The 72,089-nt window shown below is 34.8% G+C and overlaps 2 protein-coding genes and 1 long non-coding RNA gene across 4 annotated transcripts; all 3 read left to right on the top strand.

Moving 5' to 3' along the window:
• The first annotated feature begins 36,589 nt into the window (after positions 1–36,589).
• On the top strand, positions 36,590–37,820 carry LOC133829156 (C2 and GRAM domain-containing protein At1g03370-like). The gene is made up of 4 exons (XM_062259048.1): positions 36,590–36,709; positions 36,828–36,944; positions 37,065–37,327; positions 37,416–37,820. Exons 1-4 carry the CDS (start codon positions 36,686–36,688, stop codon positions 37,636–37,638), a joined length of 627 nt encoding a protein of 208 aa, XP_062115032.1. The 5' UTR covers positions 36,590–36,685; the 3' UTR covers positions 37,639–37,820.
• A 4,451-nt stretch (positions 37,821–42,271) lies between these two features.
• Positions 42,272–44,207, top strand: LOC133804155 (cystathionine beta-lyase, chloroplastic-like). Of its 2 annotated transcripts, none has more exons than XM_062242323.1 (3): positions 42,272–42,416; positions 42,502–42,604; positions 43,683–44,207. In XM_062242323.1, exons 1-3 carry the CDS (start codon positions 42,288–42,290, stop codon positions 43,769–43,771), a joined length of 321 nt encoding a protein of 106 aa, XP_062098307.1. In that variant the 5' UTR covers positions 42,272–42,287; the 3' UTR covers positions 43,772–44,207. The 2 variants fall into 2 exon arrangements, with proteins under 2 accessions (XP_062098307.1, XP_062098313.1); XM_062242329.1 differs by having other exon boundaries at positions 43,666–44,207.
• Positions 44,208–45,880: 1,673 nt separating this feature from the next.
• Positions 45,881–47,902, top strand: LOC133804167 (uncharacterized). Its single transcript, XR_009878336.1, has 2 exons — positions 45,881–47,295; positions 47,676–47,902. It is a non-coding gene; the product is annotated as an uncharacterized LOC133804167 (long non-coding RNA).
• Positions 47,903–72,089: the final 24,187 nt, after the last annotated feature.

Below are 72,089 nucleotides of genomic sequence, written 5' to 3'. Positions count from 1 at the left end.
CTCACCCCTATGGTGACTAATAGGACTAAATCTATGATTATTGAAACCGTGGGTCTAGATCATAAAATAAGAGATTTTTTTTTTCTTATTTTGATCGAATAGTAGGTTGTTAATAATGGTGTCCATTATTAAATGAGTTTACAACTCTATTTAACTAGTGGTATTTTTGACTCTCGCCAACCGGGACAAGGATATCATAGATTAGTTAAAAACCTAAAGAAATAGAGATATGATTGTTTTTGGTATTTTTTTTCTCATATCTTACATATTTTTGGTATAAGTTGTGCTATTTCTTGAAATTTGTGTGAATAGAAGTTTTATTGAGCAAATGTGATTGATTTCTATTTTGTTGGTAATTTGTAGTTTTAAGTTAAGTAGTGTCTGTGTCTACTCCTATCCTTTCTCAACTTTTGATGGAGAAACTCACTAGAGAAAACTTCCTTAATTGGAAGCAGAATATCAACATAGATTTGATTGGTGACAACTCCGAGTTCGTCATGATTGAGGAATCCCCAGAACGAGCACTGTGTCCGCACATTCATGATGGCACTGTCAGTGCTTGTGATGGCACCGTAAATGCTTGGATAGAACCATCTTCGCACATACGTGAAGACACCGTAAATGTTCGAATGGCATTGTGTCTGCACGTTCGAGATCAACTCAACTATGGTCTAATGTAGCTCATGAATGAGCTTCAGACTTTTGAACCTATTAAGGGTGGACCTAGTACATGAGGTGAAAATAAGACTACTGATGTTGCTGCTGATCTAGCTAAGGCTGAAGCTAACCCAGCTTCGTCTTCAAAAGCTGGAAACAAGAGGAAAGGTGGACAAATAAACAACCCCAAGGCTGCAAAGACAAGTGCACAGACGCCTAAGAGGAAGAACAAGAAAAATAAGAAAGGTAAAGATAAGTGCTTTCACTGCAAAGAGAAGGGGCATTGGAAACGAGATTGCCCCAAGTTTCTAGTAAATAAAAACAAAGGTAATGATTATAGTTCATTTATCTTGGAAACATGTGTTTTAGAGAATGATAACTCTGTTTGGATTATTGATTCTGGATCTACTAACCATGTTTGTATCTCTTTACATCTTCTTGAATCGTGGGAGGAAGTGAACGAATGCGGCTTAAAGCTTAGAGTTGGGAACAGAGCGTTCGTTTCGGTCCAAGCTAGAGGAAGAGCTCGTCTGAAGTTCATAAATAAATTTTTAATTTTAAATGATGTATTTTTTATTCCAGATTTTAGTAGAAATTTAATTTCAGTTTCCATGTTCCAATTAGAACGATTTATTATGACTTTCACAAGTTCTAATATATCCATTTCTTTCAATGGATCACAATTGTGTATTGCATGTTTGGAAAACGGGCTTTATATTCTGCGACCTAACGAACCCCTCACTCTTAATAATGATTTATTCAAAGTAGCTAAACCTAGGACCAATAAACGTCAAAAGACCGATAACGATAATATGACGTATTTATGGCATTTGAGACTAGGTCACATTGGTTATGATAGGATTCAAAGACTTACAAAGGATGGACCTTTAAGGGAACTCACCTTAGGTGAATTACCTGTCTGTGAATCTTGTCTAGAAGGCAAACTGACCAAGCGTCCATTCTCTGCAAAGGGTGATAGGGCCAAGGAACAACTTGGTCTTGTGCATTCAGATGTTTGTGGACCATTGAATGTACAAGACATGGGTGGTTTTGAGTATTTCGTCGCTTTCATTGACGATTAATCTAGATACTCATGTCTTTACCTAATGCATAGGAAATTAGAAACATTTTCAAAGTTTCAGGAATTCCTAGCAATAGCTCAGAACCGATTAGGTAAAATGTTAAAGATCTTGCGATCTGATAGGGGTGGAGAATATTTGGATATGCATTTCCAAGATCATTTAACTGAACTTGGGATTTTATCACAACTTACTGCCCCAGGTACTCCGCAACAAAATGGTGTAGCGGAATGTCGGAATAGAACTTTATTGGAAATGGTTAGATGCATGCTTAATTACTCAACTCTACCAACTTCAGTCTGGGGAAATGAAATTGAAACCGTAAACGACATTCTCAATGTCGTGCCGTCTAAATCAATCCCCAAAACACCTTTAGAACGCTAGAATGGTCGTGAACCTAGTTTACGCCATTATAGAATCTGGGGGTGTCCGGCCCATGTCCTGAGGAAAAAGGAGGGAAAGCTAGAACCGCGAACTAAAGTTTGCATGTTTGTTGGCTATCCTAAAGGTACTCGGGGTGGAATTTTCTATAGTCATTCAGAAAGAAAGTGTTTACTTCTACAAATGCTACTTTTCCAGAAAATGACTATGCCCAGAACTTTAAACCTCGCAGCAAAGTAGTTTTAGAGGAGATGGTTAAAGAATTGACTCCAGCCAATGTTCCATGGTCATCAATGCAAGTTCATGATGAAATTCCCACTCTTCATGTCCAATTGACGCAAGTCAATTTAAATGAAGAAAGTACCACTGTTCCTGAGCAAACAATCACGGAGCCTCGTCGTAGTGGGAGGGTTTTTAGGAACCCAGTTCGCTATGGTTTGGATGGTGAAACCAATATGGTTGTTGGTGACACTAGTGATGATGATCCATTGTCTTTCAAACAGGCAATGGCTAGCCCTGAAAAGGAACTATGGCTTGAAGCCATGAAACAGGAAATGGAGTCCATGTACTCAAATTCTGCCTGGGATCTTATGGAAGCACCTAGTAATTTTAGGGCCATTGGGTGCAAGTAGTTCTACAAGAAGAAATGAGGTGTTGATGGAAATATCGAGACTTATAAAGCTCGATTAGTGGCAAAGGGTTATACCCAAAGAGAAGGCGTGGACTATGAGGAAACTTTTAGTCTGGTAGCCATGCTCAAATCCATTCGCATCCTCCTATCCATAGCAGCCGCTCTTGACTATGAGATCTAGCAAATGGACATCAAGACCGTTGAAAGCTTGATGAAGTCATTTATATGGATCAACCAGAAGGATTTAAAGTAGATGGACAAGAAGGAAAAGTTTGCAAGTAGAATAGGTCCATCTATGGACTTAAGCAAGCTTCTCGTTCTTGGAATCTTAGGTTTGATGAAATAATCAAAACCTATGGCTGTGAACAAAATATTGATGAGCCCTGTGTTTACCAACTGAAGGCAAATCAAATAGTGGTATTCCTAGTTCTTTATGTAGATGATATCTTACTCATTGGAAACAATGTTAAGAAATTATCAGATGTGAAGAATTGGCTTAGTACTCAATTCCAGATGAAGGATTTGGGTGAAGCGAGTTATGTTCTAGGTATCCAGATCACCAGGGATAGAAAGAACAGACTCTTAGCTCTATCTCAAGCAACTTACATAGATAAATTTCATGAACATTTCTCAATGACAAATTCCAAGAAAGGTCGTCTACTGTCCCGTCATGGAATTCATCTTTCAAAGAAGTAGTTTCCCCAGACTCCTGAAGAGGAAGATGCAATGAGAAAAGTTCCTTACGCATATGCAGTTGGAAGTCTGATGTATGCCACGTGTGTGCTAGACTAGATATCTGCTATGCAGTGGGAGTAGTGAGCAGGTATCAGTCAAACCCAAGACTGGAACATTGGATAGTAGTTAAGCATATCCTGAAGTATTTGAGACGGACTAGGGATTATATGTTAGTCTACAAGGGTGGTGTTCTGAACCTTGTAGGCTACACCGATTCAAATTTTCAGACTGATGTTGATGATAGGAAGTCTACTTCTGGAATGGTGTTTACTCTTGGGGGTGGAGCTGTGATTTGGAGAAGCGTAAAGCAGTCTGCAATCTCAGATTCAACCATGGAGGTTGAGTACATAGCCGCGTCAGAAGCAGCTAAGGAAATAGTCTGGCAAAAGAAGTTCTATTCAGATCTTGGTGTTATTCAAGAAATGGATAAACCACTTGTGTTGTTTTGTGACAATACAGGAGCGATAGCCAACTCAAAAGAACCTCGAAGTCACAAGAAAAGTAAGCATATAGAAAGGAAGTATCACATTATTCGAGAATATGTGGCCAGGGGAGATGTGAAGGTTATGAAGATTTCAACTGGAGACAATCTTGTGGATCCGTTTACAAAGACACTACCAGAAGCTACATTTTATAAGCATATCAACGAAATGGGATAAGTAGAATTAAGGCATTAGTTTCAATTAGTGCAAGTGGGAGTTTGTTGGGGTTTTATGCCCAAATTAAAACCAAAATTCTTTGTAATCTCATTTTATTATCAATAAAAGAATAGAAATCATTTTTTTTTGGCTTGGTCAATCACTTTCCTCACATGTTTTATTTTCATGATTATTTGTTTAATATAAACTTCTATTAAATCTCGAGCATATAACTAATCTTATTTATAGTGACGTAATCACAGTGGAATATAAATATGATTATATGTTCCAAATAAGTTAGTCCTAAGATTAGTCAGTGCACAGGATTTACACTGACTTTCCAATCTACGATATGATCTACTTACACATCACAGTGTTATGTTCTTTCCAGAACATTAGCAAAGTAGATAAGATCAGATGTATTTGTTACATTGGACAGGACCGATATTGACATTTGATAAGATAAGTAAACATATCGTTATTACCTATTCTAGTCATATCATATAATTGACCATAGGTCAATTCAATCTCAATTGTGAGTGGTTAGTATTCTAACTGATTGTATTATTTGAGTTCTTTGACTTGTTCGTTACCAACTTACCCTACGGACTAGCCCATACTTACATTTTGGGAACTCGGGAGTATAATTGAGTGGGAGTGTTAATCATAGATATGAACATCTATAGCTTCTGATGAAAAAGTGAAACGATGGTTTCCTTTTAGTTTGGTTCAAGGTGTTAAATGATAGAGATTTCATTTCAGTAATAAAATTAGTTTACTGAAATATCATTTACAAGGAACTAAGTGTTTTAAGGATAAAATACAATGAGGGGTAAAACAGTATTTTGGTCCTATCTCATTGTAGACCGTCTATAGAGGATTGAGTGACAATTATGGTTGTAACAATGGATAATTAATAGCTTATCTATATTTTTTATAGAGCGTTCTATGAATTCAAGAGTGCAATTTCGAGTTTATAGTGGAGTCACGAGGAATTAATAAGTTAGTAAATTTATTTGTTAGATTTATGATAATTTATTAGAGCTTGGTTTCATAGGCCCATGGTCCCCATTGTACCTTGGATAAAGTCATCTAGATAGTCTCAATTAATTGATTTAATTATCAATTAGAATTATCAAAGTTGACCAGGTCAATTTTGGATAGTTTCATAGAGTTATGTAATTTTGGGAAGAAAAGAGAAATTATGACATATTTATTAATTAAGATAAATTGATATCTAAATTAATAAATAAGTTTAAATCAAGGTTCAAATTATAAATAATTAATTTAATAAAGGATTTAAATAATTATTTAATTAATTAAATCAATAGAAAATAATACAAGCCTTGATTTTAAGTCCAATGGGCTTATAATCCAATGGGAAATTTCACGGGCCTAAAGCCCATGATAATTTCGACCTAGGGCTTTAAAATGGCTATTATTATATTGATTTTTTAATTAAATTAAATGGCCTAATTGAGTCTGTAAAAGGAGTGCTTAGAGAGAAGTCAAAACACAAGTTTGATAAGTCATAAGTCAGATTTTCTGATAGTTTTAGATTCTCTCTAAACACAAGTCATTTTCTAAGCCTCTTTGTTATTTTCTCTTCTTCTCTCTATATCTATCTCATGTGTTGAGAATTTCCCACACTAGTCTAGGTGATTCTAAGGATACATTGGAAGGCTGTGAAGAAAATAGAAGATCGGTTCAGTTTCTTGATAATACTCTGCGACAGAGAGGATACACGAGTTAGAGAAACTGAAGGAAGGACTCTTTAATTCCGATGCGTATACTGTAAGTATTCTATTCATTGTTTCTCTTTGAATTCAATTTTAGAAACATGTTTTAGGCTATCTCGTATCAATTTTTTTAATATTAGATATACATGAAAATAAATAAAGATCCTGTATAAGTTACCCAACATAAAGAACTAAGAAAACCAGCACTTTACCCTTGACATATTTATACTCACATGCTTCGTCAACATTCCGTTCTAAGTCATATGTTTTAGTTGTCTCATCAAAGGTGATATTCCAAGATCTAGATGCTTGCTTTAATCCATAAATGGATTTCAGAAACGTAAACACCTTTTGATCATCCCTAGTTTTGATGAACCCTTCTAGTTGTATCATATAGATACTTTCATCAAGATAGCTGTTCAAAAAAGTTGTCTTGACGTTCATTTGCCATATCTCATAGTCATAGGTTGCAGCTATGGATAAGAGATGCGAATAGATTTTAGCATGGCCATAGGAGAAAATGTTTCTTCTTAATCATCATCCTTTTTCTGAGTGTAACCTTTGGCTACTAGCCTTGCCTTGAAAGTCTCTACTTTCTCATCTACACCTCTTTTCCTCTTGAAGATCTATTTGCACCCAATGGGCCTGACATCATCAGGTGGGTCTACAAGTTCCTAGATAGAATTGGAATACATCAATTCCATTTCTTGGTTCATTTCTTCTTTTCAGGATCACCCATTACCTCTTTGAAGGTTAATGGATTGTCCTTGTCTGTATCAGATGTTGGGGGAGAGTAAGATAACACTACCACAAAAAATAGAATCTATACAAAATTTTGATTGATAGAGACTTAAAATAAGATTGAGAAAGAACTTGCAAACCCAAGTAGATCAACGGAGTTCTTCAATGTTTGATGAAGCTTCAAAACCCTAGGCAAGACCACCACTTTCTATGTCATTCAAGCAAATGAAAACTACAAAACCAAGGCTTATACACATTGAGAAACACTGTCCTAATACTCTATTTCTTAGCCACCATTGATGCTTGAGGCCTTCTCTTTGAGGAAATGAGGATTGATATTGAACAAGCCTTTAGCTCTCTAAGTCAAGCACTTTCTTGGAGAGTTCTTGGAGAAAACTAGTGATTCTTGGAGCTAGAGAGAGAGAGGATAGAGAAAGATTGGAGAGAGTGATGAAGTCTCTCAAATCTCTGTTTTTGACTCATATATAGAGTAGGCACCGTCATTAGGTCCAACCAATAGGATTAGACTTGTAAAACACGTAATTTAGAGCATTTATGTAAATCCACGTAATACAGCAGGCGACACGTCGCCTGTAAGCAGGCGATGCATCGCCTGCTAGGGTTTCTGGAAACCCTAGCCTTCAAGTGATATGTCGCCTCTTGGAAAGCGACGTATCGCCACCCCCTCTGACTTTGGACACTTCCAAAGGTAAAAAAATGCTCCAAATGCCACCAAACTGTTTGGGAACCCTTAGATACTTTAAAGTATCACTTTGGACCCAAATTTTCATTTTATAAGTGACTATAATTTGAAACTAAAATTCACATATTCACTATGTGAATTCTATTAAGTGTTTATACCTTGCTTGTATTTTAACACTTTATCATTTGTATTTAACCAATCATAACAATCCCCCACTTGGTTAAACACAGGCAACATTATCTAGCTTAAACAATTTTGGTGCATAAAATAAAGTTCCTTTCGGTTTGAACTTTATCTTAGTGAAAATACCACAAAGTATTATCAAAATCATTAGCAGCTTAAATCTTGAATTAAGTATTACATATGATAACACCGGTGATACCTCACACACCTCCACCACATCTTTTGTTTTCTCACTTTCTCTCTTAGCACTATCATGGCCATGTGCTTATCTCTTCATGGACTTTCCGGGGAGAAACTCCAACTCCCATGAGAGGCGGCACCACCTATAAGTCCACATAGGTGAAGTTCTTACAACATCTTTGCTACCTTTATAGATGCTTGTTGCACTCAAATGAACTTCATTAAAAGTCCTAGGCTTAACCCTAACTCGATAGCAACCAATACTAACCATCTCTGATGGAACTCATCATAAATTTTAGTGTTGAAACTATTCAGTTATCAATGACTTGTTCTTACCCGTTGAACTCTTTCCATTGATTTGTACAAGTTGTGAGTTGGGTTTCCATCATTGGTGAATCTACTCCTCTAGGAGTTTCAATCCCATCCCTTTTGAAGTATAACTTATGAACCTTCTCACAAGAGATTTTGTAAATGGATCCGCTAAGTTCTCACTTGTTTTAACATATGAGATCGATATGATTCCACCTTGAATCAGTTGTCTCACATATTCATGTCTTAGACTTATGTGTCTAGACTTCCATTGTACACACTATTCTATGCTCTAGCAAGTGCGGATTGGCTATCACAATGTATTGAAATTGTTGATACCATATCCATGGTTAAAGGAATATCCATCATGAGATTCCTAAGCCATTCAGCCTCCCTGCCCATTGCTACTAAAGCTATGAACTCTGCTTCCACGGCTAAGTGTGATATATATGTTTGCTTCTTGGAGCCCCATGAGATTGCACCTCCTGCAAGAGTAAATACCCAACCAGTGGTGGAGAGATTATCTCCAATTCTTGATATCCAATTAGCATCGGAATATCCTTCAAGTATCTTTGGAAAGTTTGTATAGTGAAGACTATATGTAGTGCACCAAAACTTTTTTTTAGTTATTAAATTTTTGTGTTTTATTTTATTTAATTGTTAAGTGTTGTGAAATAATTTATTTATTTGTTTGATTTTAAATTAAATTGTTAGAATTTTTTGGTAGAATTTTGTGAATATATTTGCTAGTGTTATTTATTTGTTTTAATTTTTAAATATGTGATTAATTGAGTTTTGGTTGAATGCACTAAGGTGCATGGTAGGTAATGATGCACCCTAGTTATTAAGTGTGTGCTAATGCACATGTGTATAAATTTCTACGCACTTGTAGTATCCTTTATATAGATTTAATTAATTAAAAAAAGAAATAAATAGAAGAGGAAAGGAGGGTGGACGTGCATGGTGTAGTGGGAATGCTAAGGAGAGTTTCCTATTTTATGTGGATAGGGATAATGCAAAATTGATGATAGACAAATAAAGTATTATTTTTTTCTTCCTTTTAGATCAAATGAAAATCCTTTTATTTAAGTAATTTAGAATAAACAAAATTAATGGGAAATCAGGAGTAGGAAACTTACCTATTTATTTTTATGAGGCCATTATGTTCATAAGCTAGAATAAAAGGGAAGAGAAAAAGAAAGGAGGCCATTTTTGGCTTGGGTGTCGTCGGCCATAGAGAGAAGAGAGAGAGAGAGAGAGAGGCGAGCTCTAGAGAGAAAGGGTGAGAAGGGGCTGCCATTTTCTAGAGAGAAGGAAGAAAGAAAGAAGGAGTAGAAGGAGAAAGGAAAATGGTTTCAAAGCTCTAGGTAATGTGTTCATCTATGGTGTTTTTTTTTTTTAAATCTTTGGTTAAGAATATTCTTCTTCTTCAATCTTTGAATAATGTTGTTTTCTTTCTTTGGCTCTATGGTGTTCGAAACCCCTAGGACTTTGAGCAAGGAGGTGGTTCTAGTTGGGCTGTTGATTTTATATCAAGAGAGGTATTGGATTTTTTCCCCCTTCAATTCTTTGGTGGTTGTTATTTTATGTTTTTATTTGGAAAGATCATGGCTGAAATTGGGTTTGAGTTTTGGGTATGATACTATGTTGTGTTGATTGATATTATTGATGTTGGGATGAAGTGTTGTTTTGTTTTATGCATAGAAGTTTTGGGCATGGGCATGTGTGTATAGGCAATCATGATTAGAGATATTGGTCATACATGAAATCTAAAATTCTTATGGTTATGTTTCATGGTTATTTTGATAAGAATATAAGGATGATGATGGATTCATGCCAATGTATTATTGTTGTTGTTGAATCATTATTTTATCTCACTCTTGGAAAACATGATGGAATTATGTGATCTTGTATTTTTATTAGGGTTCATAAGTTTATTGAAATTGTTGGTAAACATGCCTATGATTTTGGGGTAAATTGTTAATATGTGGGAATGGTGGTGCATGGGTTTCGGCCTATAGGGTGTGATGCATGTTGTGATGTTTTTATTTTTGTGTCACTTATACATGTTAGGAACATGCTAGGTTAATTTGAATACAAGAAAGAATTGTTTTGAATTTTTATAAATTGATATATTGGTGATTTCATGAAGATTATGGATTGGGTTTTGAGAAACATCAATTAAAGATGAATTTCATGATGATTTATGCTTGTGAATAATTGGTGAATAAGTTTGGTGAAATAGTGATATGCATGCATAAGAAATGTCTCTAATAATATGTTGTATTTATGAGAATAAATTGGTATTTTAATTCACACTTAAAATGATATTTTTGCACAAATAATTACATACAGATTTTTTGTTATATTTTGATGAAAATATGAGTTTTAAAAAAATGAAAATGGTGATTTTAATGATATAATTGGTTGCTGGAATTTTTGTAAAAAAAATGTGAAGTTGTATTTTAATAAAAGACATTTGGTGAGTATCTTAAAATAAATTAATACCCTAAACTATGGAAATATTAAAAGTGATATTTTTAATATAACATGAGTGTTCATTTTAATAGTTATGATTTTTCTTTATTTTGATTAAGAAAAATGTTGAATTTAGTTCACTTGTGAATTTTAAGTAAATTAAATTATGGCTGAAAGTTTAGTTAAATATTTAAAAAATAATCATTGGATTTTTTACATATGAATTTATTCTATTTAAAATTTAATCTTTAAAAATAACACAAGTAAAAATGTATTTTTCCACATCTAAAAATTATATTTTTCTCACATTAAATTTGTAAATTTGTTAATTGGATTATAATGTTATTTTCTAAATAAACATGTTAAATTATGAGTATTTTACATAATTATTAGTCTTTGTTATTTTACAGAAATTAAAAGTGATTAATGGAATAGTTATATTTTTAAAATGGTTGATTAAATTATTTTTATGAAATAAAAATAATGCTTTTGGGAGATTAATCAACTTGAAATTTTTTTAAAGAGATAAATAATGGTAATCAAAGCATACTACAATTTTATTATTTTGAAAACGATAGAAGTAAGACGTGTAGAATTATCGTTTTAAATGCCACGTTTATGCAACGTTCCCACGTATGCATGTAGCATGCAAATTCACTTTTACGTTAAAAAATATGTCTATTATGCAACCATGTAGTTTTTATAGGAAGATCATGCATGCAATATAGGTAGAATGTGCATTATTCTTTTATGACATTATGTGTAATTATGCATTGTTTAGATGTTGTGAGTAACTCTCACCATGTGTGCATGGCCCGTGCACACATGAGCTATATGAGTGGGCAAAAAAGAGTTTATGTGATGCTAAGGAATGTTATTTTGATTATGGTATAGGCTAGTTGAGAAGTTGTCATTTTACTTAGCTTGGACCTGAAGTAAGGAAGTTAGATAGAATTCTATTTGTTTATGCTATGAATGGTAAGATTGGCTTGTTTAAGGATAAATGATATTTATGAAAATGTACCATGTGATATGATGTGTGAAATGATGTTACGATCTGATGATGAATGTAAGGAATCATGTATGTTTCCTTGGCTTTTATATGACTTGATTGTATGTATTTCTATATGTTGTATGATACGTAATGGTTGCTAACATGTTAAACGCGACACAACAAAGGGGTTACTAAGGATCTAAGATGTAACCTGAGTTATATGTAATGGTTGTTAGCGTGTTGAACGCGACACAACAAAGGGGTTACTAAGGATATAAAGACGTAACCCGAGTTACTAAGGATATAAAGACGTAACTCATAGAGTAGACGCGCCGAGGTTATTCAAGGACGAGAGATCCTGTTACCTCAAGATGTGACATGGACAAGATAGCGGGCCATGTTCACAAAGATATGATGATGATATTTATGATGCTAATGTTTATGTTGATGATGTTATGATGATAATGTTTATGACGATAAAGTTTATAATAATGATGTTTATGATGATGACGTATGATGATGAAGTTAAGTATGATATGCAACGATGTATGAATGTGAATATGTTTTGTTGCGTTTACTTGTGTGTTGTTTGTACTTCCTTATTGGACTTTTAGCTCACTTCCTTACTTTCCCTTCCAGGTAGCAAATAGGATTTCTCTGTGGCACGCGTGTTGATGTGGGAAGTTCCGACGTCAGAGTGTGTATGGTGTGGGGGCATCCTATGGACGAGAAACGATCAGTTTAAAATGCCAGTTTCTAATGAACAATGTTATGTTATTTTTAACTTTCAGAACTTATCAGTGAGACTTGAACTTTAATTATTTTTGTTTTAAAAACGTTGCATGAAAACTATTATTTTCTTTTTAAACTATTGGGCCCAACTTGCATGTTTTAGCAAGGCCCCATTGAAATTTTTATAATAAGTGGTTTTTCTCCTATAAATTCATGAGTATACAAATATTTTACAAAGTATTAGATTAGGGCGTTTTACACTATACTCTTTGGTACCCTTAAGATAACCAAGTATTGTCTCAATAGCTTTCCAATGCTTGATACTTGGATTGCTAGTAAACCTACTAAGTTTACTAACTGCATATGCAATATCCGCTCTTGTACAATGATCGACGTTCATTAGGCTACCTATTGCACTTGCATATTCCAATTGAGCCACCACTCTTCCTTCATTCTTTCCAAACTTCATGTTCGAATCAAATGGTGTATGTGCCTTTTTGATTTTGTAGAGTCTAAGAACTTTACTTAGCTAGTTAGATAGTAGTAATAATAGTAATAGTAGTAGTATTTTTATGACTCTGGATTTTGGTTCAGACCGGGATTTAATTGGACACTCGTAGTAACACTTGTAGATTTTCTAAGTTTAACCTATAGTTTAAGAATATTAATTTTAACCTAAGGTTTGATTAATATGACTGATATTGATGGTGATATTTATTATATTATAAGGTTTAGATAGACCCAATAAGATAGTAACACTTGTCATGTGTATGTTTAATGATAATTAAGTATTTTTGAGGAATAAGTTTATTAAGATTAATATTTGAATATCCTAAGGTATGTCAGCAGCTTTGAAATCGTTAGAGGACTTAGTCAAGGCTGTTTACTCAATTCAAATTAGGCTGAAAATGTGCAATTTCATGTTTAAATATTCAGCGTATGCCGATATATCGCAGCTATAGGGGGCGATATATCGCAGTACGGGGATACGAAAAATACGTAACTTCGCACGATCACCTCGACAAGCCTCGGGCATACTGGCCCAGGCGATATATCTCCTACTAGGGGCGATATATCGACTCCTTTGATGGATTTTTGAATGTTTTTAAAAACGTTCTCATTTTAATCTTTAACCTCTTGATAAGTCCAGCATCTTTCTGACCGAGTATTCAGCCTCTGCTGAACGATAATTCAAATATTTTTCTCTTAAAAATCCATTATTTTATTCAAGTTAAATGAAGATCGTTTCATTCATGAACTCTATAAATAGGACCTAGTACCCAGCCATTTATTCATTCATCAAGCTAAGTTCAGAGGCTGCAAGCTGCTAGGTTATTTTTTAGAGTGTAAACACTTGGGTTGGGGATTATAAGCTTAATCAATATAAGCTTACCAAACACTAAGGAAGTAAGGTTTATAGCACATTTTGGTTCAAGGTTTAGATCGATCATAGAAGCATTCAAGGTATTCCAAACTCTAGTTCATTTTGGTATTGTTTTCCTTAAGTTCTTATAGTTTTCTACTCAACATCCTAACTTCATTCTTTATTCTTGGTTAGGAAATCTAAGATCTTGAACATAAGGTTCTTGGTAAGTATCTTTTGATGGTATAGTTCTTTCATTATTTTCATCCCTTTTTCTTTAGTATACTCACCCTTTCATTGATGGTTTTTAGGAGTTTTCCAAAGTCCCAAACCTGTTCTCATATCCCGGTACTTTTGGTAAGGAAAATAGGATAGGATTTTATATGTTATGTTATGTGTTATCTTATGATTTAAGTGTTATGTATATGTTATATGTTATATTAAGTATGTTTGTAGACTTGGGCATATGACCTGTATAACTAACAAGCCCCAATAAATTTATGGGCATATGACTTGTTTAGCTAGCAAGCCCCACAAATCTAATGGGCATATATGACTTGTTTAGTTTACGGGACCCCAAGTAATAATGGTCAATATAGTATATGTGAGATATGTTATGATATGTTTTAATATATGTTGATATGAATATTATGTATATGATTTATGTGTTAGATTTTCCTTGCTGGGCATTAGGCTCATTCCTTTATGTGCATATGTGCAGGAAAATAGCTTTGGTGGCGGGAAAGGTTCTTGGAAGCTTGGGGATGTGTATTGAGGCGGGATGGAATCGATGGACCGAGAGTTCGATTCAAGGATGAAGTCTCTTTAAATTATGGTTTTCTATGTATTTTTCCGCAATTGGTTGTAATAATTTTTAATTAAGTTTTCATTATGTCAAAGTTATGTTTTGTTTCAAACAATGGGATCCCAATGTCCTACTTATGAATTTTATATAGTTTTAAACCTTTACCTTACAATTCTGAAATAAAGATATGTTATTTCAAATGTATATTTTCGTAAGATTAGTACAGAAGTTAGTAATGGTCCAAAGTCTAGAGTAGTTGGGTCATTACAAATTTTGAGATGAATGAATTTGTAGAGCACTTTCTCAACATAGGGGGTTTGACTTAACACAAACCCCCCACTATTCCTTCTAACTTTGATACCTAGAATCCTATCTACCTCTCCAAGGTCTTTCATTTTAATGTTAGAAGATAGAAACCTCTTCGTTTCCATTATTCCTTTCATGTCATTACTAAAAATCAACGTATCATCTACATATAGGCATACAAGTATGACATATTCACCACAAGTCTTAGAGTATAAACATGTGTCTGCATTATTGTGTCTAAATCCATTAGAAACAACGACTTTATCAAACTTCCCATGCCATTGTTTTGGATCTTGTTTTAAACCATATAATGATTTGACAAGTCTACACACTTTATGTGCATTTCCTTGGAGAACAAAACCTTCCGGTTGTTCCATTTAGACCTCCTCTTTGAGATCTCCATTTAGGAATGCCATTTTGACATCCATTTGGTAAACATAAAGGTTGTATATATATGATAAGGCAAACAACAATCTTATGGAAGTATTTCTTGCTACAAGTGCATATGTGTCAAAGTAATCTATTCACTCTCTTTGTTTAAAACCTTTGGCTACTAGCCTAGCCTTGAAGGTTTGTATGGTGCCATCGGTATGGTATTTCTTTCTAAATACCCATTTGAACCCAATTGGTTTGGACCCCTTTGTAAGGTCAACCAATTCCCAAGTGTGGTTTGACATAATTGAATCCATTTCATCATTAATTGCCTCCTTCCAAAAATCGGAGTCCCTTGAGGAAAAATCTTCCTTGAAGGTTTTGGGATCATCATCTATTTGAAGTAAGGCTTTTTCCCATAAACTAAAGTTCAATTTAGAGTGTCATAGCATAGCATTAATCATCTCAATAAATGTTCTATTCTTTCTTTCCACTATACCATTTTGTTGTCGAGTATAATGGGCTATACATTCATGAATTATTCCATGTTCTTCACAAAAAAAGTTAAATTCATTTGAAAAATATCCACCACCCCTATCACTTCTAAGTATTTTAATTTTCCTTTCAAGTTGATTTTCAACTTCCACTTTATACACTTTAAACACATCAAATGCTTCATCTTTATGTTTTAAGCAAACATACATATGTGAACCTAGATCAATCATCAATCAAAGTAATAAAATATCTATTTCCTCCTCTGGTCAACATTCCATTAATTTCACATAAATCACTATGTATCAAATCTAACAACTTATAGTTTCTTTCAACACTAGGAAAATGTTTCTTTACCATTTTAGATTTAACACATAATTCATATTTTTCATGCTCAACATTGTCACAATCAATTAATCCACATTTGATAGCCCTTTTAATTATGCTAAATGCTATATTTGCAAGTCTAACATGCCACAAAGTAATAGAATTTGAGTCAAGCATATAACAAGAAGAAGAAATCCATGGAGGTAAAATGTTTGAACATGCCATCACAAGCATATCCCTTTCCCACAAAAACATTTTCTTTGGATAAAATAAGCTTGCCGAAATCTATCACAACCTTGATTTCCGATTTGCCAAGTAAATTGCCACTCACAAGGTTTCCACTCATTTCTGGTACATACAAAACATTGGTGAGTAGAACCTTCTTGCCGGATGTGAAGAACAAGTCAATAGTTCCCTTTCCTTCAACCTTGGACCTTTTCTCATTGCCCATTTGGATTTCATGCCCTTCCTTTGAAGAGTCAAACATCTTGAATATAGATCTATCATAGGTTACATGAATGGTGGCACAAGTATCATACCACCACCCACTCACATTTCCATGAATGGCATTGACCTCACTTAGTGTTGCAACTAGCTCCTCTTGGGCTGAGTTGACTTTTGCCTCATTGTTATGGCTCCTCTTGAACCTACAATCTCTAGCAAAGTGGCCATTCTTGCCACACACAAAACAAGGTCCTTTGGAACTTTTGAATTTCTCCTCACTCTTCTTTGGTCCCAAGGGTTTTTGGCCTTTGCCCTTGTTCTTGCCATTTTCTTTGCCCTTGTTCGGAGGATATTCCACAACATTGGCCATAGAAGTCTCTCCACTGGGCTTCTCATCATTCAAATCTCTAGAACGAGATTCCTCCTCAATTCTCAAGTGTTTGAGAATTTCCTCCAAAGAAATCTCTTCATTTCTATGGAGGATCTTTTTCCTATAGCCTCTCAGTGAAGGAGGTAACTTGGCTATAATGGCACCAACAAGAAATTGTTCCGGCAATACAATTTTAAGAGTGGACAATTTATTCACAATAATTTTCTAGTCATGAATTTGAGGGAGAACGAGTTTATCATCATAAAAATTACCTCCCAAATCTCCTTGGCGATCTTGGTGTTGGTGTAGAGATCGTATAGCCTATCCGAGAGGGAAATGAGGGTGTAAACCTTACATATTAATTCATCTTCTTCGCGCTTCTTCCTTTCTTTGACGATTTCTTGAGTATCATCTTCCTTGGGCACTTCCAAGGCGTTTAGGTCTTTATCCAAAACATAAAACACTTTCAAAGTAGTGAGCAAGAACCTAATCTTGTCTTTCCAATGAACAAAGTTAGTCCCATAAAATCTATCTAATCTAACAAAGTCTTGAGTCATGAGTCTCAAAGGTGAAAGAGAGTTAGACTCTTTCATGATATGCTATCTCAGATTATAGAGTATTAGAATGTTGGGGGAGAGTGAGATAACACCACCACAAAAAATAGAATCTACACAAAATTTGGATTGACAGAGACTTAAAAAAGATTGAGAAAGAACTTGCAAACCCAAGTACATCAATGGAGTTCTTCAATATTTGATGAAGCTTCAAAACCCTAGGCAAGATCACCACTTTCTTTGACCAAACCAAGGCTTATACATGTTGAGAAATGTTGTCCTAATACTCTATTTCCCAGCCACCATTGATGCTTAAGGCCTTCTCTTTGAGGAAATGAGGATTGAGATTGAACAAGCCTTCAACTCTCTAAGCCAAACACTTTCTTGGAGAGTTCTTGGAGAAAACTAGATATTCTTGGAGCTAGAGAGAGAGAAAGGGTTGAGAGAGATTGGAGAGAGTGATCAAGTCTCCCAAATCACTATTTTTGACCCATATATGGAGTAGGCACCGTCATTAGGTCCAACCAATAGGATTAGCCTTGTAAAACACATAATTTAGAGCATTTACGTAAATCCACGTAATACAGGAGGCACACGTCACCTGTAAGCATGCGATGCATCGCCTGCTAGGGTTTCTGGAAACCCTAGCCTTCAGGCGATGTGTCGCGTCTTGGGTGGTGACATATCGCCACCTCCTCTGACTTTGGACACTTCCAAAGGTCCAAAAAAATGCTCCAAATGCCACCAAACTTTTTGGGAACCCTTAGATACTTTTATGTATCACTTTGGACCCAAATTTGCATTTTATAAGTACCTACAATTTGAAACTCAAATTCACATCTTCACTATGTGAATTCTACTAAGTGTTTATACCTTTCTTGTATTTTAACACTTTATCATTTGTATTTAACCAATCAAAACATTAGAAACAAGAACATGTTCCTCATGCTCGTTGCGAATAGGTTGTCTCACAATCCTCCCACTACGAGATTGCACTGGGGTTATCTTTTCATGAATAGTGGTTTCCTTGGTTTTTTGTTTATCATTTAATGATGATGATGAAGTTGATGGAATCTTCTCAGCTGTGAGTTCCTCCAAAACTACCTTGCTTTGAGGTTTATAGTTATTCATATAGTCGTGTTCAAGGAAGGTCACATTTGTTGAAACAAATACCTTTTGGTCCTTGGGACTATAGAAGTTACCGCCTCTTCTTTCTGAAGCATAGCCCACAAAAATGCACACTTCAGACCTCGAATCAAGTTTCCTTGATTTAGGTCAAAGAACATGAGCAGGACAACCCCAAATACAAAAATGATGCAAACTAGGTTTGTTACCATTCACTACTACAAATATAGGCTTTCTCTGCGGTTTTTTTTTCAACAATAAACAAAAAGCACAGAGAAAAGGTTTGAAAGAGTCAAAAAAATTATATTTAATGTCCGCACCCTATTTTATTGCGGTTTTAAAAAAACGCAGTGAAAAGTTTGAAGTGAGACACTTTTCTCTGCGATTTTTGGTATAGAATCGCAGAGAAAAGTGTAAAGCTTTTCTTCGCGGTTCTATACCCAAAACCGCAGAGAAAAGTGGGTTTTGAGTATAGAAATGCAGAGAAAAGCCTTCCCTCCCCCTTCATCAACCCGAGACCCTACTCTTCCTTCTCATATTGCATTTTTCATTTTCACAGAGAGGCACACGACGCTCCACCACCGTCCCCAGCCACGGGTAAGCCCCATTTTGTCCATTTTTTTCTTCATTTTCTTACATATTAAAGCTTGAAATCATATAAATATACTTAATCTTGATTTATTTTGAGGTTTTAGTGTAAAAATGAAGAAATATTGAGTGGGTTTAATGGGGGTTTCAATGTATGTTTATATGGTTATTTTCAAAGTTTTTTCTAACATTTTTGAAAGTTTATATAGGATTAGAAGACATTTTCATTGTTTAAACACATGTATTGATCACTAAAACTTGATTTTTTAATTTATATTTCGGTTTTATGGTATTTTTTGTATTATTTTATTTATAATAATGTTGTTTACATAATTTTTTATATTAAAATATTATTGCTTACATAATTTTGTATATTATTTAGGTAATGGTTTTTTTTAAAGTATATATTTTTTAATTATATTATTTTAGGATCAATTCAATTACCATATATTTACTAATGTTAAAAATTTTATTGTAGGAAATATTTGTTTGAGTGTCAGGTGTGTTGAAATTGTTGAAGATTAATTTTGAAGGTGAGTAATAATTACTACTTAATTTTTTAATTTTTTTTATATTTACAAACTATTGTTAGAGGAATTTGAATATATTAGATATTCATCCGTAGTGAAGTAGGTTATGAGATAAAATTGTGTGCTACGGAGATAACAGAAGGTTGATAACATGTGTGTCTTAGTGAAGTAGGTTCTGCGAATTATGTGTGTGCTGTGGTGACTTATGGTTAAGAACATGCATGTTGTTTGTTATATGTTTTGTTTGATGTGAATTTATAGGTAGATAACTTGGGGTATGCTATAAATACAGAGGAAACTCTGCCCAATTTTTTTTTGATGATATTAATTGAACATGTTTTATAAGTTAATATATGTAATAATTATGTTTTTGTTTATGCATATGAATTTTGGATATGTTATAGACATAAATGAAACTCTGGCCATTTCATTTTATAATTTATTAATTGAACATAATTTTTTCAATTACAATATTAATTTTCTTTTCATTATCGACTTAGGAATTAGGTCGATATTATCATTATGGATAAGTCATGGATTCTTGAGAATAGAGAAACACAACAATTTCAAGACAGATTCAACTAATTTTTAGAATTTTTCCAAACAAATTGTAGTGATTTGGAAAGAATTCATTGTCCATGTATAGATTGTGGTAATTGATCAAAAGGAAATATTACCATGATAAAAAATCATGTATTTTGTCGGGGATTTGATACAAATTATCGTACATGGTATTGGCATGGGGAATCATTGAAAAGTAATAATCCATTAACATTCGGGAGGCAAGGGATTGATGATTTGGGTTATAGTGATTTTGACGATCATCCTATGGAATTGCTCGATGAAGCACAAGAAGAGTTTGTTGATGATCCTTCAAAATTCGATAATTGGTTAGAGATGCAGATAAACCATTATTCAATGGTTATCTGAAACAAGGATTACCAATGATGGTAAAATTTTACAACATAAAAGCAGAAAATGGAGTTAGCGATAAATGTTTTAATCAATTTTTAGCTGTTTTTAAAGAGATTTTGCCGTCAGTTAATTGCTTCCCTGAGTCTACGTATGAAGTGAAGAAAACTTTAAATTGCATAGGCTTGAAGTATGAGAAGATCCATGCATGTCCGAACGATTGTGTGTTATATCGTAAAGAGTATGCAGACATGGACACTTGCCCAGAATGTGATTCATCCCGCTACAAACCTAACAAGAGTAAGGAGATTAGGAAACTTATTCCTCAGAATGTGATGTGGTACTTGCCTTTGATTTCATGGCTTAAGCGATTATATCGAAGTGCAGAATACTTTGAAAACTGAATATGGCATGAGACTAGGCGAGTGAAAGATGGTAAACTTCGACATCCTGCAAATTCGCAAGTTTGGAAAAAAGTTAATAACTTAAATCCATAATTTAAAACTGAAGCAAGACATCTTTGTCTATGTCTAGCTGCCGATGGTGTAAATCCACATAAATCTCTAAGTAGTAGGCATAGTTCATGGCCTGTCTTCCTTGTTATGTACAATCTTCCTCCGTGGTTAGTGATGAGAAGAAAGTTTTTGATGCTCACATTAATGATTTCAGGCCCAAAACAATCGGGACACAATATAGATGTTTATTTGGCACCGTTAATTGATGATTTGAAAGATTTGTATGAAAATGGTGTTGAGGCATATGACGGTTTTAAGAAAGAAGTCTTTAACTTAAAAACTATTTTGTTGTGGACTGTTAATGATTTCCCAACTTATGGTAATCTATCAGGGTTAAGCACAAAAGGTTACCAGGGATGTCCAATATGTTGCACTAACACAAGGGCTATATGTCTGTTGAATGGGTACAAAATTTGTTATATGGGTCATAGACGATATTTTCCCCTAAATCATCATTATAGGGGAAAAAAAAGCATTTGATGGTGATAAAGAACAAGGTGTTGCTCCTTTGCCACTTTTGGGGCAACAAATTCTTAAAGAAGTAGAGAAAATTGATTTCAAGTATGGAAAAATGTAGAAAAATAAGAAAGTAAATGGATGTTTCCAAAGGAAATCAATTTTTTTTCGTCTCCCTTACTGGAAAGATTTACTTGTTTGACATTGTTTGGATGTCATGCATATAGAAAAAAATGTGTGCGAAAGTATTATAGCTACATTACTTGATATTCCTAGTAAAACTAAGGATGGTTTAACTATTCATTTAGATCTTGTTGAAATGGGTATATGAACTGATTTAGCACCTGAACAGAAAGATAAACACACATATTTACCTCCTGCTTGTTTCACGTTGTCCAGAGAAGAGAAAAAAGTTGTATGTAAATCATTTGCAGAGATGAAAGTGTCTGATGGCTATTCATCCAACATTCAAAACTTGGTATCCATGGGAGATTTGAAGCTGATGGGTATGAAATCACATGACTGTCATATGTTGATGCAACAATTACTTCCGATTGCTATTCGGTCAGTATTACCAAAAAAAGTTCGAGATTGTTTGACGAATGTTTGCATATTATTCAATCATTTATGTGGAAAATAATTAGAAATGAAAAAATTGGATGCATTGCATTATAAGATAGTGGAAACTCTATGCAGCCTTGAAATGTTTTTTTTTGCCATCCTTCTTTGACATTATGATACATTTAATGGTTCATCTAGTAAGGGAAGCCAAGTTGTGTGGACAAGTTTGGGCAAGATGGATGTATCCATTTGAAAGAAGTATGAAGGTGTTGAAAAGTTATGTGCGCAATTATTATCATCTTGAAGCTAGTATGGTTGAATGTTATATATCGGAAGAGGCAGTAGAATTTTGCTCAGAATACATTAGTGGGGTTGAGGCAATCGGAATCAGCAAACCATGAAATAACTTAGATGGAGTTGATAAAGGACTACGAGGGAACATAACAGTGATCACCGTGTCTAGGGCAGAATTAGATCAAGCTCAATTAGTTGTGTTGCAAAATAATCCTGAGATTCAATCATATATAATGTAAGTAGATAATATATTTCAATCATATATATTAGAGTAGTGATTTTCTTTTTGTTGTTTAAACTTTTTGTTATTTCTTTTATGTTTCAGTGACCACATAGAGTTATTACAGTCGATGATTCCAAACAAGGTTAAAAATAAACAAAAATGGGTTATAGATGAGCATAAGAAAACGTTTTTCCAGTGGCTGAAGAATACAATTTTGACGAAGTTGGGAGAAAAAAATCATGGGCTGTCGACTGAGTTGAAGCGCGTTTCTCTTGGAGCAAGCATTGATTTAATAAAGCATCAAGCTTACATTGTAGAAGGGAAATGATTTCATTCTAAGTCAAGAGATGATGCTCGGCTGGTTCAAAATAGTGGAGTAAGTGTAGTTACAGAAGCTATACATTTTGCCAGTGCAAAAGATAATAACCCAATTTCAGGCACAATGACATACTACGGGATTGTTGAAGAAATATGGGAGCTAGATTATTCATTATTTTATATTCCTCTTCTTAAATGTTCTTGGGTAGACAACAATACTGGCGTTAAAACTGACAAACTTGGATTCACTCTGGTTGATTTAAGCAAGAAGGGAAGCAAGAACGATCCTTTTATCATGGCTACCTAAGAAAAACAAGTGTTTTATATACTTGATCCAATTAATGATAAATGGTCCATCGTTTTATCAGTTCCCGAGCGGAAGTTCTCAGAAAAAGAAGATTACGATGAAAATTATGATTTATATCATGACTGTTTTATTGTTGGACAGTCGATACATGAATAAGTTGAGAATATTCAGGATAATGATAATGATAGCGATACCGATGATCATGATTATCTTAGAAACGACATCGAAGAAGGAATATGGGTCGATTGTGAATCGACCAAAAATAAAATAAGAAAAAGAAGAAAACATGTTTAGTAAGTTATATAATTCATTAATACTTGTGATTATTTATTTGTATAATGCATTAACACTTGTGATTATTTATTTGTATAATGCATTAACACTTGTGATTATTAATTTGTGTGTTGCAGATGGCTGATAAAAGAGATGAAAAAGAGAAACATCAGGGTCGTGGTAAAACAAGAATGAGTTACATGACCCAACAAAAAGCCAAAAGAAATAAGAAAAATCTTGAATGGAACGATTTGGGACAACCAATAGGTGATGTGTATACAACCATGATATCATATCTTGGATCTGGAGTACGAGCCACGATTTCTATCAACTCAGGTGATTGGATGAAGGTCCCACAAGATTTGAAAAACGGAGGATATCATTGTAAGAAATTATCATTATGATATTTATTTATTTCAGTGTGATATTCAAATTTAATAATTAATTTTCTTAATTATATTCTCAGGGTGGTCACAACATTCTTCAAACCTTTAAACGTGAGATTTTGAAAAAAGCTGGTCAAATAATGAGAGATTTTAAAAGTGAACTCACTCCCGAGTACATCAACCCTTTGGCTGAAATGGGTATGATGGAAGAACTCAAATTTCCCCCGAAGAAGTATAGTGATATAATTGACGAGAGAGAATGGTTAAAATTTATATCTAGTCATCTAAGTCCAGAGTTTCAAAAAGTGCATCAAGAACAAAAAGCACGTTCATTACTAATGAAGTCAAGGCATCGAACCTCTCGTAGAGGAATGGCTAATATAAGAGAATATTTGGTAAGTATAATTGATATTAAAGTTTAAATAATGGTTGATATTATCGCAATATATAACTATAATTATCTTGTACATTGCAGAAAAAAGAACTAAATATTCAAAATCCAGAGAGGTATCAAGCTTGGCGTGAAAAAAAATAAAGTTCTCATGACAGAGCTGGACCGATAGATTGCCAAAAAGATAGTAAGTTTTCTAAGGTTTTATAATCAATATATTGTTTTTATTTATATAAACTAATTTAACCAAACAATATCTTGGGTAGGAGGACGTCAAAGAAAAATTGAGTCGTGGCGAAATTACAGCTCAAGGCCGAGATGACATCTTGACTTAAGCATTAGGGACACCAGAACACCCAGGTCGTGTTCGAGCTGGCGGGTATGATACTTTATAATAGTTGTTTTCTTTTAAGAATTATTTAGATTGGTTTATTGATGGAATTTATTGATTATTTTGTAGGTTCACTGTGACCGTTTCCAAAATGTTTGGAAAAAAACATAAAACAATGACTGGAAAAGAGGAGATTGCTTGGCTAAAAGCTGAGATTGAAGAGCTAAAAAGACATAAATTTAGGACAGAAGAGGAATTAGCTCAAAATGAAGAATATAATGAGGAAAATGATGAGTGTGGATACTATGATAAATGACAATTTGACGAGGGACAATATTATGAGAATACAAGTGATGAAGTCTATCGACCTGCCCCCAACGCAGATGATCATTTTCTTCAAACTGAAGACTCTCCTTTCGATGAAGATGATGGATCATCAATTTATGAGTCTCCACCACCGCCGAGCTATGAAGTTCATTTGTGTTATGATAATATTGACAATGTAGTGGCTAAGGGTGTAATCATTGTACCAAACATGGGTAGCCAAATTACCATCCATGTAAATGTACTTGATGATTCAGTTGCGAGGGTTTGGCTTATAGATGTCTTACAAGAAGAAGCTAAGATCCCTACTCCCTTTGGTAACATACGATATGTTGGGGACGCACGAGACACATTCATGCCTTGACAAAAAAATTTAACTGTGACTTGTCAGGTATAAAATTATTTGCTTAGATATTTAAATTTTATTTTTAAATGGGTACACTATATTGATATGTTAAATGCTATTATGTAGGGTCCATCTTCATCTAAACACAAATCCCTATCACCAAGCCCACACATATCATCAGTTGGATCTCACGTAGTCATCCCCGCTGAAATAACTCAACTAGAACCTTCAAATTGATTAACAGATAACCAATGGGACAAAATTGATCTGAGTCTAAAATTTATAGTGAATGAGTATTATTCCATTAAAGGAATAGATGGGGTTGTACAAGTTCCTATTGACCCAGAGTTTATAGGAGAACGCGAGGCTATCTTCATCACTTCAGAAGACGTTTATCAAGCATCCTCCATGGATAATATTGGATCCTCAGCTATGCTGTTTGGTATGAGGTATGTATCAATTCAAATTGAACTCAATCTGTTATGTCATTACAAACTATTAGAGGAGTTTGAATATATTAGGTATTCATCTGTAGTGAAGTAAGTTCTGAGATGAAATTGTGTGCTACGGAGATAACAGAAGGTTGAGAACATGTGTGTTTTAGTGAAGTAGGTTCTGCAAATTTTGTGTGCTGTGGTGGCTTATGGTTGAGAACATGCATGTTGTTTTTTGTATGTTTTGTTTGAATTGAATTTATAGGTACTAATAATTTTGGATATGCTATAGAAATAGAGGAAACTCTGCCCAACTTTTTTTACGATATTAATTTATTAATTGAAAATTTAATATGAATGATTGATTCTACAGATGCATTTAGGAAAGCATGCACCGAAATTCACGACAATTATACAAATTTTTTGACACCGAACATCTTTCTATTGGCAATGATGAAAGTAAAAATTATACGGTGGATCTTATAGCCAAATGGATGATGACTATGGAACGAGGCCAAATATATTTCATTCCTTGGATTGTTGAGTAAGAACGAACTACTTAAATATTATCACTACTATGGTTGAATTTTAATTTTATAATAATCATAATTTATTATTGTTTTAGTCGACATTGGATGTTGGTGTTCGTGATGATGCGGGGGATGACCATAATTTTGGACCCTTTAAAAAATCATAAATCTCCACCAATAATTAAGGAGGTCATTTAAAGGTAAGTTCTTCAATTGTAATGTATGCATTGTTAATTTTTAAAAGTTGAGAGTATAATATGTATTTAATTAATTTTAATTTTTGTAGAGCATACGCAAAATGTTTGGAAAATGAATACATCGGCACATTTACAAAATTGCTGAGAGGTTCTTGTCCAAAACAACCTAAAAGTCATGAATGTGGTTATTATGTACTAAGATACATTTATGATCTTGTAAATGCACCAAATTTGGTAGAAGTTACAAGAAGAAAGTATGTATATTTTAAACTCTTTTTTTCTTAAGAAAAACTAGAGATAGTATTTAATTATCTAATCTATATTAACTTTTCAATTTTGCAGTTGTTTGACAAAAAGGAATACAATGTCAAAGAGGTTCTACTACCACTACAAAGTGATTGGTTAGCAAGATTAATGCCATTTATTTATGAAATCTAAGTTTTCATATGTATGTAAGATTAAAGTGCTAACTTATATTGGTTAGAAAGATTAAAGTCATCGATTCATTACTAGCCAGTTATTTTGTATTAGTTATAAAATGCATATATAACAATTTAACAAATTACGTTATACTATTGAAAATAATTATATATAATTAAAATTAAAAATTAATTTTTTTATTAAAAAGGCTAGGTTATAATTATAAAAATATATATAATCAGAATTGAAATTGAAATATTTTTTTTTATGAAAACCCATTTTTCTCTGCGGTTGTGATAAGCCAACCATGGAGAAAAGCCACTTTTATCAAGCCAACTGCAGAGAAAAGCCACTTTTCTCTATAGTTGGGTTATCACAACCACAGAGAAAAGTGTGGCTTTTCTCTGCGGTTTGCGTACCACTTTTCTCTGCAGTCGAATACACTGCGCTTTTCAATACTCTCGAAAACCGTAGTGTATTAAGTAAAAAAACTGCAAAGAAAAGCCTTTTTTGTAGTAGTGATTCGACAGTTCCAGTGGCGTTTTGCTTATGGTCATAGATGGGACCACATTCAAAATGTAAGTCACCATTTGAAGTGTATGTTGTTGGGAATAGTGCCCTTAAAGCAATTGTAGTTGACAAATATTTTAAATGAAATAGATAATTGAATTGAATTGAATTATTATATATATAGAATATGTCTGATATTATGTTTATAATATTAAGTAAATATAAGAAAATTCCAAAGTTTATCTATGTGGTCTTAATCTCATATTGGTATGAGAGGATTGAGATTATGATAATAAACTTGAAACAATTTGCAGTAAAATAAAGTTATGGAATCTTTAGATTAATTACTGCTAGTACGGTTTGCTAGTATTATGAATACAAGTGACCTAGATCCGAATCACTAGTGTAGCAGGACACTTTAGTGAATGTACTTTATCTATAGTGATATATAGAACTGGACTAGATGTGATTTGTTAATACTTGTTTAAACACCGTTTCATAGTAATTATCAAATACATCAAATGATGATTATATACACGATGGTCTTAATCCTGAGGTTACTATGAACTCCTATATATATCATCTGATCATTTGATTGATGCGTTAAAGTTTGTCAGAATGATCAGGCTAAGAACAATTGTTTTGGGGACTTAATGATATATATTGCTGGGGCATAGTTTAACAGATGAGGAATCTATACCTTCTGTAAAAGCCAAGGTTATTATTTTCTTATAAGCTCCTTAAATATGATCTTAGGTTGGATTTAGTTATGACTTGAGTTGTGGAATAAAGATTTCTTTAAGCTTAAATTATTTAAGTTATGGTTTTATGACTTAGAAATAATTATAGTATGGGTAATTATAATTATTTTAGCATTTGATTAAATTAGCGTATAGTTTTATTAAGTATTAAATACACATGTTATTTGAGGTATTAAGAAGTGAACATATGACATTAAACTAAGTCCAAGTATTAGAATTAAAATGAAAACCAAAATAGCTTAGTCTTAGGTTTGGCACAAAAATAGGAAAGGGTTTGACTTTTTAATTTTTTTTTTAAAGATAGGCAAGATTAGATCTATTTTGAATTAAGTGACTATGTGTCAAGAAGAGTTAGATAAATGGGGATTTGAAAGATTTAATTTAAGTAGTCAAATAAATAAGTAGAGATAGTAGTGTGATGGTTGAACTAATAGTTAGATAAGTAAATGAATTTTTCGTAACTTTAGGGTGTTGTAACTTCGAACCTAGTTTTGACCCAGATATATTATGATTTAAAAAAAAAAATAGTATTTGTACAAAGTTGTTACGAAATATAGGATAGTATTTTGGACTTTCACTAAAGTTTGAACCAAATGGAGACTTTGTGGCATACTTGGAGATGATATAGCAATAAGAAGGGAGTAAGACTAGGTTGGAAAAAACCATATAGTGGAGGGAAGGTTTGATTTTAAAATTTTAAGTTGAATAGTGTGGAGAAAATCAAGGAAGGGAGTTGGGGTTTGAAGCATATAAATAGTGACTTACCGTTCAACATTTTTCTCACACTCAAAAACTCTAAAAAACCTCTCAAATCGAAATCCATAGTCGCGAAAGCTCTCTCCATTTTGCCGTAAATACTCTACATAGCCATAGCTGAAACACTAGTCCTTATAGTGCTCAAGATCATTTTTTTCTATTTTCTTTATTTTTCCTTAAACACTATTTCCTTACTAAACCCTATTATAGTTGAAATATTGAACCCCATCAAGCCAATATATAGTCAAAATCTACCCATGTATCCAAACTCTTGGTATTGTTGTAGGAGATAGACATTAGAGAGAAGACTCGGGATTTCATCATTTTGGTTCTAGGTTGAAGGTATGAATTTATGAGGTTTAGAAAATCTTTAAAAGTGTAGTTTTATTATAAGGCTCTAATATAAATAGCTTATGTTGTATTTTAAGATTGATTGGAAGTTTTCTATAGCAAGCAATCTTTTCTCTTTCTTTTTCTCTCCACACTCAAGGTAAGGAAAATAAGTTAGATTTACGTGCTATGTGCTTTGTGTATGTATGTTTGTTCTTATGTCTTTTAGTCGCTTGGGAAATATTGTTGCTTAGATAGCAAATCCCGAGATTTTGATCATTATGGTTGACTATAGTTGTGTCTAAACCTGCCTCTAAATAGTAGCAAGAGGACTATAGAGGTTTCTATTACATAATATAGTTGTGTCTAAACCTACATTTAAATAGTAGCAAGAGGACTATAGCGGTTTCTATCACATACTATGGTAATGAGTTAATGACCATTAATATTGTAGTCCATTTTTATGTTTTATGTTATGCTTTAGTAGTTTTTCCTTACTGGGCATTAGGCTCATTCCTTTTTTATTTAGATTGTGTAGGTAAATGAATATGGGAGGCGGGACTGATCCATGACGGCTTTGGCATGTGTATCAGGTGAGGACTAAAGGAATGGACCGATGAAATCGATCGAGGATGACGTTGACCTTTGAGTCTTTTTATTATGTATTTATGATTTCCACATTTAGTATTTGAACATTTAAAAATAAAGGTTTAATTTTTCTTCATGATTTTATGTATAAACAATGAGATCCCATATTTTGGATTTTCTATAATAAAGTTTTATTATTTTATGTATATATATCCAAAAGATAGTAGTTATTGTCTTAGTAGGTTTTAAAGGCCCGAGGTCATTAAGTTAGTCAATTTTTTTTTGAAATCATAATTAATTTAGAATGAATTTAATAAATAATGAGTGAGTTCAGTGAGGGTGGATACAAATCAATGGATCGGGTTCTGTATTGAGAGTTTACGGGGCCATAGTAGTGGGAACGATTTTGCTGATCCCAGCCCTCCCTCAATATGGTAAACTTTGGAACAGCGACAAGTTTCGAGCCCGAGAATTAAGTCATATAGGGTGGTTAGAAATAGACTTAGAAAATAATAAAAATGACCTAATAGTCTAAACATAGAAACACACCCTAATTTATAAAGTTGATTTACATAAATTTTCATAAGAAATCATAATTGATAGGTTTGAGTTATGTTTTCTTAGACTAAGTTTTTTCCTTAGAAACTATTAGGGTAAGTTCTAGCGTATTTTTCTCGACAGTTAGAATTCTATCGAAGATGTCGCTCCGAAGGTCTGGACGCACTAATGACAATTCCCCAACACCACCAACAGGACACTCGAGACCCCTCCAGTCCGAAGAAATGGAAGACCTGCTGCCACTACTGCTGCTAATGAAAACGCACCACCTCCAGTTGACAACAGGGGTGAAGTTATTCGGTTACGACGACAAGTAGAATAACTACTACAACAACAATGACAACCTCAGCCGCAGCATGATCCATCAACTCAAGCACCCTATCTAGCTCATTTCATTGAACTAGTCTACGAGCTTTTTCGGAAGCGACACACTCGTATATCTCGTTAGGAATGATAGTGAACTAGACAAACCTTGTGAAATATTTAGAAATAAGTTTGTTACGGAACTTCCTCCAAGCGAAATTGTTCTATCATCACGAATAATACGGGGAATACTAATCAAAGTCAAGGGCATAAAGCTAGAAGGAGACCTGATATAGCTAAAGATCAAGGACTTCGACGTAATACTGGGCATGGACTAGCTAGCAAGACATGGTGCAACCATCGAATATCGATGCAAGCAAGTGATGTTCGAAAACCCTAAGGGTCAGAAATTATGTTTTATGGGAAAAGTTTCAAGACTACAGACACCGCTTATCTCTTCTCTCAAATCTCAGAGGATGATAGAGAAAGGATGTCACACATTATTAGCAAAACTCACAAATATGGCACAAGAAACACAATTAAAGGTTGGAGATGTCTGCATTATAAAGGAATTTCCAGAGATATTTCCTGATGACTTACCAAGGTTACCCCCTACTCAAGAAATTGACTTCATAATCGAACTAGCATCGGGAACTAAGCCAATCTCAAAGGCACCATACCAAATGGCACCTATCGAACTCAAGGATTTGAAAATCCAATTACAAGAGCTCTTAGACTTGGGATTCATCAGACCAAGCCATTCACCATCGAGGGCACCAGTTCTATTCGTGAAAAAGAAGGATGGAGGCATGCAAATGTGTATTGACTACCACGAGTTGAACAAGGTGACAATTAAGAACAAGTACACGCTACCCCAGATCGACGACTTATTTGATCAACTCCAAGGAGCGACTGTATTTTCAAAGATTGATCTACGGTCCAGTTATCACCAGCTCAAGGTAAGGGATGAAGATATACTAAAGACCACTTTTAGGACTCGATACAGACACTACAACTTCCTAGTTATGTATTTTGTTCTTACCAACGCTCCAGTCGCATTTATGGACTTAATGAACCAACTCTTCAGGGATTAATTGGAAAAATTCATTGTGGTGTTCATAGATGATATATTGGTGTACTCCAAGGATGAAGTCGAGCACGAAGAACACTTAAGACTGACCATGCTGCGACTAAAGGAGCACCAACTTTATGCCAAGTTTAAGAAATGCAAATTTTGTCTATCACAAGTAGCGTTCCTTGGGCACATGGTATCCAAGGATGGAGACACAGTAGACCCAACTAAAGTAGAGGATGTGAAGGAGTGGCCAAAACCTAAGAATGCGTCAGAGGTTAGAAGTTTTCTTGGGCTAGCAGGTTATTACTGGAGATTTATAGAAGGCTTTTCTAAGATAGCCACTCCGCTTACCAACCTGACCCGTAAGCATCAAAAGTTCAACTGGATGGATAAATGTCAAGAAACCTTTCAGGGTCTCAAAGAAAAATTGTGTTCAGCACCAATACTTTGCGTATCGACACCCAACGAAAAGTTTGTAGTATACTGTGATGCGTCCAAGCAAGGTTTAGGTTGTGTGCTAATGCAAAATGACAAGGTGATAGCCTACGCCTCAAGACTGCTGAAGGAATACGAGCAATGCTATCCAACACATGATATGGAGTTGGCAGCAGTGGTCTTCGTACTATAAATCTGGGACCACTATCTTTATGGAGAATAGTGTGAGATTTATATGGACCACAAGAGACTAACATATTTCTTCACACAAAAGGAGCTCAATTTGAGGCAGCGCATGTGGTTGGAACTAGTAAAGGACTATGACTATGAAATCCTATACCACCTAGGAAAGGCGAATGTAGTTGCATATGTGTTACGTCGGAAGAGTTATGGAAATCTGGCAGCATTATCCAGAATTGAAAAGCCACTACACCAAGAGCTAATTAAAGTCGGGATAGAAATAGCCATGGGTCAACTGGCTAACTTGTCCATCCAATCAAGTTTTTTAGATGATACGTAAATCGAGCAAGGACATGATGACACGTTATTACCACATATGACTGCAGTCAAAGAAGGAAAGACTACAAATTTCTCTATATCAGGTCATGGGTTCTTGAAATATTAGAGTCAGGTATGTGTGCCGAATGACCGTGGGATTAAGATGAAGATATTAGAAGAGGCACACACTACCCCATACTCAGTTCACTCGGGGTCTACCAAGATGAATCACAACCTTAAGAAACTATATTGGTGGCCGAGAACGAAGAAAGACGTAGTAGAGTATATGTCCAAATTCCTAATATGTTAGCAAGTAAAGGCAGAACATTAGTGACCTGCATGCTTTTTGCAACTACTTAGTATTCTAGAAAGGAAATGGGAAGACATAGTCATGGACTTCGTGACAGGACTACCACGAACAAGCAGGTAGCACGACTCGGCCTGGGTCATGGTGGATAGACTCACAAAGTCAGCTCACTTCCTGCCTGTCAAGACTACGTACACTACGGACCAATACGCAGACATCTATGTTCGAGAAATTGTATGACTGCATGGAATCCCACTACACCAAATACCACTTTCCACAACACATAAATATAAGTTTATTCAAAAAGTATTATAATATCTAATGTAAAAATAAAAGCGGTAAAGAATAATGAAAGTTAAAATAAAGGCGGGCTTTGAAATTGTTAAGTGGCAAACTCAAATGAAAACGTATTGTTATACTTTCCCAAGTCTAGTTTTTTCTTCCCTTTTCCCTCTTCCCGTTCTATTCTCTCTTAGAATTTTCCATACAATATTCAACCCAAACCCAGAGCTCTCATTTTCTCTCCTCTATTCTACCTATCTTCTCTTTCCCCATTCCAGATTTGGATTATTTTTATGTCTTCGCTAAATCTCTCATCGTGTTATCACCCTCTCTACTAAAGCAAACCCAGCCGCCTCTGTCCTTTATATTCCTCTACTCATTTCATTCCGAAGAACTCAGTCGCTATCACTCCTCTCTCTCTAAATATCACACTCTTCTCTTCACTTTGGGCATGCAACGGAGATGATGGGCATGGGCAGACCATTCGTGTGACATCCGTGAGCAGCGCCTCTTTCTCGGAGTGACAACCTAGGCGAACGGTGACAAATCTCTACAACTTTATAAATATAATTCTTACTTTCTAAGCTTCATTGTAACTTGACTGTTCTATGCTTTAATTGCAGCCTTCGGCAACAGAAAATGGTCCTTATGATTATACTCGAAGTGGAAATCCTACACGAGATGTTCTTGAAAGGTCTGATTTCTTTTGTTATTAATATGAGTCAAAGTAATTGTTGTATAATCTCAAATATTGCTACTTTTTCCTTGTTCTGGGAGATTTTTCATGCTGAGCTTTATTCTATTGTATAGCCTTTTGGCCAAGCTGGATAAAGCAGATCGTGCTTTTTGCTTCACTAGTGGAATGACTGCTCTGTCTGCTGTAGCCCATCTTGTTGGGACTGGTACTTCCCTTTTCATTTCCTTTTTCTTATGTATCTTTAATTATTTATCACTAAGTTGAAGTTATAGTATTTTCTTTTTAAAATTTTAAAATAATAAATGTAGCATGCATCAATATGGATATCCCAATGAATTGGATATATTTTTAATGAATTAAAGTGGATATATTCTTGTCTAACATATGAGATGGATTTGGGTCCTTTGGTTTATAAAATAAATTTACCATGAAGAGGTATCTCTTGGCTTGTGGATATTTTCTAATGACTAGGTTATCGTTTATGCCTTTATGGCCCTTGGTGGAATTTGTAACTGCTGTCTTATTTGAATTTTTTTTCTTAAGATATAATAATGTGATTTTAGGTGAAGAGATTGTTGCTGGAGATGACATTTATGGTGGTTCTGATAGGTTGCTGTCAAAAGTAATTCCAAAGACAGGGGTCGTGGTGAAGTAAGTGCAGCTCACTTTTCAAATATATTATGAAGCCTCAGAGTAAAATCTGAAAGTATCATGTTATAATGTGTAGACGAGTTGATACAACTAGTTTAGATGAAATAGCATCTGCAATTGGTCCCTGGACAAAGCTTGTCTGGCTGGAGAGTACCACAAATCCTCGACAAATGGTTTCTAATATTCGTGTAAGATATCTGGCTATTATATTTTCTCATTCCTTTTTATTCTCTCTTTTTTAATGTTACTTTTGGTAAATGCTTAAAATAAACAGAGAAGATAAACTTAAATTAATGCCCAAATATGACACTTGTACTCTTTGAATTATATGCTGTGTGTGGGTTTATCCTTTCTCAAAAGGCTGATGAATTACTTGGATATATATTGTAACCCAGATAGAGAACGATCTTTCCTGGTTGTCTGATATTTTCTTAGACATTAAACTTGTTTTTGATAGAATCAATAAAAGAATTAAGTAGTTATTCAATTATTTGTTGCCAGAAATGTCATAATTGAATGATTTGGTAATGTTTTTAAAGTGCAATTTTTTTTCTTTATTTATTTTGTGCATCTTCAGGAAATAGTTAAAATGGCTCATGCTCATGATGCTCTTGTCTTGGTGGATAACAGTATAATGTCTCCTGTAGTGTCACAACCTCTGGAACTAGGAGCTGGTAGCAATATAAAACATGAACTTTACATTCTACAGATTACTCTTTTTGATTTCCTCTATAAAACTGTTGGATTTTGATTCATTCAGACATTGTTATGTACTTAGCTACCAAGTTCATTGCTGGGCACAGTGATGTGATGGTAGGTGTATTGGCTGTAAGAGGGGAAAGGTTATGCATGGAATTTCTTTACTGTGAACTGTAATGTTATAATTTATAACTTCAGGCCCTTGTTATAATTTTTTTTTCAGATTAGCAAAAGAGTTCTACTTTCTACAAAATGCAGAAGGGTCTGGGTTGGCTCCATTTGATTGTTGGCTCTGCTTACGAGGAATTAAGACAATGGCTTTATGAATTGAGAAGCAGTAGGTGAAACTTCATGCTTTTATCACTTTATAATTTTCTTATAATCCTTTTTTACAACTGTAAAGCTCTGACTTGTTAAGGTCGTAATTATTTAATATTTATTTCTTGTAGTTATGAATTATAGCCTGGTCATTTATCATATACATTGTCTTGACTTCACATAACTAATTCAAAACAATATTGTAACTCTGTTATATGTACTTGAACTTGTGTTGTGCATCTTGGGTAAGTTTGAATTATGTTACACTACACCAAATACCACTTTCCACAACACATAAATATAAGTTTATTAAAAAAGTATTATAATATCTAATGTTAAAATGACAACGGTAAATAATAATGAAAGTTAAAAAAAAAAGCAGGCTTTGAAATTGTTAAGTGGCAAACTAAAATGAAAATGTAGTGTTATTCTTTCCTTTTCCCTCTTCCCGTTCTATTCTCTCTTAGAATTTTCCTTTTATTTTCCATACAATATTCAACATAAACCCAGAGCTCTCATTTTCTTTTCTCTATCCTACCCATCTTCTCTTTCCCCATTCCAAATCTGCATTATCACCCTCTACTAAAACAAACCCAGCCGCCTCTGTCCTTTATCTTCCTCTATTTTTACTCATCTCTTTCTCATTTCATTCTGAAAAATTGACCTTCCCTATCATCGGCAAACGATGCAAATGACAGGGGCTCGTGGGTCTTGTGAAAACGAGGGGCTCAGGGTCGTGGGTGGCTCGGTCTCGTGGAGGAGGTGGGTGGCTCGGTCTCGTAGAGGGGGTGGGTGGCTCGGTCTCGCGGAGGGGGTGGGTGGCTCAGTCTCGCAGAGAGGTCATGGGTGGCTCGGTCTTGTAGAGGGGTCCGAGCTCCCTCTTCTTTCTTCTTGAAATTTTGGTAAAATATGAATCTCTCTATTTAATTTCGAATGTAGTATACCTATATGATTCTATAGATATGATTTTTTTTCATAAAAGGCATACATATTTACGATATTGAGTTTGTCTTCTTAAGTTTCTTCCTCCAGTCATGGATGTGAGATTCTAACTGGTCTAGTTTTGGTTATCTGAAAATCTCATCTTCTCATCAATTTTGTTAAATCAAACATATCAGATTTAGCTAATTTGTGGGTCACTCTTCAAGGAAAGTTAGCTCAGCCTTGTCAGTCTAAGCTTCATTTGAGAATTTTCTTGGACAATACAAGGGGTGGTAATGTTGTTAAAGATTATTTAAGTAAGATGGAGAAGGAGGTGGGGAAGAAGGTAAATAAAACTCTTAAACTTTCTAAATTATTTCCTTTTCTTTTCTTCTTCTACTAAATGTCCTCTTGCATTCCTTTCATATATCTCTATTCATGATTTGTAATAAAAATTATTGCAGATAAATGTTCATTCTCCTCAAACTAACTCAGCATTCCAAAAACTTTTTGGACTTCCACCAGAGGAGTTTCTTATCAACGACTTTACTTGTCACTTAAAGAGAAAGATGCCCCTACAGGTGCTTTATTGTAGCTACATTGTGTTGAGAGTTTTAAATATACTATATTTGGGTGACAAATGTATCTGAAATGTGCTTTCAATATTTATATCTCACAAACTTGCATTTGTTCCTTTTCAGGGTCGTCTATTTCTCTCACCAAGAATAATTGGATTTCATGCAAATTTATTTGGACACAAGACTAAGTTCATTTTTCTCTGGGAGGACATAGAATACATTCAAGTTGTTCCTCCTACTTTATCTTCCATGGTCAGTCCAACTATGATCATGACTCTTTGGCAAGGCAGGGGTATGGACGCAAAGCTTGGTGCGAAGACACAGGCTCAGGAAGGCAGGCTGAAGTTCCATATCCAGTCCTTTGTATCTTTCAATGTAGCTAATAGGTAGATCTTTCTGGCATCAACTAATAGCATGCTTTTACGTCATGAGCCCTTCTCCAAAATTTCCTAAACATTTATTGGTGCTGAATAGGACAATAATGGCACTGTGGAAGGCTAGATCCTTGAGTCCTGAGCAGAAGGTGCAAATTGTTGAAGAAGAATCTGAAGCCAAAAGCCTCCAGAGTGAAGAAAGTGGGTCATTTTTGGGCCTTGATGATGTCAGCATGTCTGAGGTTTATTCTTCTGTTCTTTCAGTACCTGTAAGTTTTTTTTTTTTTTTGCAGGCCTTCAAATATGTCAGTTTTCCTGTTTAGATACATGTTATGGTAAGATATATTATACAGTTTATTATTTTGATCACCATTTAGTATATGTTTGTTGCTTAAAAAGCCAACCTTGTATCTGGTTTTGTAGTTAAGAAGTGCTATTTTGGGTTACAACTCCAGTGATCTTATTTTCAATATGTTTTAGATGTATTACACTTTCTATTTTTGAATATTAACTTTTACATCTCTTAATAAATTAATAATTCTTTGGTTGTTGATAAATCTTGTGGCTTTGATAGTTTGAGCCAAAGAATTCTTAAGTAGCTTTGGATGTATGTTATATACACAGGAAGTATGCAAGTATATGTTTATAGGTTGGCTAATCTTCCATTCTTTTATATGCAGAAGAAATACAAGGGACAAGTAGTACTTCTGGTATATTCCTTCTTATATGGTCTGACTGCGAAGGAAGCACGTTGGCTTGGTGCTACCACATTAGCTGCTGTTATTATTCTTGGTTTGTTGGATTGCTTTCACTTTTTATCTAGTTTTTTTACTTTTCATAACACTAATATTAAGAGTTAGAAAAAAGTGAGGATGTTCTTAGAGTCATACACAAATTCTTACACATATGTTTAATTTTACAGATTGGAACATGGGAGCATGCTTGAATGGTTTCCAGCTTCTTCAAAGTCATGTTGTAGCACTATTTGTTGCTGGCACTTCACGGGTTTTTCTCATTTGCTTTGGAGTCCATTACTGGTTTGTAATTGCCTGTTAGATTTTTCCAAATAAATGCTCTCTTGGTTTTGTTTTAGTTTTTGTAAGTTGTTTCCGATTTTATTTCATGCTAGGTACTTGGGGCATTGCATTAGTTGCGCAGTTGTAGCTCCTGTGCTATTGGGGGCTGCCATTTCTCATCATTTTTCAGTTTCAAACCCATTAGCTACAAGGAGAGATGCCTTACAGAGCACTGTTATTCGCCTTTGAGAGGGGTTTCGTGTTTGAATTTTGGGATTGCAATGCTGCTACTGTCTCTCTTTATTTGTTCAATAATGGCTTTTCTACGTTCACTTCGAGTAGATTAAATGGCTATGACCTCGAAATCTCGCAAGGTATGCTTCTCTTCTAGGCTTGAATTTGCTAAATGAATATTTGTTTTGGGCATTTAATTTTCAACAAACATAACTATGCATGCAGACAACACAAAGTTACTCCAATAAGCTAACAAAATAAAAACCCCTAATATTTCAAAAGTTGGTTCTGAGTTGAAAATAACTAAACGACCCAAAAGAAATGAACAATTAAATAAATCAATCAGAAGTGAATGATATAAGTTTGATTAAATAAAATTTAATACACATCCAAAGAAAATGTCTAAAAAATTTTGTTGGACACTTTTTTTTTTAAAAGAGTTGGGCACTTATTTTTAGTAGGTTCCTGTATGTATAATTATTTTAATATATAATCATTAGTTTTTAATAAAAATGAAATTAGTATTAATGAGTAGTGATAATAAAACAAATAAACAATTGTGGAAAAGGAAATCAGACTATAAGAAAATAAAAATAAATTTTAAAATAAAAAGCTCCTATCCTTCACAGAATCTTTTACATCAATTAGCCAAAGAGCCAGTCTAAATTTAATTTTGGCATAAACAGTCCACATTGTCTTCAACATCTTTAAATTTTCTCTTATTTCTTTCTGGTCATTTTCTTGATTCTGAATGCATCAGAATATATGTGAACATGTTGAGTTTTGACACTTGAATTCAAGTATTCAACTTTTCTAATGTGCAAGTAAATACGTGTATATATTTTTACTTATCTTTAAATTCTCATAAAAGGAAAATCGTTCTTTTACGATGTATGAGACTGTGCAGTGACTTGTGCAAGTTTCTAAATACTCTTGTATGTACCAATTTGCAGTTACATAAGAGAGAGAAGAGATGGAAGAGGAGCTATTAATGCAAAGACGTGAAGAGGAGGGTAGATGTAGAGAAAGACGAAAGGCTCTCTTGGAGAAGGAAGAACGTAAATGGAAGGAGATAGAAGCTTCTCTCATATCCTCTATTCCTAATGCTGGAAGCAGGGAAGCATCAGCCATGGCAGCTGCTGTTCGTGCAGTAGGAGGTGATTTTGTTCTTGATGTTTCTAGCATTGCTCGCAGGATATGTTCAACTCAGTTAGCTCGTCGAGCCCTTCAGGTTTGTTTATTATTATCACTATATAAAAGTGTTTAAGTTGTGTAAGACACTTGAGACTCTATAATTAGTAAGTTATACATCAGCCTCTCTAGCATGCTATTGCTTAAATTTTCATTTTTTAAATCAAACAAAGTGTGGTTGCATTAAAGCTCATTATTTCTTTCTCGAATCCACATATTGTCCAATGAGGTTTGAATCTTAATTAGCCATCTCAATACTGACTTGAACAAATAAGCTCAAACATTTTTTTTGGCCCTAAGAGCATGATAATCTCCACTCTTACCTTTGTTTTTAAGTTGCTAAAATATTGTTTATTTTAGTATTTTAGTACTACACCAAATACCACTTTCCACAACACGCCGCCTCGTGTGACATCCATGAGCTGCGCCTCTTTCTCAGAGCAACAACCCAGGCGAACGGAGACAAATCTCTACAACTGAAAAGGAGAGGGAGAAGGCCTGGCTCGAGGCCATGGAGATGAAAAGGAGGAAGATGGAAGAAGAAGAAGAAGAATATGGGTATAATCTAATATTTTCTTGAATTCATTGTTTATAATTTTGTCAAAAAGTCAATTACTGCCGCTTCCTCTCCTAATTAGTCACTGCGGCTGTAAGAGGAAAAAGTTGTGTTGATTTCTTAAAGAATTATGTGGTTTAGGCTTTATCTCTATGCTTGTGTCTCGTTAATTTCCCCTTGTTGATAGATAGGGCCGTCTTTGTAGCCCTTCCTTAATTGGGGGACAATGCTTGCAATAACTTGCACTTTTCTGTAGATCAACTTTTTAATAAGACGATTTTCTTTCAGGTTTTACTTAGTCAGTGTCACTGATTTTGAGCGCTGGTTCTTCTTGGAAGATTCCTTGATATGGGACCCTGGGCTGTAGATCTGGTACTTTTTGGCTTCTATATAGCGGGTCTAAATTATTTGGTGGTAAAATGTGATGTTGTAGTTTATTTTCTGATCATTTTTTATTTTGCAGGCCCTGTCTGTAGGGATATTTCCATATGTTCTGAAGTTATTGTAAACAACAACACCAGAACTTCGACAGATTCTTGTGTTCATCTGGATGAAGATTCTTGCTCTTGATAAGGTATTCATGTGATTTGAGCTATACCTTGGTCTAAATGGCCTCGTAATTTCGTTTGTAGTTATTTATAGACATGCTGTCTTTGTTTTATAATTATGCTCTGACAGTTGATTGTTTTGATTGTGGATTGATAGTTCATGGCAGTCAATTCGCTGCTGGTTTTGTTGATGGTTCTGTCAGACTCTATGATGTGCGAACACCTGAATCGTATGCCACCCATTAATCCTTAAATGTGACTGTTATCTTGCAAATTGGTTATGAGTAGACTGATGAGCGATAAGCCAGGGGAGTCGATAGCACACCAACTTGCAAACTCAAACAGTAGCAAACTATGAGCAGAGACGAATAAAGGTCAGTAGCAGTGAGTTACTGTTACCAATGTCTTATAATTTAGTGTTTGGTTTCTTTGTTTGCTTTGGTGTAGTTGTGAATTCATTATTTTGTATGTGGTGTCCTCTCTTGGAAATAATTTCCATAGCATTTTTCTTGAAGTAATTTGTGATGCTAGATAATAACAATAAAATATTTCTTTGTTTATTTTGCAGATGTGACAAGCGAAATAGAAAAGGATACTTAATTTTGAAGGTTTTGTGTTGGGCAGCTTTAGAATATTTTGTGCTGAAAGTAGTAACTTTTCAATATGTTGAATATTAAGACTACTTGAATGTTGTTGATGACAGTGTCGAATGTTTTAAACTAATTTGTGGATTGTTAATATAATGTTGAATGTTTTTACTTTTTGTTATTTGAAAATCAAGTTCATTTGATGATGCTAGTATATATTAGAAAGCTAATTTTAATTATATAAATAAAAAATAAAAATATAATAGAATAAATTAGTGTTATATAAATGAATATATAATGAGAATTTAAGCTTATCTAAATATTAAAATAATACGAAAAATGTGTTATAATATCTTTTACAATAACACTTTTTATAAGTAAAGAATTTTGTTGTGCAAACTTCATTATATAACACAAAAAATGTGTTATACTAAAGTGTAGTATAACACAAATTTATAAGTATTGAAATGTGTTATATAATCGACTATAAATAATATAATTAAACACTTATCTATTTATTAAAATAGCACAGATTGTGTGTTATCGTTGACCGTATAATAACACATCTGTATAACAATGATAAAGTGTTATGTAAAGTACCCTGACCTACGATAACATAGTCGGTCTTAACATGTCAAAAAGTGTTATGGTATGTTTTGATAACACATTTTTGGTCTTATTAAAAGCTTTTTTTCTTGTAGTGTTAGTAATTAATGCTTTACATTCTAACTTAACATGAGATTCTTCAAATGCAAATATTTGTTGTACCATCTGCTCTTTTACATTGATTTCAAAGTTGTAAAGTTAATACTTATATGGAGTACTATATTGTATATTTTAATGCATTTCTTTCTTTGGCAGAGTAATGCACAAACGATTGCTGAGTTTCTGGCGTCCCATCCACGGGTGACGAAAGTTAACTATGCAGGCCTTGTTGATCATCCTGGACATGATTTGCATTTTTGTCAGGTACTAGCATCAGATGTAACCTGAGATTGTTGCTGCAATATATCAAACCAATTCACTCCAAAACTTAATTGGATATGTTTTTCAGGCTACAGGTGCAGGATCTGTGTTGAGCTTCTTGACTGGCTCAATTGCACTATCAAAGCATATTGTCGAAAGTACCAAGTACTTCAGCATAGCAGTCAGTTTTGGTATGCATCCCTGTTGAGGTTTCACATATGGTTGGGCAAGGGAACTATGTTTTGTTAATGTCTAATCCTCATGTGATTAAAGGGTATCGTACTTGTCTTATTATTCCATCAAAACAAGTATCGTTCCCTAAATAAAAAAATAAAAAATAAATAAATATGGTTGAGCAAAGGAAGATATAACTAAGGTTTAAGTTTGATTCAGGTTCAAGGTATTTTCCTTATGTGGAATAAGGCGAATTCCTCAGATTCAGATTATGAAAAAAAAAAACTAAAACTAATTTGAATGCCCAACTTATGCATTTTATCAGGCCATGTTATTCAATAAGCCACATATTTGACACAATTTTTAGAGCACAATTGTAAAAGTTGATGCAAAAATGAATCATCTATTAATGCTCATTCAATATTTATTTAAAATATAAAGAATTTATTTATTATTATCCCACAAGAAATAAAAAAGAATTAAAAAGCCTACATTTACATTTAATGCTAACACTAAAAAATAATAAATTAATAAAAATAGCATAAAAGTAAATAATAAGTTATTAATTAATGTTATCTAAGTATGCATCATGCTATATTGTGTGCTAAAATTTTATTTGGCCGAGTTTTTGGTACACTATTGGAACAATTTTTTTCTAAAGTGAGTTATATTTTAGCACTGCATCACCAATTTGACACTTCATTGGAGATGCTCTAATAGTTTTGCTGGGGTGCACGCTTTGTGCACCTCAGATAATCGAGGTGCTTGAGATGATTAAGACATTGAGTGGGGTGAGAAGTGGTATTTGAAACAAAGGGATGTAACAATTTCATACCATCTATAGTCCTATTCCAAGTATGAATCGTTCTATATTGTATTTGGTCTCTGCTATTTTCTGAAAATTTCTAGCTCGTATTTGAAATTGAATGTAGCTCTTGTTTACTCTTAACTATAAATATTTCATGGCCGAACTTTTAAGTTTGCAAAATAACTTGAGATGAATAAAGTTTTGGCTTTGAGTTTGACAAATATGCTAATTGCTTCAAAATTTTGCTCACCTTCAGCACTTACAATGCAGTTTTCATCTGTTAACAGGGAGTGTGAAGTCTCTCATAAGCCTGCCCTGCTTCATGTCTCATGCTAGCATACCAACTGAAGTGCGCCAGGCCCGAGGTTTAACTTAAGATCTTGTTCGTATATCAGTTAGGATCGAAGATGTGAATGATCTGATTGCCGATTTAAACCACGCACTTAGAACTGGACCTGCATGACAATGTTCATTCTTGTTTGACTGTTAAAGAACAACTACTTGCATCTGCCGCAAAATGCGTGCATATATGCTGAAATTTATGGAAGCTGTTAGTTTTAGCGGCAATTCTTAATATGATGTTTTGCAGTCATCTCCCAATTTTATTTCTATAGCTTTGGATGACCAATGATAGCAAATAGTTTGAGTGTGATTCATTTTGAACCAACTTCATGGCTTACCTGTGTGATTATATATTGATGTGATAAGTGAATATTCAGCCAAGAGTATGGTCGCATAAAATGGTAATGTTATTTGCTGTGATAACATGAATGTTGTGTATGTATGTTGTCAGGGAGAAAAAGGTTGTGAAAGTGAAGGATGATAAAATCAAGCAATTAGAGGAACAGGTAATACAAGATTTTGATAACATGTTATCTTTTTGTTTGTTAATAATAGTTTGGGTTGCTTTTGCTAACAGAACTTCCATTGGCTATTATTTCACTTTTCACAGGTTCTATAATATAATCTATTAGGTTCATATGGGGCGCAATTGAAGCAAAAAGAGAAAATCTATGTCATGACTCATGATTGTCCAATACATAATTTGGGGCAAAGTGAAATATATACAAATATATAATGGTATGTAATCTTCATTCTTGTATTTTCTTTGATTAGATTGTGATTTTATTTATTTATTTCTGGACTTGGTCACCTCTATTTTTCTTTTTGAAGTTCTTTCTGTTGAATTTATTTACTATAATCATTTCTTTTTTGGTATAGGATGCTTTTAGAATCTTAATCATGCAGTTTGCTAACTGTAATTCTATGAGAAACGTATATGTTTTAGGTTTTACCTCGTGTCTTGGGATATCAATACCTCAAAATTTTATCATTTTTCCAATAGAAAATAAATTTGGCAGGTAGCGTTGACTTTTAGTATCATTTGTGTCCCTGTAATAAATTTTGATGTATACATATGTACAAATTCTATTTTTTTTTTTTTAGGTATTGGACAATCATAATTCTTTTTATAATCTGCTTTGTGGGTCAGTCATAATTATTTTTCAGAAAATTTTGGTGAGAGTTTACGAATTCGTTCCATTCTGTGTTAGTTTGGGTGTTAGATTCACTGGTTGTTTACTTAGTTAAGAGATAGTTTTGGAAGCAATAAAATATGTGTATTTCAGATTCTAGAATGCCAAAATAATGGTTGGTTGTCTGGATTGTTGTTATAAAGCTGCAATTTTACACATTATTACAATTTTAATATGTGATTTTGATAAATTGCTTAATGTTGTAATGTGAAAATTAATATTTGGTTTTACCACATACACTGTTATTGATACAGTTGATGTGATTGCAATTCCGAGGCATAGATAAAAAGGATGAGTTTGTGAAAAAAATTGCAGAAGCAGCCGAAAGTAAGTTCATTAAACAAACTGAAAAAGGTTGAATAAAACAAAAAAAACATTTATACTCTACTATCACAAAAATGTACAAGACTATTTATGGATGATCAAATAGAATTAAATTAGATAATCTTTAAGTAAATGGCTAACTCATTAGAAGAACAAACATTTCTCTCTACTAGCTGGACATGAATCTTAGGTTTGAGACTGAAGCTTTGAAACTTCTTTAGCCAATTAAATTCTAACTTCTAAGTAAAGTTGCTAGCTTTGAAAAGTATGGTGGATTAAAACAAAAAAACCTTCACAAAAAACTATATCTAACTATAAATATAATCTCATAGTCAAATACATAAAATACATAAAGTCAAAGTCATAAACAAACATGTGTCTAATTTTCTACACGTAATTTTTGAGTTAGGCAAGTCAACCCTGTAAACGACCCATTTATTATACAAGTTAGAAACCTCAACTTAAAACTAATTCAACCCCCTTATAATTAAAATCCAAACCAGCAAACTTAATGCAAGTTTCAAGTCGTATTATCATGTTTGACCTATTTTGCCACCGTCAATCTTGACCAAAAAGTGGTCAGAAATCAACTATATCTCAGATAAAGTGTTTTTCCTCTGCCTGTGATATTCTTCTATCTTTCCCTACAATCTTTATTCTGTAACAAAGGAAAACACTTGATACCTATGGGAACCAAGATACAGAAACATTTTAAAGTTAGATACTTATAGTCTAAAGAAGAAGAAACTAAAGAAAGCATTAATATTCATGTACAGAGTCATTCGTTACAACTATACTTGAAAGATATCTTTGTGATATTACAGCTATACTTATACTAGAGAAAGTAGATTCATATTGTTTTATGCATAATTTTATGAAATATATGAATATTGCATCTGGTCTGGGATTTCTTTTTCTTCTGTTGTTATAGATTATGCCTGGTCTGGGATTTAGATGTGTATATATATTTAAGAAATGTGAATATTGCACATGTTCTTGTATTGCTGGTATGTTTTATTCATTAGATTTTTGTTTTTTGGCCTATGTAATTTTCAAAGATTACCCCCAAAACAGAAGCTTTTGTTTATTGTGAGTGTTGTCTCCATGAAGTTTAATAAAAAGGTCCAATTATTATGAGACATGTCTAGAATCCATTCTTTTTTGTTTTTCTTCTTCTTTTTTTATATAATTCTTTTGGCTGCTCCTTCTCATGATTAATTCAGTATTGATTATATTTTTTAGCTCATTACAAGTGTTGAATCACAAATATTCAACACTTGCATATATTTAGATAAAGTTTAGTTCATTCATTCTCTATTCTCTTTGATGAATGTGGTGCTATTTGGAGAGACCAGTGATAAGGAACACAACATAATGAAAATTTCATACGTTTGCCATAATGGAGTTGTATTGTATTGTATGTATTTGGTTTCGATTCATGTTAGGGTGATTGGTGCAGGATAATTGGCCTTCTGTGATGTTTGCAAAGGCAGGAGGTGTGGTACTTAGCCTTGGAAATCTCTCAACTCAGTATGCTTGGGCTTTTGTTGGCTTATCAGTCACAGAAGTGATCACTGCAAGCATAATAGTTGTTATAGGTCTTTTCTTTCACTCTCTCTCTCTCTCTGACCATTTCTAAATGTTGATGTTTGTCTGTGTTGCTCTTATAGATACTGAATTTTTTGCTTCTGTTGCGATCTTTAATGGTGACAGGAACAACCTTGAATTACTTTTTAGACAATAGAATTAATAGAGCCGAGATCCTTTTGCCTGGTGTGGCTGCTTCTTGGTTGCAGTTTGCCTTGCTTCTACTGTCCACTCATCTAATGCAGCTGATAATAAAGAAAAGCTTGAAGGTTTTTAATCTAAAGAGGGGTATGTTTCATTCATTAAATGTTAAGGTTATCAAAGAATTATCTTGTTTCCAGGTGACATTCTTCTTTCTTTTTATTAGAAAGAGTTCTTTTTTCTAACTTTATTTTTAGTTTTATTGCAGAAATTGGGCTAAACCTTATATTAAAGATGCTAAAGAAGTTTCCAGGTGCATTTTTATTTTATTGTTTTTCTTTATGATTTTGTTGTATAAGAAGTCAAAGTGTGATTCTGTTTTTATTCTTTAATTTTTTTGGGGGATATATTGACAGAATTTAGAGTTCTGGAATCAATTCTTCCTCACATACTTTTTGATCATTGAGAATGATATATTTGTTATCTTGATACATTTCACAAGCCTTGTTTTAAGTTGCATGTTTTGTTGCTTCAGTCGTTGTTTTGCATGGTAGTACATCTTGCTATACCCTACTATTTCGTCAAGTTTTGGAGTTATTACAAATTTAATTTAAACTTTATGTGCTTACAGGTGGAGACTAGCTTAAGTCTTATGTTCTTAATAATAAAAGGACTTTTTTTTACAATGTGCAGGTATATTGAGATGATTTCTTTGGAGCAATTCTTGACAACATTTGTAGTTGAGGCCTTTAGAATGGAAGAATGTATTTCACTAATTTTTGTATACATTTCTTGTTTTGTATTTAGTGATAAAGGAATCTGAATTGGGCATAAATTATGTTGTAATATGATTTCTTAAGCCTAGACTAGTAGACTAAATATTGTAATTACATTTGAGTAATTAATAGAAATCTATTTATGTTACTTTATTTGGCTTCAACTTTCATATTTGTTTTCTTAGTTTTGTGTAAGTAAAAAGAGATTATGTTTCTCTAAGCTAATATAACACATGTGTTATACTAAAGTGTAGTATAACACAAATAATGTGTTATACTAAAGTGTAGTATAACACAAATAATGTGTTATACTAAAGTATAATATACACAAAAAATGTGTTATACTAAAGTGTAGTATAACACAAAAAAGTATTATACTAAAGTGTAGTATAACACAAATTTATAAGTATTGAAATGTGTTATATAATCGACAATAAATAACATAATTAAACACTTATCTATTTATTAAAATAACACAGAAATTGTGTTATCGTTGACAGTATAATAACACATCTGTATAACAATGATAAAGTGTTATGTAAAGTACCCTGACCTACGATAACATAGTCGGTCTTAACACATCAAAAAGTGTTATGGTATGTTTTGATAACACATTTTCGGTGTTATTAAAAGCATTTTTCTTGTAGTGTCCCTAAGACCATAGTATCTTATAGAGGTTCGGTGTTCACATCGAGATTTTGGGGAAGCTTGCAGCAAGCCATAGGGACCAAGCTAAGGCTCAGTATGACATTTCATCCTCAGAACGACGGACAGTCCGAGCGTACCATACAGATTTGAGAAGATATGTTGCGCGCTTGTGTACTAGACTTTGGAAGATCATGGAGTAAGTATTTTTCCACTTGTAGAGTTCTCCTACAATAATAGCTACTAGGAAATGATCGGTATGGCTCCCTATGAGTTACTTTATGGAAGGAAATGTCGATCGTCGTTACATTGGGACGAGGTAGGAGAAAGAAAACTTCTTGGACCCGAGGCTGATAGCGAGGTTCAAGACACAACGGAACTGATTAGAAAGCGTATGCTAGCTGCTCAGAGTTGACAAAAGAGTTATACGGATGCCAAGCAACAAGATGTGGAATTCAAAGTCTGAGATCAAGTCTTCTTAAGAATATCTCCAATGAAAGGAGTGGCGCGGTTCGGGAAGAAAGGCAAACTTAGTCTTCGATACATAGGTCCTTTTGAAATATTGGACAAGGTGGGACCAGTAGCGTATAGATGAGCCCCGCCGCCAGTTCTTTCAGGCAACCACAATGTGTTTCACATCTCAATGATGTGTAGACATGTGTTAGACCCATCCCACATTCTTAGATACGATACGTTAGCACTCTAGAAAGACCTAAGTTATGAGGAACGATTGGTTTACATCTTTGAGAAATGGGTGAACAAATTATAGTCGAAGAGTATTTCGATAGTCAAGGTCTTATGGAGTAATAACACAGAACGGGAGGCAACGCGGGAATTGGAGGAAGACATTCTAGCACGGTATCAGAAATTTTTTGGTAACTAAAATTTCGAGGACGAAATTTTTTTATGGGGGGAAGATTGTAATAACCAAGGTTATTATTTTCTTATAAGCTCCATAAATATGATCTTAGGTTAGATTTAGTTATGACTTGAGTTGTGGAATAAAGATTTCCTTATGCTTAAATTATTTAAGTTATGATTTTAGTAATAACCAAGATTTAGTTATTTAAGTTATTTAGTTATTTAGTAATAACCAAGATTTAGCTATTTAAGTTATGATTTTATGACATATAAATAATTATAGTTCGGGTAATTATAATTATTTTAGCATTTGATTAAATTAGTGTATAGTTTTATTAAGTATTAAATGCATATGTTATTTGATGTATTAAGAAGTGAACATGTGGCATTAAACTAAGTCCAAGTATTAGAATTAAAATGAAAACCAAAATAGCTTAGTCTTAGGTTTGACACAAAAATAGGTAGGATTTGACTTTTTTTTATTAAAATTTTAAAGATAGGCAAGATTAGATCTATTTGAATTAAGTGACTATGTGTCAAGATGATTTAGATAAATGGAGATTTAAAAGATTTAATTTAAGCAGTCAAATAACTAAGCAGAGATAGTAGTGTGATAGTTGAACTAAGAGTTAGATTAGTAAATAAAGTTTTCGTAACTTTAGGGTGCTGTAACTTCAGACCTAGTTTTGACCCAGTTATATTATGATTTTGGAAAAAATAGTATTTATACAAAGTTGTAGATAATTTAATTAGCTATCCAATGATAATAAAAATGGTCTAAATCAAAATTGTACAGCTCCAGTTACGTTAATTTTACTACATGAGGGTCCAGAGTTACGAGATATAGGATAGTAATTTGGACTTTCACTAAAGTTTGAACCGAATGGAGACTATGTGGCATACTTGGAGATAATGTAGCAAAAAGAAGGGAGTGAGACTAGGCTGGTCAAAACAATATATTGGAGGGAATGTTTGATTTTTAAAATTTAAGTAGAATAGTGTGGAGAAAATCAAGGAAGGGAGTTGGGGTTTGAAGCCTATATATAGAGACTTACCCTTCAACATTTTTCTCACACTCAAAAACTCTAAAAAACCTCTCATATCAAAATCCATAGTCCCAATCTTCGATTGAAGTCCTTTAACGAACTTAGTCACCCTCAGAAAGTCAGTTGGAACCATTTTCGGTGAAAACTTGGTTAATCAGTCGAACTTCCAAGCATATTCTGCTACTGATAAACTCCATTGCTTCAGACCAGCGAACTCCTCGACTCTTGAAGCGATGACTGATGAATTATAGTACTTTTTGTGGAACAGCTCCACAAATCTGGTCCAAGTCATGGTGGCGACATCATGAGTCTGCTGAACTAAGTCCCACCATATTCTAGCATCTTTCTTGAGCAAAGACGAAATGCAGGATATGCGGTTCGCGTTGCCGAGATTCATGTGCGTCAGGATTGGCTCCACATTTCTGAGCCATTCTTCTGCCTCGAAGGGGTCTGTTGTCCCTTCAAAGTTAGGAGTGTGTTGCTTACGAAGCTGCTCGTAGATTGGCTCCATGTACTAAGCTGGGTATAGCGCATAGTTCGCCATTGGCCATCCCCCATAAGGACCTACTTGATGGGGTGCTTGAGCCATTTGCTGAGGCTGCGGCTGAGTCTGTTGTTGTTGTTGCTACAGGAATTCCTCCACTTGTTGTTGTAGTCTAACAATTTCTACAATGTTGTCAACCGGCGGCGGCGGCGCACTTTCATTAGCAGCAGCATTGGTTGCACGCCTTCCCCTTCTTCGAACTGGAGGGGCTTCATAAGTCTCAGGAGCGACGCTGGAGGCATTGACATTCGTGCATACAGACCTTCTCAGCGACATCTTCAACAAAAGTTCTAACAGTCGAGAACATGTTATAGATTACCCTAATAGGCTCTAAGGCAAAACTTAGTCTAAGCAAACATAACTCGGACTTATTAATTATGACTTCTTATGAAAAGAATTATATAAGCCTTCTTTATCATTAGAGTGGGTTTCTGTACTTAGAAAAATAAGCCATCTTTATTATATTCTAAGTCTATTTCTAAGCATTCTGTATGACTTAATTCTCAGGCTCAAAACTCGTCGTTGTTCCAAAGTTAACCATATTGAGGGAGGGCCAGGATCAGTAAAATCGTTCCCACTACTATAGCCCCCTAACTCTCAATATGGAACCTGGTCCATTGATTTGTATCTACCCTCACCGAACTTAGTCATTATTTATTAAATTTATTATTTATTATGATTGTAAAAGAAAATCAAACTCATACATGTCATCAAAATAACAATGATACTTGTTTGGGAAAATAGTTTTTCACTAAGTACAATCATAAAAGAAAACAAATAATAAATAAAATAAATAAAGAAACTAATCTTTTCTAAAAATCGGGATCTTCTACATTTGATCCTTCATCTAACATATCATCGTTTATTTCTTCATAGTCATCATTATCATGAGCCTCAAAATTCCCCCGAGGAAGATTCGTAAAAATTCTATGTTTTTGCTCATTTGTGAATTGGAACTCCATCTTAGAGGTGAACCTAAGTATGAGAAAGTAGTATCTCATAGCTACCGGTAATTCATCTTCATCATATATCATCTCCCATATGTCTTCTAAGGCTGCAATTATAGTAGGATAACTTTAAAAAGTCTAATTACTAAAACATATTGCTCCGTAGCTCTCATCATGATTTGCTTAGTTTCTTGGAGGTGACCTATCTCCCTGTGGAATAAGAGTAATCTTCGAGTGATTCTTTCTAGCACTCCTATGGTGTTTCGTGGCTCTCTAATTCTTTTCAAGGCCTTAATGGCTCGGATATCCTCATAAGTTAATGCTCCATTCATTCTTAACAGAAAACATAAAGGCTAAAACCTTAGGTATACATATAAACATAATAACTATCACATAAAAACTTACATTGGCGGTTAGATTCGGAGCTTGAGTGTGTGTATGGAGAACTTCATGCGAAAGGACCGTTGCTCTGATACCAACTGTAATGAACCAACTATTTCTAAGACTTTGGACCATTAAAACTACTTATACATAGATACTACTTTTGAGAAAACATACATAAGAAATATTCACAACTTTGTTAAAAAGCCTCAATGTAATTATTGAAATACATAAATGAATGGTATGAGATCCCATTGTTTGAAAATAAAACATAACTTTAAACTTTAAATGAAATTGTTTACAAACTAAATGCGGAAAATACATAGAAACATAATAAAAAGACTGAAAATAACATCGTCCTCAAATCGTTCACGCAGTCCATCGAATCCATTCTTCCTCAATACACAAGCCAAGCTACCATGAATCCTTCTGACACCATATCTATTTTCCTGCATACATAAAAATAAAGCAACGAGCCTAATGCCCAGCAAGGAAAAGCTACTAATAACATAAAACATATTCATAAACTATATCATAAACATATACTATAAACATATGACATATACTACAATGTCCATTATACTACTTGGGGCTTGTTAACTAAACAAGTCATATGCCCAATAGATTGATGGGGCTTGCTAGCCAAGCAAGTCATATGCCCATAATTTACTGCGGCTTGTTAGCTATACAAGTCATATGCCCAAGGTCTATAAACATACTATACATAATGTAAACATAACATAACATAACATAACATATCATATAAACATATATAATTCTATCCTATTTTCCTTACCAAAATTGGGATTTATGAGAACAAGGACGGGATTTGGAACACTCCTAAAACCAACAATAAGAATGTGAGTATTTCTAATGAAAGAGATGATAAAGAAATGAACTAAACCACCAAGATGAAACTTACCGAAAAGAAACCTTAAGTTCAAAGAACTTAAATACCTAACCAAGAATTGAAAACAATGAGTTAGGATCTAAATGAAAACTAAAGCAAACTAAAGAATTAAACTGAAATGAACTTAAGATTAGGAATACCTTTGAATGTACTAGAACCGAACTACACCTCGATATTGGAAACACACTATTTATCTTACTTCCCAAGTGTTTATAAAGCTCAAGATGATAAAGCTTATACCCCAACCCAAGTGTTTATCACTCTATAGTAACCCTAGCAGCTTGAAGGCTCTGAACACAGCTTGAAGAATGAGAGAAATGGCTGGGAACTAGGTCCTATTTATAGAGTTCAAGGAGTGAACTACCTCCTTTTAGCTTGAATAAAAATAATGAATATTAATTGAAAAATATTTGAATATTCGTTCAATAGAGGCTTAAGACTCAGTCAAAACATTTAGAGGCTAGTCAAGAGGTTAAGGAATGAATTGAGCTCGGTTTCAAAATCATTTGAAAACATAACCATAGGGCCGATATATCGCCCATTATAAGCGATATATCGCCTGGGCTCATGCCCCGAGTGCTCGTCGATTCGTTTGTGAAAAGTTCATGTGTTTTTCGTTTTCCCCGTGTGGCGATACATCGGCTCCTAGGCTGTGATATATTGGCATACGTGAATATATTAAACACGTAATTTCACATTTTCAGCATAATTGAATTGATTAATCAGGTCTGACTAAGTGATACGAGATTCCAGCAAAAACTGGAAGGGTCTAGAGCTTCTAGAAACTTCTATTTTTGAATTATCCACTTAAAATGCTTAATTCCTCAAATAAACAAGATTGTTACAAATGTCATGCTCTTAATGGTCTTGGAAGGTTCTATAGTTTTCTAGAACTTTCTTTTACTTAAACTATAATTAAATCCTTAAATAAACATGCACACAACAAGTGTCATGATCTTATTAAATCTATTTAAACCTTATAGTATAATAAATGACATCTTTATAATCAACTATATTAATCAAACCTTATGTTATAATTAATATTCTTAAACTATAGGTTAAACTTATAAAATCTACAAGTGTTTCTTCGAGTGTTCAACTAAGTCCCAGCTTGAACCAAAATCCACAGAATAAAACATACTATAACTACTACTAGCTATTACTACTACTACTACTACTATCTAACTAGCTAAGTAAAATTCTGGGACTCTACACCCATCAAGCCAATATATAGTCAAAATCTACCCAAGTATCCAAACTCTTGGTGTTGTTGTTGGAGATAGACATTAGAGAGAAGACTCGAGATTTCATCATTTTGGTTCTAGGTTGAAGGTATGAATTTATGAGGTTTAGAAAATTCTTGAAAGTATAGTTTTATCATAACGCTCTAATATAAATATCTTATGTTGTATTTAAGATTGATTGGACGTTTTCTATAGCAACCAATCTCTTCTCTTTTTTTTTCTCCACACTCAAGGTAAGGAAAATAAGTAAGATTTATGTGTCGTGTGCTTTGTGTATGTATGTTTGTTTTTATGTCTTTTAGTCGCTTGGGAAATATAGTTGCTTAGATAGAAAATCCCGAGATTTTTATCATTATCGTAGACTATAGTTGTGTCTAAACCTACCTCTAAATAGTAGCAAGAGGACTATAGTGGTTTCTATCACATACTATAGTTGTGTCTAAACCTACCTTTAAATAGTAGTAAGAGGACTATAGTGGTTTCTATCATATACTACGGTAATGAGTTAATGACCATTAATATTGTAGTCCATTTTTATGTTTTATGTTATGCTTTAGTAGTTTTTCCTTACTAGGCATTAGGCTCATTCCTTTTTATTTAGATTGTGCAGGTAAATGAATATGGGAGGCGGGACAAATCCATGACGACTTTGGCATGTGTATCGGGTGAGGACTAAAGGAATGGACCGATGGAATATCGAGGATGACATTGACCTTTGAGTCTTTTTATTATGTATTTATGATTTCCGCATTTAGTATTTGAACATTTAAAAATAAAGGTTTAATTTTTCTTTATGATTTTATGTATAAACAATGAGATCCCGTATTTTGGATTTTCTATAATAAAGTTTTATTATTTTATGTATATATATCCAAAAGATAGTAGTTATTGTCTTAGTAGTTTTTAAAGGTCCGAGGTCTTTAAGTTAGTCGATTTTTTTTTTTTTTGAAATCATAATTAATTTAGAGTGAATTCAATAAATAATGACTGAGTTCAGTGAGGGTGGATACAAATCAATGGACCGGATTCTGTATTGAAAGTTTAGGGGGACATAGTAGTGGGAACGATTTTAATGATCCCAGCCCTCCCTCAATATGGTTAACTTTGAAACAGTGACAAGTTTCATGCCTGAGAATTAAGTCATATAGGGTGGTTTGAAACAAACTTAGAAAACAATAAAGATGGCCTAATAGTCTAAGTATAGAAACACACCCTAATTTAAAAAGATAACTTACATAAATTTTCATAAGAAATCATAATTTATATGCCTGAGTTATGTTTGATTAGGCTAAGTTTTTGCCTTAGAAACTATTAGGGTAAATTCTAGCGTGTTTCTCTTGACAATTAGAATTATGCTGAAGATGTCGCTCTGAAGGTCTGCACACACTAACGGAAATGCCCCAGCACCACCAACGGGACACTCGAGACCCCTCCAGTCCAAAGAAGGGGAAGACATGCTGCCATTGTTGCTGCTAATGAAAATGCACCACCTCCAGTTGACAACAATGGTGAAGTTATTCGGTTACGACGACAAGTAAAAGAACTACTGGAACAACAATGACAACCTCAGCCACAACCTGAGCCAATAACTCAAGCACCCCAGCAAGAGTAGAACGAAGGATATTCATACGAGGGATGGCTGATGGAAAATTTTGCACCCTATCCAGCTCAGTACATGGAACCAGTCTACGAGCATTTTCGGAAGCGACACACTCGTATATCTCGTTAGGAATGATAGAGAACTAGACAAACCTTGTGAAAGATTTAGAAATAGGTTTATTACGGATCGAGAATAAGATAATAAACTTCAAACAGTTTGTAGTAAAATAAAGTTATGGAATCTTTAGATTAATTACTGCTAGTATTGTTTGCTAGTATTATGAATACAAGTGACCTAGATCCGGGTCACTAGTGTAGTATGACTCGTTAGTGAAGGTACTTCATATATAGTGATATATAGGACTGAACCAGATGTAATTTGTTAATACTTGTTTTAATACCATTTCATAGTATTAATCAAATGTAAAATGATGATCATATACACGATGATCTTAATCTTGACGTTACTATAAACTCCTATATATGTCATCTGATCCTTTGATTCATGCGTTAAGGTTTGTAAGAATGACCAGGATAAGAACAATTATTTTGGAGACTCAATGATATATATGACTGGGGACATAGTTCAACAGATATGGAATTCATACCTTCTTATAGATTGAATAATGGTTCCTTATTGGGTCGACTTTTGGAAACGAAAAGGTTATGAGCGCTCACGTCGCAAACTTGTTGTGACACAACCTTCACTAGTAAAGCCAATGGTACATTAGGAACAAGAGATAGTAGAAAGTGTAAAACAATAATTTTATTCTCTTTTAATTATGAACCATTAATAGAGGATTAACATTTTATGTAATGATTATATCAATGAACACTTTATTCTTTAATCTCATATTATCAAGAGATTTGTATGTCTATAATTATCAAGAGTTCAATCTCATATTTGTAGTGGAGTAATCATGAGATTAATAAATATGATTATTTAATCCAAGAGCATTGATTAATAATCTAATATTTATTGGAGCTTGATATTATTGGTCCATAGGTCCCCAGGGTGGATCTATCAATACCATATCAATGTAAGAGTTGATACAATGGTAAATCAGTAATTTAGAAATTTCATAAGAAATTTATTATTCGGGTCAAATATATAATTATATGATAATTGAGGTTGAATAATTAATTATTAAATTTTCGAAAATATGTATATTAATTTAAAAAAATATATATAAATTAATTAATTAATTTTTTAAAGTAATTTTTTTATTTAAGTGGGAGAAAATAAAATTGGTAAGTCAAAATAATTTTTGATTTATTGAATTTTAAAAGATGATGATAACGATGATCATCAATTTAAATTTTGAAATATGGTTGTGATATTTTTCCTTAAAAATATAATATCATATTTTGTGGGAATGATTGATTTTAATTAAATAAATAAATAAAAGAAAATTGCAATATCACTAAAAAGGGAATACTGCTACACGCATCTAGAGACTGTGCCATGCGTGTTAAACGGTGTAGATAATGTATCTGTGTTGTTTTATTTATTTATTTAATTAATTTATAATTTGAAAATAGATATTTTCAAATTTGGTAAGTTAGATATTTACCTAAATCAATTCCTATCATCATTATGATATTATTATTATATTACTATTATGATTATGAATAATAAGGTAATATATAATCTATATATATTTTATGAAATGACAAGTAGAAAACAAGTCAGTGGTAATTCAGAAAAAATTTCAGAATTTGTCAAACATGAAATTGTCATTATCTTCTTCTTTTATTCTAATCATTCTCAAGCCATAATCCAAGTTATCATGTGTGGAGATATACTTGTGATTCCTAAATTACAAACCAATGTTCTCTATATGCCCACACACATCTTGAGGTGTAGAGAACACTTCGTAAGATAATGGTTTGAGTACTCAAAACGTTGGATAGGAAAGTTGATATATATACAAAAAGACTCAAGGACACTTGATAGACTTCAAGAGGTAAATATTTCTGTTATTGAATATTTGTATAAATGTGTATATGATATATATATATATAAGTATGTGCATCTTTATATATATAAATGTTGCATGATTAATGATATTGCATATTAATTTTTTTGTCTAGATGTTTTCTTGAACATATAAACTGTTTATATGAGAGATGTAAATTTTTTGTGTTTATACACTGGCCCACAATGCCTATTTCGTTGTGCACTCTGATTGTTTTACCTACAATTGGTACCAAAGCAGGTCATTAATCTCTGCATATTATTAATTGTTGTGTGGGACTATGTGCATTTTTATATTATACGTGATATATGTTTGAATGGATGGATGTTTGTATTCATGATGATAGATTCTTAAGGGTTATTTATAATGGTGCTTTTGGGTTTAGGAATTGTTTTTAAAATTTTCTAGATGAAAAATGCACGCCATTTTTGGGGCATAAGAACTTTGTAATATTTATTATAAAATTCTTGATGAAATTATAAGATGGCCTGAGCCCCGAGCCCGAGCCCGAGCCAAACCCAGAGCCATGCCCCTGCACATGCGCATGCCTGCGCGCCTGCCTGAACAGGCCCGTACCCTTGTCGCGCCCAGCTGTGCTAGTTGCACACCCCCTGCCACACCTGCACCCGACCGGTCCCCATGCCGCAGCTGCGCCCAGCCACAGCCCGTGCCCGCCTAAGCCCAGTCGCACTCCATGCCCGCTTGCGCCCGACCACACCCAGCACCGCCGCACCCTTGCCGCCGCCTCACATTGGTACACACCTAGGGTTTGTATCTTACAAAACCTAATTTGTTGTTACTGTAATTTTTTTGATAATTAATTTAATTAAAACATTTGAAATTGAATTAAAATAGTTCTAATTTGGAAATTTATTTAATTGAAATAATATTGATTATTTTCCTTAATTAAAAATGTTTTAATTGTTCTCTTCCAAAATTAAAATTGTTTTAATTAAAATATCCAAAATCAAAATTATTATTAATTTTAATAACGTTTAATTTTATTTTTGGAATGAAATTACTCAAATTAAAATTGGGCCTAGAAACTATTTGGCTGTTAAAACTCAAAATTTAATTATTTTATAAGTTTGTTAAAAATAATTAAAATGTTGTATAATTGAAAATGGATATAGAAAAGGGTGGCACTGGCTCAACAAGACTATATCTCAAGGTTCAAGATTAAGGTGCTCTTCATAAGGCCTTAGATAGTCTAGGTTACATTTTCATATATTTTTTGCAAGTCTTGTAATTTTTCTAGAAATACCCAAAAGTTACCAACCCGCTTTTACTTACTTATTATAAATGTTTGAATGTGATTAAAGTGTTTAATATTTTGTCATGCATTATAACATGTCATTCATATACCCCTACAGTATGCAATTAGCATGCATTACATTCGTGTAGAAACATGCTATTAGGAATGACCTATACTTTATTATATGTTTATATATGATACTTCATATAATAAAAAATTTAGTCCTAATTAGTTAAGATGGTAAATCAAAATTAAAGTTGTTTAATTTTTTTGTTTTAATGAAAAATGTTTTATTAAAATGAAAATGATATTCTCTTAATTAAAGAAAAATTAAAATTAGAATTAAGGGCACAATATTTTATTTTTGCTTAATTGGATTAGTAATTATTAGAATATCATTTGGTAAAAATAATTAAATTTATTTTTACAACTAAATTAAAAAAAATTGATTTTGTGAAAAACACACTTTTCCAAAATAGTGAGTGGGAGAGGGGGTTATGACAATAAGTCCCATGGTCTCCATCATTGGTTGAACACCGAGAGGCATAGGAAGGGCCTCGTGTCGCCTCCTATTGCGGCCTCCCTAAGGAAAAACTTCCGAATATGTTTATTTTATCTCAAGGTTGACTTCTCTTCTGAAAATATAATTAGTGATGTATTTCAAGTTTCACTGACCCTAAGGCACACTCTTAAGTTAAGTCATTAATTGAAAATAATGGGTTACACTCCGATGGTGTATCTAGGCTTTCGAGTACTACTAGTTCATCTTGACCAAACTAGCAGTAGTTCATAAGTCAAAAGAGAAAAATGCATTTTTAAGTTTTCACTTGTGAAATTGAGATTTGTCTCAAAATTAATTTGGAGTTCGTCTGATCTACCCCAAGGCTGGTCCATTAATTTTCAAATTAATTTATCGTGGATTAGTATATAATTTTTATGTGATTTTATATGTTGCATTCATGCATCATTTTACTTCTCCAAATAAAACTAGTATTTATTATATGTTTTAATTCATTATATTTTAATTATTTATTTCTAACAACAATGGTTAATTCTCTTAATCATAATCAAGGTCCTCAAAATGTGAAAAAACGAGTGAATCTTTATGACAACTACCTAAGTACTTTTTATTTAGAATTCAACAATCTTGATGATTGGTATAGAAACATACACATAGTTCTGAGTAAACTAAAAGTGTATGATGCAACCATTGATGTGCCTCCAGATGAGCCATCAACTTTATCTGATTATGATAATCATAAAAAATATGCAAATTGGATGAGTTCTGATTATTTGGCTCATCATTGCATACTAAGGACTGTGCATGATGATATTAAATCAAGATATGTAAACCTTAGATCTACATAGGAGATATGGGAAAGGATCAAAAGTGACTCTTTTGATCAGTTGAGAAGTTTGCAAGAAGAAAGGGTAAATACAATTTGTTCATCTCCTTTTAATAAATTTGAATAGTTGATTAAAAAATTTATGCTACAATCCATATTTTTGTCTTGTTTTTAGGATCGCATTATTCAAGAAAAGAAATAAATGCGAAAGAGAAACAAGAAAAATGATTGCAAATTGGTAGACCAAGAAATAACTGGCATGAAATTTAGTTTTTTATTTTAAACTTTGTATTAAGTTTGTTTGTTTAAATTAGTTCTAGATTTCTTTCTAGAAACTATATTTTAGATTCCTCTATTTGATGAGTGAAAACATTTGATATTTCTTTTGAATAATAAATTCAGTTGTTATTTTTGAAATATATTTGTTCCACCTATTTCATCAATGGATTTAAATGATAATTATGAATTAGTCATTACTATGCAAATCATAGATTTAATAAATAAGACATATTATTCCAACCGCAATAAAGTGAAACATATACGTGAATTATACTTTAGATTGGCTTGTAATTAATTAGACACATAAAACAAATAAAAGACAGTATTTTATTGGACCATTCATTGGTTCTCTCCCTGTTTATATAATCTATTAATTAAAGTTTACCAAAAGACATTTTTCTTCTTCTTATAAAGGCTCAAAAATTACATAATCGTTTAGCTAATACATAGAGATGTATGTTGAACCTTTTAATGTTCAAAGCTGAAAGAGATAATAAATAGTAAGTCAATATTGATTGATATTTATTTAAGATATGTTTATTTTTGTTGAATGCAAAGAAAATTTCTAGAAATTTTTATGTAACATTCAAAGTGAAGTCACTTAAAGACTTGTTTGATTTGATAAAAAAGAAGTCTAAACTCGAATTTGGAATTCAAGTAAATTGCATGTGAACTTGGAATTCAAATCCAACTCACATACAACTAGAATTCTAAGCAAAATTAGTATTTTAGAAATAGAATATAATCATATTAGATAAGATTAAATAGTTAATGAGTGATCATTAACGTCTTTATTATTTCTATAATTTTAACACTTGTTATACTCTGTACATGTTTGATTGTACAACATCAAATATTTACAAATTCGGATTCACAAGTGGTTATGTGAATAAATTGAAAAGAATTCATGAAGTCAATTAGTGAAACAATTTAATAATCATAAAAGATTACAAAATAGTTTTTATCTCTTAAATGCTACTTTAAAGAAGCATAATTATTATAATAACTATATTTTTCTAGTTAACTTGTAATAGAAATAATGATTTCAAGTCAAGTAAGCAAGTTACTGATAATTTACAATGATAAAACCAAAGAATATCACAAATTCTGTAAAGCATTATTATAGTGGGAGCATTAGTTAGTAACTACTCTATTACAAACATAAAGTTTAGTTAATTGTGTGTAACACAATCTAACTATATTTCATTCCCATACTAGCATGAAATGAAAAGGTTTTTACAGAAAACAATGGTTGAAACACCATGAATCAAAAAATGGAACTTGGAATTCTATGACATATAGATTCTTGAACATCCAACTAAAGTTCATTAAACTTTGAAACATGATATTCAAAATGAAGAGGAGAACAGAGGAAAGTACAAACTTTTCAAAGTAAGGTTAATTGCCTAAGGCTATAATCAGAAAGAAGAATTTATTACTTGTGGATGCCAAAAATCCACCCAAAAAAAAAAAATATCTAGTCCCTAGTTGGAACACAAGGATATAGCTCACTTAGTCATGCTATCGGGCTCGAGCCTGTAGGCCTTCTGAATACAGGAGATTGTCGCAAGGGAAACAACACGTTATGAGACATGAGGTTTGGCCCTGCTAAGCTAAGGGGCCAAAATAAATATTGCAAGAGGATGGGTGCACAAGGCCCTCACATAGTGAGGTCCAGCGTGCCCGCACGAAGTTGACATGCTCATGGGTCAAGATGCACTCACATGCGTAAGAGTTACCAAAGGCACCCAAGGCATACACCTATCTACATGCAAAGGGCACCAAGTACCCAGGCACCTCACGAGACTCCCCGTCTCGCGAGCCTATCACCCACATCTCGCGAAGAGGCACCTGGGGTGCTGCGGGTGTCTTGTGCAAATGACCCACGACCCCACCTTGCATCTCGAGAGCCTCGTGAGGGACAGCCTCGCATTCAGAGGCATGCCGCGCGCCAAGGGTGTCACACACCTCGCCTCGCCCGCGTGCATCTCACAAGACATGGCCTCACTTAGGCGCCTCGTGCACCCGGGTCCATGCTGCGGGAAGGGTCTCGCACAGCAAGGCGCACTTCGACTTGCGCCTCGGACCCCTAGCTCCCCCAGGCAGTATCTCACACCTTGCACCCTCATACAACCTTGCATAGCGAGGCCAAGCGCCTCGCGGAGCCTCGCACACCCAAGCGTCTCGTACAACGCAGAGCATCACACCCTCGTACAGCCTAGCATAGCGAGGCCAAGTGCCTCATGGAGCCTGGCACACCCGAGGGCCTCGCACGCCTGAGGGTCTCGCACCACGCTGAGTCTCGCACCCTTGTACAGCCTCGCATAGTGAAGCAAAGTGTCTCGCGCCTCGCACACCTGAGGGTCTCACACCACGCAGAGCCTCGTACAGTGAGACACAATCAGCCTCGAACCCATGCATGCCAGGGACCGCACATGCCTCACGATCCTCAAGACGTCACACACACCAGCCATGCCTTTAGAGAATTCACGAGGGATGGCCTCACCATAGCCTCATGCCTAAGACCCTGCGAGACGGGTTCGTACCCAAGCTCTCCCGCAAATTGGCCTCGTGCTTGGGCACCCCGCGGGACCTCTCACACCTTACCCCTTTAATCCAACCAGCTGAGTTTATCTCCCATATGTATCCTTTCCCGTCAATAAACAATCTGAGGCTTAGATAGACATAAAGGGGCTAGATCAACATGCACACCTTCAGAAGGAGAAAACATCCACTAGGTGCAGGGTACACGCACAAGCATGGAATGTACCTACAAACCTAGAGGAGTCAGAGTATGGATACGGTGTCCCCGCCAGATAGGTAGTGGCAGTACAAGAATGGTACATGGTAAGGACTCCCTGCAAGCTTGTGAGGTCCGTACCCGACAAGTAGTGGAGGCATAATATGGTACCAAGGTAGGAGTACTTTTGCAGACCCTGACATGTACTGGAGCAGACCACCACTCTTCCAACACCACTACCACCTGTACTGATACCCTGACAGTGTACTCATGTACTATCTTGTCTCTTGGGAGCACAATGTATGAGGAGCCATTAGAGCCCCAATATAAATAGATCATCACTGTAGAGTCCAAGAACTTTACTTAGCTAATTGTTTAGTAGTATTATAGTATGTTTAGTGTTATCATTGTTACTTTGGATTTTTGGTTCAGACCGGGAGTTATTTGGACACTCATAGTAGTACTTATAGATTTTCTAAGTTTAACCTATAGTTTAAGAATATTAAGTATAACCTAAGGTTTGATTAATGTGACTGATATTAAGGATTATATTATTATATTATAAGGTTTAGACATCAACCAATAGGATTTTAAGCACATGTTATGAATGGTAATTAAGGATTAAGTATTTTTGAGGATTAAATTAAATAAGGGTAAAAGTTTGAATGTATAGGGTCAGTCAGCAGCTTTGAGCACGTTGAGGGCTTAGTCAAGGCTGTTTACTCCATTCAAACTCAGCTAAAAATGTGTAAATTCGTGTTTAAATATTCAGCGTATGCCGATATATCGCAGCTATAGGGGGCGATATATCGCAGCACGTAGATACGGAAAACACGAATCGATGCACGGTCGCCTCGGGAACAAAGGTCCAGGCGATATATCGCCTATAGGGGGCGATATATCGCCTCCACCAGCATGAATTCAAATACTTTTGAATTCTTTTCCTTTCAGCCATTCAAACTCCTTCAACAGTCCAGCATCCTCTGAACGAGTCTTCAGCCTCTGCTGAACGATTATTCAAATGATTTTCACCTAAAAAGCCATTATTTTTATTCAAGTAAAATCAAGATATTTTCATTCCCAAACTCTATAAATAGGACCTAGTACCCAGCCATTATTCACCATTTGCTCTAAGTTCAGAGGCTGCTAGTGTTAAGTGAGTGTGAGAGTGTAAACACTTGGTTTGGGGAAAAACTATAAGCTTAAACATCATAAGCTTATCAAACACTTTGGGAAGTGAGTTCTATAGTATTTCGGTGAAGGTTAGATTGATCTTGCAATCTTTGAGGTAAACCCAAATAGATTATGGGCATATGACCTGCTTAGCTAGTAGGACCCCACTAATCTAATGGGCATATGACTTGTTTAGTCTATGGGACCCCAAGTAATAATGGCCATTATAGTATGTGTTATATGTGTTATGATATGTTTTTATGTTGCACTATGAATTCTTATGTATATGGCTATATGTTAGATTTTCCTTGCTGGGCATTAGGCTCATTCCTTTTTGTTTGTATGTGCAGGAAAATAGGTCTTAGTGGCGGGGAAGGTTCTTGGAAGCTTAGAGAATGTGTATTGAGGCGGAATGGATTCAAAGAGCCGAGAGTTTCGATTCGAGGATGTAGTTTTATTTTTATGGCTTTTACATGTATTTTTCCGCATCTTATTATGTAAATCTCTTTTTAATAATATCATGTTTTGATTTTAAAACAATGGGATCCCATATCCTACTTGAGATTTTATGTAAGTTTAACTCTTATTTTTACAAGTTTCTTAATAAAGTTATGGTATTTTCACTTGTAAGTTTTATTAAGGATTAGTATGTATAGTTTCCGTTAATGGTCCAAAAGTCTAGAGTATTTGGGTCATTACAATCACCCCTCAAGCAAGGGGGTTGGAAAATTCATTATACACTCAAGCTATTAAGTAATATACAAAGGCTCCCTCCATTATTGATCTGTGTTTATCTATTCATAAGTTCATTCCAAGTTCCGATCTAATTATCTCCATACTTATCTTTGAGTTTTCCGATCTAATTTTGTTGATGAGATTTCACCGTCAATAGTTTGGCGCCGTCTGTGGGAAGAACAAGCATCAAGCCAACGTTCTTTTATCACTTCCAACAAAGAAAGATGCTAAGACATTCAAAATGCCTACGTCAACTACAAGATGATGAGGTTCGCAGGGACGAAATAGAGCGAAGGGCTACCAAGAAAGACCCCCCCTCCGCCTAAGAATGGAGGTAGACCGGAGGAACCTCTTCCCCCAAAGGAGGCCGAGGAAGCATCGTCCCTGGCCATCCGGCCCAACGGGAATCATTCAGAGCTGCCAGTACATTCCCTTCACTGGCCCCCGGTAGCACCACGCTTTGGCCAACACAACCCAGGTCCATCGACACACGGGCCAGGCAAGGGCCCCAGGGTACGCTCGGTAAGTTCCAGCTCAAACACTCACTCATACAAGGATGAGATTCGCGAGATACATAAAAAGACTCAAAGGCTGGAAACAACGATAGAGAACATGCATGAGATCTTAAATGACCTACTACAAGGAAAGTCAAGCATACCCCTTCCTAAGCGTAAAGAGAAGGAGCATGAAAAAGGGGAAAACGCTGTCCCCGTAGATGATGGGAGAACCTGAATTTCCACCAGTAAAACTCCCCCGACAAAGTCCCATGGGGGACTTAGGTCGACGAAATACCCCCAGGAGCAAAGGCGGAGGGAAGACGATGGTCATAAGAACGAAGTAGAAGTCACCTCAAAAGAAGCGCCCCCTAGCTTAATAGAAAAGCTTGATGGAAAAAGGTCTGAAGTAAAAAATGCGCCCCCCGCGGTTCCCCCGAGGAACACAACCAAAGCAAGGGTTCAGTCTGAGGACCCGCAAGACTCCTCAAGCAAAAAGAGGAGGGGACTAGACACCAAATTGCGATGCCCTCGAGGCAAGATTACTTGTAGAGTCCAAGAACTTTACTTAGCTAGTTAGATAGTAGTATTATAGTATTTATAGCATTATCTTTGTAACTGTGGATTTTTGGTTCAGACCGGGAATTATTTGGACACTCATAGTAGTACTTGTAGATTTTCTAAGTTTAACCTATAGTTTAAGAATATTAATGTTAACCTAAGGTTTGATTATATGACTGATATTAAGGATAATATTTATTATACTATAAGGTTTAGATAAGGACCAATAGGATTTTAAGCACATGTTATGTATGGATGATTAAGGATTAAGTATTTTGAGGATTAAATTTAATAAGGGTAAAAGTTTGAATGCTCTAAGGTCAGTCAGCAGCTTTGAATACGTTGAGGGCTTAGTCAAGGCTGTTTACTCCATTCAAACTTAGCTAAAAATGTGTAATTTCTTGTTTAATTAATCAGCGTGTGCCGATATATCGCAGCTATAGGGGGCGATATATCGCAGCACGTAGATACGGAAAACACGAGACGATGCACGACAGCCTCGGGCATACTGGCCCAGGCGATATATCGCCTACAGGGGGCGATATATCGCCTCCTTCAGTATATTTCAAAAGTTTTTGAATTCTTTTTCCTTTCAGCCATTCAACCTCTTGATAAGTCCATCATCTTTTGAACGAGTCTTCAGCCTCTGCTGAACGATTATTCAAATTATTTTCACCTAAAAAGCTATTATTTTTATTCAAGTAAAATTAAGATCCTTTCATTCCTAAACTCTATAAATAGGACCTAGTACCCAGCCATTATTCACCTTTTGCTCTAAGTTCAGAGGCTGCAAGTGCTAAGTGAGTGTGAGAGTGTAAACACCTGGGTTGGGGAATCATAAGCTTGATCATCATAAGCTTATCAAACACTTTGGGAAGTAAGGTTCTATAGTATTTCGGTTCGAGGTTTAGATTGGTCTACAAGTCTTCAAGGTATTTCCACACTCTAGTTCATTGGTTTTATGTTATTTTCTTTCTTATAGTCTTCTACTCAGTCTTCTAACCTCATTCTTATTTTGGTTAGGAAATCTAAGAACTTACACATAAGTTTTTTTGGTAAGTATGTTTCTAAACGGTTTAGTCATTCCATTCCTTCCATTCTTTTCATTACTTTTTCTTCAATCTACTCACCCTGTTATATATGGTTTTAGGAGTGTTCCAAAAGTCCCAACGCTGTCCTCTTATCCCGGTAACTTTGGTAAGGAAAATAGAATAGAAATGCATATGTTATATGTTCTATATGTTATCTTATGTTTCTTATGTTATGATAAGTGTTATGATATATATGTTTGTAGGCTTGGGCATATGACCCATATGACTAACAAGACCCCAAATAGATTATGGGCATATGACCTACTTAGCTAGTAGGACCCCACTAATCTCATGGGCATATGACTTGTTTAGTCTATGGGACCCCAAGTAATAATGGCCATTATAGTATGTGTATGTAATAATTGTTATGTTATGTCTTTATGTTTATTATGAAATTTATGTATATGAAGTATGTGTTAGATTTTCCTTGCTGGGCATTAGGCTCATTCCTTTTTGTTTAAATGTGCAGGAAAATAACTATTAGTGGCGGTAAGGTTCGTGGATGCTTGGAGATTGTGTATCGATGGTGAATGGATTCAAGGAGTCGAGAGTTCGATTTCGAGGATGTAGTCTTTTATTTATGGGTTTATGTGTAATTTTTCCGCACTTTCTATGTAACTCCTTTTTATTTTAAATTATGTTTTGTTTTTAAGACAATGGGATCCCATATCCTACTTATTTTATGAAAGTAACTCTTATTTCTACAAGTTTCCAATAAAGTTCTGGTATTTTCGCAAATGTAAGTTTTATTAAGGATTTGTATGTATAGTTTCGTTAATGGTCCAAAAGTCTAGAGTAGTGGGTCATTACATTACTACTGCACTTGGGGGGCACAAAGATGACAAAGAATTTGACCGTTATTCACCCTTCATAATGGAGATCCAGGCTAAGAAAATGCCCACCGGCTTTAGAGAGCCTTGCATGACTCCGTACGAGGGCACTACAGACCCAAAGTATCACTTAGACTCCTTCAATAACTTGATGAGGTTAAGAGCGGTCAACAACAGGGTAAAGTGTCATTGCTTTGTCGTTATGCTTTAAGGAGTTGCTTACAAGTGGTTCAAGAGGTTAAGACCAGAAACAATTAAGTCATGGCAACAATTCTCTGATGAATTTCTTCAGCAACACCATGCAGCCTATGATTACGTCATGCCAATAACCAGCCTCGCTAACCTAAAATAAGGCGAGAATGAAAGTCTGAAGAACTATATCCATAGGTTCAATATAGAAGCAACAAAGGTGGGTAGTTTAACGAAAGTGGAGCTCAAGATGGCTATTACAGCCAGAGTTTGTCCAGGGAGCAGCTATGGGATAACATGCTGAAAAGAGAAGTTTTAAATTTAGATGATTTCTTTGAGAGAGCACGGAAGTACATACGGGTGGAAGAGGGTCGTAAGAACTCGCGTGTTGAAGAAAGTGAACCTTCCTCCAGTCACCCTACGACCAATACGTCTAAAGATTCCATATAGAAGGGGGCGTCGTGCTAGAGGGGTCGCTGACCAAGTTTGAGATTGAATGAAGACCATCTAGCCATGAAAGTCCCGACCTGAGGGGAGATCACCTCAAAAATTGCAAAAAGGGTCTCAAAAGTAGACGCCTGCAAAAAGGGTCTCAAAAGTATACGCTTGCAAAAAAAGTCTCAAAGTAGAAGCTTGCAAAAAGGGTCTCAAAGTAGACGCTTCCCAAAAGGGTCTCAAAGAAGACGCTTGCAAAATGGTCTCAAAGAAGACGCTTGCAAAAATAGTACTATGCCTAATGACGAGAAGGACGCTTCTCACAAGAAATAATAAGCGCGCGCAAAAGTATGTAAAAGGATAACTAGAACCCAAGGGGTCAATATATCCTTATAGATACAGTCAAGGTGACCAAAGAGAGACCTACCGAACCCCCTTTCGCGTGGGTTCCAAAGGACCTCAAGAATGATAAATACAAAAAAAAATATATAAAAAAAGAATAATAAAAATGAAGAGAAGAGTCTAAAGGCCTAAAGGCCTCCCTAAAGGCCTCCCTATAGACTGGGGGGTAAGTGTGGATGCAAAAAATCAACTAAAAAAAAATCTCTAGTCCCTGGTTGGAACACAAGGATATAGGTCACTTAGTCATGCTATCGGGCTCGAGCCTGTAGGCCTTTTGAATACAGGAGATTGTCTCAAGGGAAACAACACGTTATGAGCCATGAGGTTTGGCCCTGCTAAGCTAAGGGGCCAAAATAAATATTGCAAGAGGATGGGTGCACAAGGCCCTCACATAGTGAGGTCCAGCGTGCCCGCGCGAAGTTGACATGCTCATGGGTCAAGATGCACTCACATGCGTAAGAGTTGCCAAAGGCACCCAAGGCACACCTATCTACATGCAAAGGGAACCTCGCGAGACTCTCTGTCTCGCGAGCCTATCACCCACATCTCACGAAGAGGCACCTGGGGTGCTGCAAGTGTCTTGCGCCAATGACCCACGAGCCCACCTTGTGTCTCGTGAGCCTCGCGAGGGACAACCTCGCATCCGGAGGCATGCCGCATGCCAAGGATGTCGCACACCTCGCCTCACCCACGCACGTCTCACAAGACATGGCCTCACTTAGGCACCTCGTGCACCTGGGTCCATGCCGCGGGAAGGGTCTCGCACAGCAAGGTGCACTTTGACTCGCACCTCGGACCCCCAGCTCCCCTAGGCGGTATCTCACACCTTGCACCCTCGTACAGCTTCACATAGCGAGGCCAAGCGCCTTGCGGAGCCTCACACACCCAAGCGTCTCGCACCACGCGGAGCATCGCACCCTCGTACAGCCTCGCATAGCGAGGCCAAGCAGCTCGCGGAGACTCGCACACCCAAGCATCTCGCACCACGTGGAGCATCACACCCTCGTACAGCCACGTACAGTGAGGCCAAGTGCCTTGTGGAGCCTCGCACACTAGAGGGCCTCGCACGCCCGAGGGTCTCGCACCACACTGATCCTCACACCCTCGTACAGCCTCGCATAGCGACGCCAAGCATCTTGCGCCTCGCACACCCGAGGGTCTCGCACCACGCGGAGCCTCGAACAGTGAGACACAATCATCCTTGCACCCGCGCATGCCAGGGATCGCACATGCCTCGCAACACCACCTGGGGCATCCGCGCATCAGGGTCTCGCACCAGCGCAAGCCAAGTATTGCGCCTGGCCTCGCGACACCATCATGGACCAGCGTGCCTGGTGTCGTGACACCACTTGGAGACGGGCGTCTCATGGCCCTCAAGACATCACACACACCAGCCACGCCCTTAGGGGATTCGCGAGGGATGGCCTCACCATAGCCTCGTGCCTATGGCCCTACGAGACGGGTTCGCACCCAAGCTCGCCCGCAGGTTGGCCTCGTGCTTGGGCACCCCGCAGGACCTCTCACACCTTACCCCTTTAATCCAACCAGCTGAGTTTATCTCCCATATGTATCCTTTCCTGTCAATAAACAATCTGAGGCTTAGATAGACATAAAGGGGCTAGATCAACATGCACACCTTCAGAAGGAGAAAACATCCACTAGGTGTAGGGTACACGCACGAGCATGGAGTGTACCTATAAACCTAGAGGAATCAGAGTACGGATATGGTGTCCCCGCCAGACAGGAAGTGGAAGTACAAGAATGGTACATGGTAAGGACTCCATGCATGCTTGTGAGGTCTGTACCCGACAAGTAGTGGAGGCATAATATGGTACCAAGGTAGGAGTAATTTTGCAGACCCCTGACATGTACTGGAGCAGACCACCACTCTTCCAACATAACTACCACTTGTACTGATACCTTGATAGTGTACTCATGTACTATCTTGTCTCTTGGGAGCACAATGTATGAGGAGCCATTAGAGCCCCAATATAAATAGATCATCACCCCTCAAGCAAGGGGGTTGGAAAATTCATTGTACACTCAAGCTATTAAGTAATATACAAAGGCTCCCTCCATTTTTGATCTGTGTTTATCTTTTCATAAGTTCATTCCAAGTTTCGATCTAAATATCTCCATACTTATCTTTGAGTTTTTCGATATAATTTCGTTGACAAGATTTCACCGTCAACATTACTCGAATAAATATCTTCTACTGTAACCAAGCTTAAATCTGTTTACATACTCTTAACCATTTCTTTATGGATGGATTATGAGATTAATTTAAATGGATGTCTAAGTAGTCTTTAATGAATGACTAACATGACAAAACCATTTGAATATCTCAATCAAAAAGATTCTATTGTGATTCTTACTCTTAATACTGATAACATTCTGATCATTGGGAATGATGTCGATAAATTATCTATAGAAAAGAAATGGTTACTTGAACATTTCTAAATATAGATTTAGAAAAGCCAAGAATGTTCTATACATTCAAGTCTATAGAGATTGAAAGAACAATCTTTTGGCACTGTCTCAAGCGACTTATATAGATAAGAAGCTTAAATACTTTAGTTTACAAAAATCCAAGAAATTCTTTTTGCATTCCCAGTCAGGAGGATGTATTATCTACATAATAATGT

This window comes from Humulus lupulus, chromosome 1 (genome assembly GCF_963169125.1).
Source record: "Humulus lupulus chromosome 1, drHumLupu1.1, whole genome shotgun sequence".
NCBI lineage: Eukaryota > Viridiplantae > Streptophyta > Magnoliopsida > Rosales > Cannabaceae > Humulus > Humulus lupulus.
Note: the sequence above shows the minus strand (reverse complement) of the source record. Positions and strands in the feature narration are given on the sequence as shown.

Bases quoted from the DNA above. Each gene is read 5' to 3' on its own strand.
- LOC133829156 (XM_062259048.1), top strand. From the start codon at position 36,686: ATGGAGAAGGAGGTGGGGAAGAAG. The intron at 36,710-36,827 runs GTAAATAAAACT...AAATTATTGCAG, and splicing joins AGAAGGAGGTGGGGAAGAAG to ATAAATGTTCATTCTCCTCA. The intron at 36,945-37,064 runs GTGCTTTATTGT...GTTCCTTTTCAG, and splicing joins AGAGAAAGATGCCCCTACAG to GGTCGTCTATTTCTCTCACC.
- LOC133804155 (XM_062242323.1), top strand. From the start codon at position 42,288: ATGCATTTCTTTCTTTGGCAGAGTAATGCACAAACGATTGCTGAGTTT. The intron at 42,417-42,501 runs GTACTAGCATCA...TATGTTTTTCAG, and splicing joins ATGATTTGCATTTTTGTCAG to GCTACAGGTGCAGGATCTGT. The intron at 42,605-43,682 runs GTATGCATCCCT...ATCTGTTAACAG, and splicing joins CAGCATAGCAGTCAGTTTTG to GGAGTGTGAAGTCTCTCATA.